A 71,294-nucleotide genomic window follows, 5' to 3' on the forward strand; every position below is an offset into this window, starting at 1 on the left:
GATTGTCCTCCCTATACACGACTTTGATTGTATTGTTGGCATGGATATCTTGATGACAAATCGAGCTACCGTTGATTGTTGTCACGGAGTGGTTCGATTTCGACCGATTGATGGACCCAAGTGGAATTTTTATGACAAGGGTTCCCAAGCCAAAATTCCATTGGTATCTTCCTTGGAAATGTCTCGATTGTTGACTAGCGGAGATTAGGGTTATCTTATCTACGCTATTGATATTTCGAAGAAGGAGTCTTCTTTATCTGAGATTCCAGTTGCGAAAGAATTCCCGGATGTATTTCCCGATGAGATTCCTGATTTTCCTCCTAATCGAGAAGTTGAGTTTAGTATTGATCTTGTGCCGGGGACTGCGCCTATATCTAAAGCTCCTTATCGCATGGCACCCCTGGAATTGAAAGAATTGAAAGAACAATTACAGGATCTTCTTGATAAGGAATATATTCGACCGAGTGTATCACCTTGGGGAGCTCCAGTTTTATTTGTTCGAAAGAAAGATGGTACGATGCGAATGTGTATCGACTATAGACAGCTGAATCGGGCTACTGTGAAAAACAAGTACCCACTTCTGCGTATTGATGATTTGTTTGATCAGCTTCAAGGTACTTCTGTATACTCAAAGATTGATCTTCGTTCTGGGTATCATCAAGTACGAGTTCGAGACGAAGATGTGCCCAAAACTGTTTTTCGTACGAGGTATGGCCATTATGAATTCTTGGTTATGCTTTTTGGTCTTACGAATGCTCCTGCTATCTTTATGGATCTAATGAATCGTGTCTTCCGAGATTACCTTGACCGATTCGTTATTGTATTTATCGATGATATTCTTGTTTATTCGAAATCGAAAAAGGAGCAAGCTGAACATTTGAGACTGGTACTTCAAACTCTTCGTACTAGTCATTTGTATGCCAAATTGTCCAAATGTGAATTCTGGATGGACAAAGTGGTATTTCTGGGCCACGTCATTTCGAGACATGGCATATCTGTTGATCCTTCGAAGGTCGAAGCTGTATTGAATTGGCCAAGACCTACGAATGTTCCTGAGATCCGTAGCTTCATGGGTTTGGCTGGATATTATCGTCGCTTTATTGAAGGATTTTCGAAGATAGCTAAACCTATTACCCAACTGACACAGAAGAATCAGCGATTCATTTGGTCAGATGAATGTGAAGCTAGTTTTCTTGAATTGAAGACGAGATTGACCACAACACCTGTGCTTACTATTCCCTCTGGTACCGGGAGGATTTGTGGTTTGTACAGATGCGTCTGGTAAAGGGTTGGGCTGTGTTCTGATGCAACATGGCAAAGTGGTTGCTTATGCGTCTCGTGAATTGAAATCTCATGAAACACGTTATCCTATTTATGATCTCGAATTGGCCGCCATTGTATTTGCTTTGAAGATTTGGCGCCATTATTTGTACAGAGAAAAGTTTGTTATTTATTCGGACCATAAGAGTCTGAAATATCTCTTTTCTCAATCTGATTTGAATATGAGGCAACGCAGGTGGATGGATCTCCTGAAGGATTTTGATTGTGAGATTCAATATCACCCTGGATCGGTGAATGTTACTGCGGATGCCCTGAGCCGTAAAGTTCATGATTCTGTTCTAGCTTCTGTCAATGTCGCCAAAGTACACGAGGATATTTGTACTTCTGGCTGGACTTTTCACTCAAATTGGAATTCTGTCACTGTTTCAGCATTGCAAATTGAGCCAATTTGATATCGAATCGAAAGGCCCAACGAAGCGATGCTCAGATCCAAAAGTCGAAAGAACTGGTATCTGCTGGACATCAGTCTGAATTTCAGATTTTTTCTGATGGTTCTTTACGACTTAATGGTCGGCTGGTAGTTCCTGACGACTCTGATTTGAAATCTGTCCTTCTTCGAGAAGCACATTGTAGCAAATACAGTATTCACCCCGGAGGTCGGAAGATGTATTTGACATTGAGACCTCAATTCTGGTGGAAACGTATGAAGAAGGACATTGCTGAGTTTATTTCTAAATGCTTGGTCTGCCAGCAAGTGAAAGCCGAGAGAATGAAACCTGGAGGATTGCTCCATAGTCTTGAAATCCCGAAATGGAATTGGGAGCATATTGCTATGGATTTTGTGACTCATTTACCTCGTTCGCCCAAGGGCTGTGATGCTATTTGGGTGATTATTGATCGGCTTTCGAAATCTGCACATTTTATTCCGTATGAGCGGACTTATCCTTATAAGAGAATGGCCCGTTTATACATTGAGAATGTTGTGAGACTGCACGGTGTGCCAGTCTCAATTGTATCTGATCGTGATCCCAGGTTTGCTTCTAAATTCTGGGGTAGTTTTCAGGAAGCGATGGGTACGCGTTTGGCTATGAGTTCTGCTTATCATCCTCAAACTGATGGCCAAACTGAGCGTACGATTCAGACTCTAGAGGATATGTTACGTGCGATTGTGATGGATTTCAGAATGGGATGGCAAGATGCCTTACCATTGGTTGAATTTTCTTATAATAATAGCTTTCAGACGAGTATCGGTATGGCACCGTTTGAAGCTCTATATGGGAGACGATGTAGATCACCGTTATTCTGGGATGAGATTGGTGAAAGACAATTGACTGGACCTGAAATGATACAGGAAATGAACGATAAGGTTCAGTTGATTCGGCAGCGTATGAAAGCTGCTCAGGATCGTCAAACGAGTTATGCGAATAAACGAAGACGACCCTTGGAATTCCAGAAAGGTGATAGAGTGTTTTTGAAGATATCTCTCTTTAGAGGCACTGTTCGGTTCGGCTTGCGAGGGAAGTTATCTCCTCGATATGTTGGTCCATACGAGATTTTGGATCGAGTTGGTGATCTTGCGTATCGATTGGCATTGCCACCAGCTTTATCTACTATTCATGATTTGTTTCATGTTTCTATGTTAAGGAAATATGAACCCGATCCATCGCATGTACTTGCACCTGATGAGGTTGAACTTGATCCTTCTCTTTCCTATGTTGAACAACCTATTCGCATTATGGATCGAAAGGAGAAGATATTGAGAAACAAATCGATTCCGCTAGTTCGGGTACAATGGACAATACATGGTGTTGAAGAATCAACGTGGGAATTAGAGAGCAAGATGCGAGATTCGTATCCACATTTGTTTGATTCTACGACATCTATTCCATTGTATTTGATGTATTCTGATCCTTATTCTGATTTTAGTTTTGATATGTACTATAACTGGTGACATATATATGTTTACCAATGTTATGTATATAATGATGTTTGAGATTTCGAGGACGAAATCTTTTAAGAGGGGGAGAAATGTAAGGACCATGTACCGTATTATTGTAAATCGTATGTTGATTATCGATAATTCATGAGTTTGATATGTGATTATACATTTGATGTATATTATGACAATGAAATTGAGAAATGAATATTGAATATGAATTGACGTTGTAAGAGCTCGAGTGGAGAGGCCGGACGCAAAAACAGTACAAATATAAACATTTGTACAGAAGAGGTGGCGCCCGGGCGGTAGAAAATGACCGCCCGAGCGCCAAAGTATGAAAAGTTAGTGTTCGGGTAGAACACTCCGCGCCCGAGCGGTAACTTTTGACCGCTCGAGCGCGGCGTAAGTAAAATCCGGGGGCAGAATGTCTCGCGCTCGGGCGCGAGAATTCTACCGCCCGAGCGCGAGATCGGTGGAGATAAGAATAAGTTCTTTTCCTCTTTTTCTTCATTTCATTCGATAACTTCGAGAGGAAGTTCGAGATTTTGAAATTTCTTTCTTCTAAATCGACTTCGAAACGCTGTTTAAACGCGAAACAAATTATATATTTGTGATCGTCGCGTCGAGGACTTCTAACTGAGGTAATTTTCTTCTAGTTCCAGCAGCTATAAATATCAAAGTGCTGGAATAGCACGTATCTTCCTTTCCTGACAGATTCAGGGATCAGTGCTTCTCCCAAGCTGCGATTTTCACCTGCTTGAGAAATCCCCGATCCTTGGCCTTGATATTTAAATAGTTTAGTGTCCGCTTCTTGAAGTTTATCATTTTCTGATGTAACAACCTCTCCTTTTGCAGACTTCCTCCATTCCTTCACATCTGCCACAAATTCCATCATAATAGTAGCGAAAGCTTGGGTCATTTCTCTGAGATCACTACGGATATTCTTTTCCATAGTCATCATGAAATTTGTTGAAAGCCCATCACCACCAGAAACGACAACTCCTTCCTTCATAGTATCTTCTTCGAACTGGTGAACAATTCTTTCAACAGTTCTTCCATCTGCATCAGTTTCTTCTTCCTGTGAGCGATGACCTTTCCCCTGTGATGGAAGAATTCCTTCATTCTTCTCAGTACGCTTTGTAGGCATTGGGTCCCATTGGACGTGCCAATTTGTTTGTCTCGAAAATTGCGGGGCGTGCCAGGCACGTGATCGTACCAAAGTTGTGAATGATCTGACTCCATTTACCAAGCGTTGCGAGTCTCAAATTGACCGTTAGTTATAGTTCCTTAGAAATGGCTCAAAAACGTATACACAGAATGAGGAATATGACAAGATTAGAGGAGGAATCCATTAACAACATCAAATATCATTATGTTGATATGAACTTGACCAATATTTTTACAAAGAAGAGTGATGAACATATGGAATATTTGGAATACGTTGCTACTAAAATTAGAAATTTACATGAACATACATAAAATTGATAAGGAATTCTGCAGAGCTTTTGCTGTAGTTTTCTTTGTTGATTTTTTCGGGGGTTCTTTCTGATTCCTCCTTCTGTTTTTGTCGCCCTCCACAGGAAAATTTCAACTGCATTCGACGATCACTCACGTTGGGTCATGGATCAACTCCCGGCATCGTGCTTTTCTTGGACCAAACTGCAACTCTTCTTGGGCTTTATCCGTTGGGCTATGGCTTGGAACTATATGATTTTATCCGTTGGGCTGTGGCTCGTAGGCTTCAAGGATTTTGGCTAAACAAACTGCCACTAGCCAAGTTGGGTCATTTGCCAATTAATTGGGCTAAACACATAGACCAACAAGTTTTATAGTTATCTTAATCTTTATACAACCAAAATCAGATTATTTATCACTTCATAATCTATCATTCTATAATCCCATCAATTCAACCATGCACAACCTTAAGTTATAAATTCATATAGTTTTAACTCAAAAATGACATAAAAATATTGCAAATGCTCTAATGACCACGAAGGACAAAAATTTTCAAGGATTTCACCTCAGGATCGCTCCAAGGAGAAAGAATTAAATGCTTGTTATAATAAAAATCTCCCAAAATATAGTTGACTAGCGACTAAAGATATATGGCACCAGAAAAACAATTCAACCAACTATTGACTGCCTCTTCATTTTCCCCCTTCTTTAAAAAAATTAGCCAATATACGTTAACATAATAACAATGAAACCTTCATCTTCTTGTTCCTCCTTTTGGCCAATCAAGTGTTCTTTATTATTTAGTGATGTGCTATTTTGCACTTCTATAACCATACATTATTCCTACTATATTGGATTCCCGTTCAAGAAAAGAGAACAAATCCTTTCAAGTCGTCCAAATTGCAAGCCAATGCCACAATCCTTATAGCACTCTTTACTTGAACATTTATGAAATCATATATAAATCATAATGATTCCATTTGTTTCATAGATGAATTGTTTGATATTTATCAATAGGGCATAAACAATGAGTAAACAGAAAACATCATATATCCATCATCTAACGTGATTGGTACAAAAATTACTGAGTTTATATGTACAGATACACATGCAGATTGTTTCAAGCCATGTTGAAAGTTGAGAAGAAATGTATATCTCTGATGTAAGAACAGATTTAAAGAACAAACGAGAAGGAAATATGTCAAGCCAAACAAATAGATGTTAGCATGAAAGACCAACGAATTATTAAGTTAGACTCTTGTACTGATTATTAGTGTAATGACCCGAATATTTGTTTTGAATGAAGTATTAATTAAGACATAATTAATGAGTTGTTAATTAAGTATTATTAAGGAATTGATAAATCGGGATTAAACTGTTGGTATCCACCGAATTTTAAATGGATAACCCGACCTACTTCAGATTACATTATCTCGAGAAATCCAACTAGACCAATGAGATTCTGACACGTGGCAGATAAGATTGGTTCGGATTTTCTGAAATAGTGCGGATGCAGCCTATAAATGGAAGCCGATTCTTTTGTTTCCTTCACCGCATTCTTCAGAGAGAGTTCTAGTTGTACCATAGTTTCTAGCCAGTTTCTAGGGCATTTTGGTGTCGGGAAGTTTCGGAGCTAGTGTCGACTCGAGGAGGGTCGATGAACTGAGATTGAGACATCATCAGCGGGCTAACGACGGACGCAGATATAATCCTAAATCCTTAGATAGTGATTTAAGGATCTTTAGGGAGATCTTTGTAGCATGTTTGATCTGGTTTGTTAGTGATTTCATTATGTTGGTATTGTCTAGGTTCAGAGCTTTCTGTCAGATTGTTTTAGTGAGGTACGTGATGTACTGACTGAGATATCCAAGCGTAGTATACATACTTATATGTTGCATATTTATCTGTTGCATGATACATGTTTTACTGCTTTGGCATATTATGCATGACATATCATGTTGAGCCTGATATCTTTTGAGATATATTTCGTTTGTTGGGGCCGCTCAGCCCTATTCTGTATTGTAGACGATGGGGCATCGGGAGCTACAGTGTCCGGCGGGACCCGCGGGCTCTGATGACCTGGACATTGCAGGTCCACGTCTTGATGATGAGTGTGGGAGCCAAAACATGCCTAGGGCAGATCAGAGACTACACACTCAGGCGCCTCTAGACTGATCATGAGATTCTTGACTTGATCCTTGATATCCGAGCATATTGCATTTCGCATGCATCATATTAGTTTGTATACTCGTACATTCTCGTATTGGGCGATTGTCGCTCACGTCCTTATTTTCATCTTGGGCACCCCATTCCACGGGGCATGTCTTAGGTTGGATGGTTCGGACGACCAGGGCAGTAGCTAGAGAAGTTGGGTTTTCGGTGGTGATCCAGTGGAGGTTTTCTGTGGTTTATCGTTTTCTCGTTTAGAATTATGTTTTCGTTATGGTGGTATTAATGTTTAAGACTGCCGTTATTGTTTTGTTTTCATTTGGGTTGTAAGATGATTAAGTATTTGGTTTCCGCTGTTTAATTGTGGTTATTAAGTTTAATGTTGCATGTTTATTAATCTGTTTAGTAGTAGCTCGGGTAAGGGCGCTACATTTGGTGGTATCAGAGCATGCAAAGATTTTTGGGACATTAGTAATTTTGTTTTGAGGATTTAGAGGTTGATTTTGGTTTCCTTTCAGATGTCAGGAGATGGAACCTTGTGTCTGTCAGGAAGAATCTTAGTTCCAGAAGATTCTAAATAGAGAGACGAGATTTTATCTCAAGCTCATAGGAGTAAGTTGAGTATCCACCCTGGAAGCATGAAAATGTATAAGGATTTGAAGACCAAGTTTTGGTGGAAAGGTATGAAGAGAAGTGTTTACCAGTTTGTAGCCAAGTGTTTTGTTTGTCAGCTAGTGAAAGCTGAACATCGACGACCGGGAGGATTACTTCAGAATCTTCCTATTCTTGAGTGGAAGTGAGAGCATGTAACGATGGATTTTGTCACCCACTTGCCGCTGTCTTCTAAGAATTGCGATGCAATTTGGGTTGTTGTGGACCGACTGACTAAGTCAGCACATTTCATTCCGTATAGTCGGGAATATAGTTTCGATCGCATGGCAAGACTGTACATCCAAGAGATTCTTAAATATCATGGTGTGCAAACAAGTATAGTCAATGATAGAGATCCACGCGTTGGGAACGACATTGAGTCTGAGTACTGCCTATCATCCAGAGACCGATGGTCAGTCTGAGAGGACTATTCAGACGCTTGAGGACATGTTGCGTGCTTGTGCCTTGGATTTTGGACCAGCATGGCATGATCATCTGCCGTTTGTAGAGTTTACGTATAACAATTGCTACCACAGTAGCATTGGTATGGCTCCGTTCGAAGCATTGTATGGTAGACGTTGTCGTACTCCTTTGTTTTGGGACGAAGTAGGGGAACGACAAGTACAAGGACCTGAATTAGTGCAACAAGCGATTGACGTAGTGGAATTGATCAAGAAGAGAATTAAAACTGCAAAAGATCGTCAATCGAGTTACGCGAATACCAAGCGTAGACCTCTACAGTTTCACTCAGGGGAAAAAGTTTTCCTTAAAATTTCACCGTTCCGCAGGGTGATGAGATTTGGACTCAGGGGAAAATTAGCCCCAAGATTCATCGGACCTTTTGAGATCTTGGAATGTGTTGGAAATTTGCCATATCGATTGGCTTTACCGCCGTATCTGTCCAGCATTCATAATGTCTTTCATGTATCGTTGCTACGACGGTATGTAACAGATGTATCGCACGTTCTTAGTCCGACAAATGTTCAACTTGAAGAAGACTTGACTTATGTCGAGCAGCCGCTTTTAATCCTGGGTAGGAAAGAGAAGAAGCTCAGAAACAAGACCATTCCACTTGTTCTAGTGCAATGGCAACGCCGAGGTACTGCAGAAGCGACTTGGGAGTTAGAGAGTCGTATGCGCTCAGAGGATCCTCATTTGTTTTGAGTTGTATTTTATTCAGTTGTATTGTACTTCAGTTTTGATTTCGAGGATGAAATCTTTGTAAGGAGGGGAGGATGTAATGACCCGAATATTTGTTTTGAATGAAGTATTAATTAAGACATAATTAATGAGTTGTTAATTAAGTATTATTAAGGAATTGATAAATCGGGATTAAACTGTTGGTATCCACCGAATTTTAAATGGATAACCCGACCTACTTCGGATTACATTATCTCGAGAAATCCAACTAGACCAATGAGATTCTGACACGTGACAGATAAGATTGGTTCGGATTTTCTGAAATAGTGCGGATGCAGCCTATAAATGGAAGCCGATTCTTTTGTTTCTTTCACCGCATTCTTCAGAGAGAATTCTAGTTGTACCATAGTTTCTAGCCAGTTTCTAGGGCATTTTGGTGTCGGGAAGTTTCGGAGCTAGTGTCGACGTGAAGAGGGTCGGTGAACTGAGATCGAGACATCATCAGCGGGCTAACGACGGATGCATGTATAATCCTAAATCCTTAGATAGTGATTTAAGGATCTTTAGGGAGATCTTTGTAGCATGTTTGATCTGGTTTGTTAGTGATTTCATTATGTTGGTATTGTCTAGGTTCAGAGCTTTCTGTCAGATTGTTTTAGTGAGGTACGTGATGTACTGACTGAGATATCCAAGCGTAGTATACACACTTATATGTTGCATATTTATCTGTGGCATGATACATGTTTTACTGCTTTGGCATATTATGCATGACATATCATGTTGAGCCTGATATCTTTTGAAATATACCTCGTTTGTTGGGGCCGCTCAGCCCTATTCTGTATTGTAGACGATGGGGCATCGAGAGCTACAGTGTCCGACGGGACCCGCGGGCTCTGATGACCTGGACATTGCAGGTCCACGTCTTGATGATGAGTGTGGGAGCCAAAACATGCCTAGGACAGATCAGAGACTACACACTCAGGCGCCTCTAGACTGAGCATGAGATTCTTGACTTGATCCTTGATATCCGAGCATATTGCATTTCGCATGCATCATATTAGTTTGTATACTCGTACATTCTCGTATTGGGCGATTGTCGCTCACGTCCTTGTTTTCATCTTGGGCACCCCATTCCACGGGGCAGGTCTTAGGTTGGACGGTTCGGACGACCAGGGCAGTGGCTAGAGCAGTTGGGTTTTCGGTGGTGATCCAGTGGAGGTTTTCTGTGGTTTATCGTTTTCTCGTTCAGAATTATGTTTTCGTTATGGTTGTATTAATGTTTAAGACTGCCGTTATTGTTTTGTTTTCATTTGGGTTGTAAGATGAATAAGTATTTGATTTCCGCTGTTTAATTGTGGTTATTAAGTTTAATGTTGCATGTTTATTAGTCTGTTTAGTAGTGGCTCGGGTAAGGGCGCTACAATTAGCATCTATTGACAACTTTCATGACATAACCGAGCAGCATTACAAGTTCTTTTTTTTTTTGGGCACAAAATGAACAGTTTTTTGATGCATGGTGATGACCGTTTAACAATGGCGTAGACGTGAGAGAACAATATTGAGCACATAAAATTTTGCTGTACAACCCACTTAAAAAGTGCAATCTTCTCATTTTTTACCATCCAAGATCCCAGACACACAATTCCAAACTAATAACAGCACAGTAAATTCGAAGGAAATAATGTATGTAAAAGGAATTTTGACAAATAGATTCTGGGCAATCATTCATCGCCATCTAAAACACACCCCGACAATGTAAGCAAGGATCATCGGCCCAAAATATAAAAACCTGAAGTACTCACTCTCAGTTTGCTGGTTGTGATACTACTTTGGTACAAAAAAATTATATTATATTAATTAATTCAAATTTGGAAGTAATATAATTTCGCACTAATGTTGTAACATTCAAATAAGCGCATGAAATAACCTGGCAAACCAATCAAGCCGAATTTTCTAGCTTTCCAAGGGTAAATAATTTTGTATTTGAGATATTAAACTCGAGTTTAAACTATTTTATTTGATAATTTGCGAAATTTCAAATTGTATCTTTAAATAATTTGTGAAAATGAAAATTTTAATCTTCAAATAGAACATTAGAGATGAGATCAAATGATAATATATGATCACACACACCCTTCCAAATAAAACATTGAAGAAAGACCGAGAGAGATAGAGAGAGAGCCGGGGGGGATCTGTCTTCAGAGACTCCGATCATCTCCAGTTGTCCCCAAATCAAACAAACCCTAATTGTTTATCATGTCCTTGAACATGAAAACCCTGACGCAGGCCTTGGCCAAGGCATCTGCCGTCATTGAGAAGACTGTCCAAACAACCGTTCAAGAAGTCACCGGTCTTCCTAGACCCATGCAGGACTACGTCCTCCTAGATCAGATCGGATCCGCCGGCCCCGCCCTCGCCTGGAAATTGTACTCCGCCAAGTCGCGTGACGGCCATGCGCCATCAGTCTACCCCACCGTCTGCGTCTGGGTTTTGGATAAGAAAGCTCTCTCCGATGCGCGCCAGCGGGCTGGCCTTTCCAAAGCCGCCGAAGATGCGTTTCTGGATGTCATACGGGCCGATGCGACCCGGCTCGTCAGGTTGAGGCATCCTGGTGTGGTGCACGTTGTCCAGGCTTTGGATGAGAGTAAAAACGCCATGGCTATGGTCACCGAACCTCTGTTTGCTTCCGCCGCCAACGCGCTGGGGAATGTGGAGAATATTTCCGCGGTGCCAAAGGACCTCAAGGGAATGGTAATTCTACTCAATTTTTAACTTGACGCTTTTGTTCCGACTTCTATTTGCATGAATTTGGATTTCACTTTGAAGTATTGTAGCTTCCAGAATTAAATATGATGATACTGATTGTCAATTTGGCTTCTTTCAGCTACTTCTGTGAATTAATGATACTAGAAAAATGTAATACGCTAAGATAACCGTAGTTCTTCAATGAATAATGGGCAAATTGTGAATCCTGATGGCCTTGGAATCTTACTGTAGGAAAACCTCTAACCAGGCCTCAACCACGACCAGGATTTTCTATTGGAAGCTTCTTTGAATAGGGCGGATCTTAGAGATCTGTAATTGCAAAAAGAAAATTATGATCATCCATTGGAATTCCCTGTTCTGATATCTTTTTACGTTCATAAATTGTCAAATAGATCACTCTGTTTCAAGCATCATATGCCTAATGCCCTGCATGTTTTAGAGATACCGTGGAGGTAGACTTTGAAAAATGTGTCACAGGGCTCTTCACCTTGGAACTTTTAAGTTTAATTTATTTTATCTGTTTTAAGGGCTTGCTTGAATCAACCAAGTATAATTCCAGTAGTTGTCTCATGTCTGATATCAACAACTAATACTTGTTGAAATTAGGAGAAAGCAACATTCTGGTTTTTCCTATTCATATTTTGGTCCCAAAGTTATCAAAGGATATACTATTATTTGTATTTATTTCATCATGCAGGAAATGGGATTGCTGGAAGTGAAACATGGTCTGCTCCAGATTGCAGAGACGTTGGACTTCCTTCATAATAATGCACGCCTTATCCACAGGGCTTTGGCACCCGAGGTATGATTTTTGGTCTCCAGCCTCCAGGTGATTTTTGTTTTCACATTTTCACGCGCTTTATTTCTTGCCTTCTTTTTTCTCTTTGTTTTAATAGAAAAATCAACTTGTCATTCTCTGTATTGACCTTGTGAATTTTGGAAATAATAAACAAGTGAGTAATGATTTATGAGGGAGCACCATAACGGGAAGAAAAGGAATGGTGCACCGATTTAATGTACTATCGGCTCTTGTCAGTGACTCATCACTCAGCACACGGCGTGAATTAAAATTTGTGTCTAATTATGTATTGCCTTGGGTATTATTTTCAATTTAAGTATTAAACAGCATGTAGATAATGGATGATGATTTCTTCACTTTTGTTTTTTCTATTACAGAGTGTCCTCATAACATCTAATGGAGCTTGGAAACTTGGGGGTTTTGGTTTCACAATTTCAACTGATCAGTCATCCACTGATTCTGCCAACAGTCAGGCATTCCATTATGCTGTGAGTAATAGTCTTTGACACTGTGATTTGAGGGATACCGGATATACATGCATTTTTCTCTTTGCTCTTAGAGAAAATAAAATTCTTTGCATGTGTGCGAGCACACAGGCGTGTGTATATGTATTTTGTGGTGATTCTTATGAATGAGTAAAATTAAGAACTGAATGTTATGAGTCAATGAGACGGAGAGGAAATATCATACAAAGAATTATGAGTTTTTCAAACTAGCTAGCATGTTGAAGACTATCTGGTCTTGAAATCTGGAAAAATTTCTTAAGCAAGACGAGTGTCTAGTTTTGTCTACCATTTGAGTGCGGAATTTATATTCTATCCACATACTTGGCTCAGGCTTTGAAGGCATTTGATAATGTTCTATTTTGTCGATCACGATGTTTTCCCAGTCATTGCTAATCACATTTTTGTTATTATTACATATTTGAGTCAATTTGTTAATTATGAACGTGAATAATGTATGATATCTTATTCTGATCAGGTTTTTTTCGACAGGAATACGATGTAGAAGATTCTATTCTTCCCCTCCAGCCATCAATAAATTACACTGCCCCTGAATTGGTTCGCAGTAAAACATCTTCAGTTGGGTGTGCATCTGATATTTTCAGCTTTGCATGCCTTGCTTACCACTTGATAGCTCGGAAGCCATTATTTGATTGTCACAACAATGTGAAAATGGTATTTCTTGTTCTTGCTTTTTAATTTTATTATGCTACACTACTGAATGATCTTCTTGTGTTTGTTATGTCTGGACAAGTTGAATGTTTTAGTCCTCATCTCCTTGGCCATTTTTTCGCGTCCATTACATTACTAATCAGATTTTATGTTGTAATTCTTAATTCTTTTGATTTGTTCCTTTTCCTGAAGTATATGCTCATGTTCTCTGTTTTCTGTCAATATGACATTAAAACATCTTCACATTGTCTTTTGATTTAGAATTAGATGTAGTGAGTTTGATAAAAAGTTCGTAGCTCCTATTGAGAGATAAGATGGGAGCTTGTCCAGCTATGTTTTGGAATATTTAATTTTGCGGAACACAATCACGACAATGATAGGGTCTTAAATGGACTTATGGGTGACCAATAGGTTTCTGTACTTAGCTTAAAATACCGAATATGGAAGCATATGTATACAGATTTCTTACTTTTTTTGTCACTATTATTTGAATTTTTTATTTTAAACCAATTTCCTCTTGTTACTAGCATTGGTCTACACCGTCTTGTTCTTATTGAGTTTGGCCTAGTTCAGGTAGCCACTAATACCCAAAGAATTATTGACTAGTTTCTGCATCAATTCCGTAATTTTTCACTGATTTAAGGCAGTTGTGATGAAATTTATTAGACGTAGGTGCCAAACATTTTAGTTTCAGTTAAAAAAACAAAACAAATTTTGAAAAATTATTAACCTAGTGAAACTTACCTCGGTGCATTTATATATTTATTTATTTGCGAAAAAACTGAGTCGCTTTTCGTGCTGGAAAAATTCTTTCTAATAAGCAAATCCTTGCTTTGAGATTAATTACTTCTGGCCTACTTATTGCTGCAGTATACAAATAGCTTGACTTACCTAACCAGTGAGGCGTTCTCCACCATTCCAAAGGAGCTAGTTCCTGATTTATTGAGGATGCTTTCTACAAATGAAGCTTTGAGGCCAACCGCGTTGGATTTTACAGGTTAGGGTTGATGGTGCCTTGTCTATTCAAGTATGTTCTTGATATCTTTGAATCAAGATTAGGGTAATCAATTTCAGCATTTGTCTATTTCGGAATTAATTAGGGTCTAGAGATTGGATTTATGTATGGACATGATCTTACTAGGATAGTGCTTAATATGTTGTGTTCCTAATCATCATGCGGATTACTCATCCGCTAGTATTGTAAAACTTCAATTATTAATAATATCTAGTTTCTTATAAAAAAAGAATAGGGTAATCGAATTCCCTTCTTTTGTTTGTTGTGTGTTGTTCGGACGAGGAAGACCATTGGAATATCTTTTTGCACTAAGAGAGAGCAGGTCATAAGAACTAATTTTCAGATTCCAAGTGTCCTATTCTTAAAATGTACTGTAAATAAGAATACTTCGTGGTAGTTTTGGATGTCTTTAAATATTATCTGTATCTATTACTGTATGTTAATTTCTGTTATAATCTATACCAATGTATTAAACTACTGCATCCCATTGTAGTAACTACCCGGTCTCTTTTGGTATGTGAATATATGAAATTGCACTACTACCTTCCTCTTGTCTTTGCTATATATTAACCTTGCTAATTCTAATTCTACACCTCATTGTGATTTTGCCTTAATATATATTACTACATATATTGTCAGAGAATCTTATAATAGCCATCATGGCCTCTTAAGTAAACACAGATTGTTATGCACCCGTATTACTTAGGGTCCTGCTGCTAGTATACAATAGGGGAAAGGAAAACTACTTTGGTGAAGGTGTAAGACTAGAAAAGATCCAACTCAAATTTTAAAAATTTCGATGATGAAAAAATCTTAGTACAATCTTTTTATTGAACATATGAGATTAAGTGCACTATTTTGTTGAACTAAACAATATCAAGTGTCTACAATCAAAATTCAAATGATGATCATGAAAAATTATCATATGCTAATATTATTTTCCACTATTTAACTCGATTCTTTGACATATTGAATAAATATACGAGTATATAATATAATATATATATAATATTTTAAAAATACAAGTATCAAACTTTAAATTTTCGTTTATTTCTTTTAACTTAATCATTTTTAGCTTTTCTTCTTGCTATTATAGGAATCAGTATCGGTCAAAATTGTTGTAATTTAATTTTTATATTACAGCAATTTGGTAATTAATATCTTTTATTTATTTATTAATATAATTTCGTTTCCTATCAAAAAAAGAAAATTTCGTAATTTAATTTCATTTTACCATTCACGGACTTGATAGTATAACATGGTTTAAATAACTCTGTTGCAAAGAAAAGTGTCATGTTGTGCTTTGTTTCACTTTTAGTTGAAATGATCGAGAACAAACAATTAGTAGCTTTATTTTGTGTTGTGTTGAAATGTTATTAAAAGCATGGGCCTGTCTGCGGCTAGGCGACAAGCCCAGCCAGGCGCACACTTGAAACAAGCGCACCTAAAGCGTGCGCCTCTGCCTAGGCGCGATGCATCCGAGAGGCGCAGAAGCGTGCGTTTTAAAGAAGTGGCTGATATTTTGTAGGTAAATAAAAATAACTCAAGCTCAACAAATTTTGAAGCCCAATTAGCAAAGCTTATGTCTATTTAATGATAAAAAAAATCCCTATTGTTACTTATACAAGACTATTTTTTATCAGAAAGTTTAGAAGTCTCCTATGCAAACTTTTACTGTAAGATTCTCCCAATGATGATGATATAGTTGAAGAGGTTGAAGACGAATTTGATTATTTAGATGAAACCGTAATCCTCTATGCAAATTTTTAATCAAATTTCTTCTAAACTCATTACTCATCATTGTTTTGCTAGATGATGATAATGATAATGATATAATTGAGGAGGACGAAGATGAATTTGATGATTTAAATATTTAAAGGTTTTTTTTGATACACTGTGAATTGATGACTTAGTAATGAATTTTAGACTATGATTTTTTTTTTTTTTGGTTATGATTTACGCTGTATTGTCTATTGATGAATTTTTATTTTTAATGTTTGCTATATTTGTGAAAAATATTTAATTTATGTAATATTATAGTATCAATCATTTTATATATATTTAATTTTAAAATTTATGCTAAATGCATTTTACTTCGACTAAGCATTCGCTTCGTCTTTCGCCTTGCGTCTCGGGCTCCAGGATACCCTAGCGTTTCAGTGAGCCTTGCGTCTTAAATAACTATGCGTTCAAATAGTTATTTTAGATTTATGTTGTATGATATAAGTGAGATTCTTGTACTCTGTAGACTATAACTTTACTATACACGTTCCTTGATTGCAGGTTCATCTTTTTTCCGGGAGGACACCAGGTTGCGAGCTCTTCGCTTCCTGGATCACATGCTTGTATGGAATCCTACTCTTGCGTATCTGTGACATGCTTTTTCTATTGTTTCATTATACAGTTGTATGAAATTAAACCCAGAAATATCTATGATTGCTTGCAGGAGAGAGACAACATGCAGAAATCTGATTTTCTAAAAGCATTATCTGACATGTGGAAAGATTTTGACTCCCGTGTACTGCGGTATAAGGTCTGAGATTGTTTATTTCATAAAAAAATGTATTTCTTTGCTCTGAGGAGAACAGAGAAGTACTGTAAATTAAATTGCATTTCTATTATTATTTATGCAGGTTCTCCCTCCGCTTTGTGCAGAACTTCGGAACTTGGTGATGCAGCCAATTATTCTGCCAATGGTTCTTACAATAGCTGAGTCTCAGGTACTTCAAAATGTTATTCTGAAGTCTCTTTGGCTTGATTATATTAACTGTAGTACGTGAGACTTGAACTATGCTTGCTAGGCAGATTAATTCTGCATTTATATGCTTTTCATAACTGATTATGCGATATTAAATATGAATTTCATCATTTTGGAACTATGATAGTGGAATAATATTTTTGTGCTTAATTGTGCTTGGTGATTAGATGATTGTGAGTGATTTTAGTTTAGAATGAAAAATATCATTTTGCTTCTTACTATGCATGAGATGGTTGACTGATCTGATCTAATGCCATGATTGGATCATTCACTCTGATGATTTCCTAATATTTACCATGCATAATTTATAATTCTACAAATCTGAAAGCCGGTATCTTAAAACTGCTGCAGGATAAAAGTGATTTTGAGATATCGAGCCTACCAGCTCTTGTTCCAGTCTTGAATACGGCCTCAGGTGAGACATTATTGCTTCTCGTGAAGCATGCTGAGCTTATTATCAACAAGGTAATGAAAATATTTTTTCTCTGAGTTTTGAAATTGTCTGAAGAACCGTTACTCCAGTCTAGATTTGAGCAAAAGTTTGAGGATAACTCATGTGAACAACGAGAAAGCCTTTTGTTTCATGTTTATGTCTTCAAAGTTGTTTGGAATTAGATACAGTTGCATGATATCTGACATCCATTTGCATAGTTGGCTTTGGGTGTGTGTTGGTATTTTGATCACTTTACACAAACTATAGTGAGAATCTGTAACAACTAAATGATGGAGCGGTTACTACCTTAGTGGTAAAAAAAGCAGTTGGAAACAAAATCATAATAAGCTACTTTTTTTTATACATAAAAACCTGAACCCGCTTTCTTTAATGATAGTTAATATATTACAAATTTGATTAATAATCATTGAGTGATTGGTGGATAAAAATCATTTCTATTTTATAAAATTAGACCAATATTCTGAATTAACGTAGTATTTAACAAATTTGTCTATAGTTGAAAGAAAATAACAAAAACAGTTAATTAGGTGTAAGATTTTTTTTCTTCATGAAAGCTATAAGTGAATAATAATCAATTTCAAAAGAACAATGTTTACTAATATATTTGAATTTTTCAAAGTTGACAGAGGGACAATTATGTCTTAAGAAGAGATAGCTATAAAGTTTCTGTTCTTGTTTTATTTTATTCTTGTTTATGCATGAGCATGGATTGAATAGTTGTGTTAAATTTTGAGAAAAATTTAATGAAGTTATGTTATATAACAAAAAATGGGGCTCGAGATCATTTTAGGTTGTGCATGCGATTTTTTTGTGTGTGTGAAATGAACTCTTCTTTTCTAAGAATGAAACCATTATTGTTTATATGCATTCTATGTATCCAACTTAAATACTTCAGTGGTTCAGAAAATTTGTACTTCGAAACAAAAGTGTCAGAATCCATCTTCAGTTCTTGAACTAGTATTTTCTTGTGTTTCTATAGTCGAGGCTTGAATCTGTGGCAGGATTTTTTTTAATCTGACAGGCTAGCCAGGAGCACCTTATTTCACATGTGTTACCCATGCTTGTTAGAGCTTATGATGATACTGATGCCCGCTTGCAAGAGGAAGTACTCAAGAAGACTATCTTACTTGCAAAACAACTGGATCTTCAGGTAGTATATAGTTATATTCTAGTTGATAGTTCTCCATATTTTGTGCTACTTGGAAATTTATTATTTTGCTTCATTTGGATGGCATAAGATTTTTGAACTTTTGCAAATTTAAGGCTGTGTTTGATTGGCACCTCTCAGTAATTACGTAATAACTACTGTTCTTTCTACACTTTCAAAGAACTATATTACAACATCAGTCTCTGCTTCTTACATCAACATTGATAGTGGATATTATCTAAATACCATTTCCAAGTTTTCTCTTCCCACCATTTTGTTCCTTGTCATCTAAGTGGAAATAGGTTGGCAAACAGTTATGAAAATATCCGGAAGACAGGTTTGTGAATTGAGGTTAAATTTTATACAACACCTTAGTTCTTGGATTAAGATTGACCTGGCATTTAAGAAGCATTATCTGGTTTTAGGTTTGTTCCTTAATTATATCTCTAGTTATCTCTTGCAGATGGTCAAGCAGGTTGTGTTGCCTCGTGTTCACGGCTTGGCACTTAAAACAACTGTTGCCGCGGTACGTGATATTTCTGATTTCTGGTTCCCAACTTACGATTGACAAAGAGTTCAATGTTCTTCATAGTCTGTAACATGACAACTATGTCTCCAACTTATTAGGTTTCTTTCTTTACCAATAAAAATTGAGATATATTTGTAAGTACACATATTAGGCCTATGCTGACTATAAGATTTCTACACATGCTAGTGTTGTGTCGTTCTTATTTGGTAGTCACTGGCCATAACTACTTTAGAGTTTTTAAGACCTGCGTGTTTCATTCACAAGTTAATGGTGTAATTTTCATTCACTAATTAATGACGCGATGAAGAATCCATCGAACTATTGAAGATCATTCAAGAATCTTGTAATTGGTATTGTTTCATCCTTGATATTGTGATATGATGCTGGAGGAAGCAGGAGAGCTGTTGTAGTCTTTGCTGATTGTTGTAAATAGCTATTATGATGGCTATAAAGTAATTTATTTTCTTTTTGTGACGAAAGACAGGTCAACGTCTTAGTCTGTACATTCTCAACGTGTCCTCTTGTTTGGATAAGTTCTGCAATTCTCTGTTGTTTTTCTTAGATTTTCCCACTCCTTCCCTATAATTATCCAGAAGGGATCAGTCTATCCTGTTCTTATTCTGTTTGCAGGTGAGAGTGAATGCTCTTTTATGCTTTAGCGACATGGTTCGCATACTGGATAAGAAGTCTGTTTTAGATATCTTGCAAACTATCCAGCAGTGTACTGCTGTTGATCATTCTGCTCCTACACTGATGTGTACCCTCGGGGTTGCAAACTCAATTTTGAAGCAGGTTTGTGATGTTTTAACCAAGTTGGTAGTACGATTGGTTTTCATGGCCACTTTATCTCCTGCTCTGAACTTACAGCGGCTTCTTTTTGTTTCTTTCGACCAGTTTGGCATTGAATTCGTGGCTGAGTTTGTTCTTCCATTGCTCATACCTCTTCTCATTACTCAGCAACTAAATGTTCAGCAGTTCGCGAAGTATATGCTTTTTGTGAAGGATGCACTGAGGTATCATCTCTTTCCTTGGTGGTAGCTATGTTGGTTCCTGTTTTTTTCGTTAAGCATATATGATGTTACATTTACTTCAGTTACCAACATTCTTTTTAACTGTGTTTGTGATATCATCCCTCACCAGAAATCAATTTGCCTGTTGCTGCTGCACAGGAAAATTGAAGAAAAGAGAGGAGTAACTTTGACAGATGCTGGAATCTCAGAAGTAAGAACAATGCCTGAACCTGAGGGGCATCCATCAGGACAAATGAATAAAACTGCTTCCAATATCCCATCTGTTCCAAAGCGCAGTTCATCGTGGGATGAAGATTGGTTGCCTGCTAGAGTAGCTCCAATGGCCATCCAGTCTATAACCATGCCATCAAAAAACACACAGCCTTTGATACAAAGTCAGCCTATTCAAGTCAACTCGAGATATTCCATGCCCTCAACATCATCTATCGCCTCCGCTCAGGAACCACAATCTTCATGTCCTGCAGTTGATGTTGAGTGGCCTCCTCGATCTTTATCGCGTGTTACTACTCAATTCGGTGATATAGAAAACCTAAAGGTAAACAAAGGTGCATCACCAAATTCAAGTTTGGATACAATTGATCCTTTTGCTAACTGGCCACCACAGGCTAGTGTCACTTCAAGTGTCTTAAGCTCTTTAAACAATGGCACCACAACATCTACAGCTAACAATTATGGTCTCAGCAATAGTGCAGCTACCAATGGTTTGAGCATGCAATCTGCTTCTTGGGTGCCCAGCGTACAATCTTCTTCCGATTTTGATAGACAGAATCAAGGAAGTAGTAAACTGGAAAATGTAGGTAATCTTAGTGGTGGTGGGCCAAATTCACAGAATTCACTCGGGTTTATGAAACAAAATCATGGAATTTCAGTCATCGGTTCATCGTTGGATAGAGCTGCAGATTTGGGATCGATCTTTGCTACTAACAAGAATGAGAAAGTTGCACCAAGACTTGCTCCTCCTCCCGCGGCTGCTGTTGGTAAAGTTAGAGGACGTGGGAGGGGAAATGAAGGGCGGGTTGGATCATCCAGCCAAATGATATCCCAGGAGCCTTTATTGGACTTGCTTTAGCTTGCTGGGTTGACCACAATTATTTCTTTCTGCTTGTTTGTACGAGACAAAAATATGGTTTTGAGTGAGATCATATTCTTGCTGTTTGTTGCTGTCGAGGGTGATTCATTCGGTCTCATTCTTCAGATGGTGATGCTCGTGACTGAGTGGTCAAATTTTCTTTTGTTCTCTATTTTTTTGTTTATAGTAAATTGATTTATTGTTGTTTTTGTAACGAAATGTAACAGCTGGCAATTAGTACCAAGTCTTCAGATGAAATTTCTAGCATGTTTCTTGACTCTATACCCGCCAAAAGAGTCATATTTTAATATAAATGATTTTATTGGTTATTGAGGTTGATTATCTTTGTGAACATGTGGAGTTTATAGTGAATATTACGAATTTATTTTCTTCAAATTTAGGCTGTAGTATGGATAGGATCCTTTGTTCAAAAGACTCTCAGATTAAATTATTTGGTTTTTCTTTACAAGGTAAAAGCGTGTGTATAGCTTTATTATTTGGTTTTTCCTTTTCTAGTAAAAGTATATTATAAGTTCATTAATAGTTAAAATATTTTTCTATTTAGTGTTTGGATAACTATTTTAAAAGTGAAAAAAAATTAAAATATGTATTAGTACAATTTTTTTTTTATTGTTCAAATATAGTTTTTTTTTTTAAAACAGTTATATCTGTTTTTTGATGTTTATAGAATTTAAAACAATGATGGAAAACAAAATGTATTATTTTTTAATTGTAAATTATTTTACACGATAGTTGTCTAAACACTTATTTATTCTAAAAACACATTTTAAAACATTTTATAAAATTTTTTAAATTTTTTTTATAAAAATATTTTATAAGTATTTGTCCAAATATATCATGCTATATTATATATTTAAAGCTCTATAGTTTAATATTTTATAAATTAATAGTCTCTTATGATTAAAATATTCTTCATTCTAGATTTCAGCATAATTTCATATTTGTGAATCTCTAATGACTTGTAAATCTATAATAATGTGTGGAGTTTATTTATGTATTTTTTTCATCATTTATCTTCAATTTTTCATGAGTTTTTTAGCTTAGAAAACATAATTATCAATAAAAATTTGAAGTCACGTCTACATTTTTCGATCAAGTTTGTGCTAGGTGCATTTACACATATATGTTAGAGTAGATATTCTGTAAGTCAACGGTTGACTAAGAAATTTATCGACTCGGTTGTAATTAACAGTCTTTATTTTAATATAATTTACATTTCATGATTTCATTTTACTTTATATGTACACCTATGCATTGACATAGATAAAATTCTTGATTATATTTTAAAATAAATGAGTCATAATTCGATCTTGAGACTTGTTTGTAAACATTGTATATCCTAAATTCGTTCCTGGTCAATTCAGCCGCCTAAAAATAATGATAAAGACCGCTTGAGCTTAAGACTAATATCTGTGATATTGTGTACTATGTTTCATTCTAAGGACATAGAGAGTCCAATCATACATATGGGTAATCATATGATGATTGTACCGAACAACTATCCATCGAACTTTCCAAGTAGTTATCATCCATCGAGAGGAAAAGTCCATAGTTGTGATTGTACATCATTAATCCTAACGACATGGGACAACACTGAGGCTCTACATACTAGGATTGTGCTTTGACTCGTTTATCGACTCCGTGAGGGTCACAAAGTGACGAGATTGAGTGCAATTGTGACATACATAGGAGCTGGTGCATGGTAGTCGGGAATTCACCGCTCATCACGGGTTTGGATATCCTATGTAATCTAACAAAATATTAGTGTATGAAATATCTGGTCAGAGTGAAAGATGTAGATTAGGGAAATGGGTTCTTTAGTTGTGCATGCGATGACACTATGAATATTTCATGATTGTATCACATGACTATAAAATTTAATATGCAACCCTCAATGAACCAATCCTTGTAAATTCTATCGGGATATATGTAAAGAAGAGATCGTACCGTACATTAATAATAACCGATTGGTTCTTGTAGGCACTGTCAATGATACTTAAAGAATCATGGGGCGATGCTACATACGCTCTTACCATGATTCGATGAGTTTGATTAGAAAATGATTTCTGACATTCTCATGATCAAATGTTGGTGCATGGAACATGGCAATTAGGATAAGCCCGAATAAAAAAAAATTGTGAACTCATGGCTAGCTGTATCTCTGAATCATTAAGGGTCAGACAAACATTTGATCATTTGTTCATGTTGAAAGAATAAATTCAACGAGTTGAATTTATATAAAATTATGAGATAGTAAATTCAAGGAGTTGAATTTACGATAATTAAAATTTGGAGAGAAATTTCAAGAAATTGAATTTATAAATTTGAGAATTTAAAATATTAAACTCAAATGTTGAGTTTATAAAATATTAAATTAAATATAGTGGTAAGTGAGTATAATAGACTTGTACTCCTACAAGTCCAATATGCTAAATAAGTAAAATTCTTAATAAATATAGTGATTTATTCACTAAAATTAAATTCATAAAGGTCTTATGAATGATTTATTGTTTATACTGTATGAGTGTCCAAAAATCATATGTAAAAATGCATTTCTCCTTTTCTATTTCCGTGTACTACATATGAAAAATGTGTATGACAGGAAAAAGTATTATTATTAATTATTCTCATTAATCAAAATGCAATATGGCCCGCACAGTCACAGAAGTTGTAATCATTTTATTTTCTGCAAAATTTTAATCGAAGTTTTTAATTGAAACAAAATAGTAAAGTTTTTAGTTTTTAGTTTTTAAGTAGTAAATGGGCCTGCCGTCGATTACAAGCCCAAAACCTTCTTCATTCCTAAAAGTAAACCCTCCCAATCTCTCCAATTTCTTGCTGCTCGCTGCTTTCATTTGGGATTGTTGAGCAATAGAAATCGAAGGATCGAGCATTTTCTGGCTCCATTTAGGCCATTCCTGAGGTATTGTCGAGAACCCTAATAAATTTCTACCCTTGTTTTCGGTTTTTTGTTGTTTCGTTTGTTTGAATTTATATTGCTCGAACTACGAGAGTTTGAATCTTATATGGTTGTTGCTATATTTTGAATGTTGTAGTTTCGTGTCTAGAAACAAGTTCAAGGTATAATAAATCATATGAAAGGCTAAATGTATTGTTTTCGTAATGTTGATTAGGATATTTATTCAGTTTTAGCTTGAACTTGTACTTGTGCATACTAATATAAATTGGGGGTTGTTTAAATTGGTGATTAATTAATGACAACTTTGTAAACGACAACTTAAGATTTAGAAATAGTGATGTCCAACTTTGGGGTATTAGATCAAGCCATCATATGATAACTCTCAACTATTAGGGTTTGGTTTTTGTTTAAAATTTCTCATTTTTGCAGCAGTTGAAATTTGAACGACTAAATATGAGGCCAATACTGATGAAAGGACACGAGAGGCCTCTAACATTTCTAAAGTACAACAGGGAGGGGGATTTGCTCTTCTCGTGCGCTAAAGACCACAATCCCACTGTGTGGTTTGCCGATAATGGAGAGCGCCTCGGCACTTACCGTGGCCACAACGGGGCTGTTTGGTCCTGTGATGTATCCAGTTAGTTATTAGTCTCTCTACTTCTGTCGCTTTTTACATTGTGTTGTATTTTGTATGCCTTTTTTGATTTTCTTGTAAGCGAGTACAGAAGGGTGAGGGAGTAAGAGTGATTTGTTGAAAGTTGACTGTTTTCTGGGATTTTCAAGTTGGGACTTTGGGTGTTCTTGGATCTCGATTATGAGCAATTGTATATGTCTTGGGAAGGAATGTAGGAAGTACTTGATACACATCAAAAAGCTCAGATGCACGCAAATGCAGTTTGAGTTTCAAGACATTTACTGGGAAAATTCAATGTACTTGCTATTTATTAAAGTACCATTATGATAACTTTTAAGCTAGGTGTGATGGAGAGTTAGTTATTCAACTGGGCTTATTTGCTCTCCATGTCTTTCATTGCCTAATCACTGTTTTAGTCACCCACATGTACTTGAGTATATATGCTATATACATCTTGAAATAAGTGGAACACAAGAACTAGATAGAGAGGTGTGGTACTTATATTGTATTTGATGACATTTCCACATACTGAGAGAAGGCCCATATTTCTTCTTCAGCTGGATAGTATTCTATATCATTTGTTCAGCTAGAGATACCAAACTGATTTAAGAGAAGTTATTGGTGTAATGTGAGACACGGTGAAATATTATTTCTCTTATCTGTAGGGGATTCAACCAGGCTTATCACTGGAAGTGCGGATCAGACCGCAAAGCTATGGAATGTCCAAACAGGAACTCCATTTTTCACATTCAACTTTGATTCACCCGCTAGATCAGTTGATTTTGCAGTTGGTGATAAGCTTGCAGTTATAACGACTGATCCTTTCATGGGATTGCCATCTGCTATTCACATGAAACGAATTGCAAGAGACCCTGATGATCGTGAGTGTATAATTCTTATTTTTTTTTTATTAAGGCTCACATCTTTGGTGTTTTCCAAACAAACTTCAGTGATTAACTGGAAAACTTATACTTCTGTGGAAATGCAGAAACTGGCGAATCCATTCTCGTTCTCAAGGGACCCACAGGAAGAATTAACAGAGCAGTTTGGGGACCTCTGAACAAGACTGTCGTTAGTGCTGGCGAAGATTCAGTAATACGAATTTGGGATTCTGAGGTTGTTTTCTCCCGACGATGTCTGATTTATATGAAATCTATAGTTTGTGATGATAAATCAAAATATACTGCAGAAATTTAATGCCAAGAGATCAATTCCTCTTCAAAGTTTTGTTTGCATATTGTTACTTTCAAAGATACTTCTTTGAACAATACGCAGCCATTTGGTTTTTTCTCTTTTTAAACTGCAGACAGGGAAATTACTTGAGGAGTCTGACAAGGAGGATGGCCACAAAAGAGCTATTACATCTCTTTCAAAGTCAGCTGATAGTTCACATTTCCTGACCGGTTCTCTAGACAAATCAGCCAAGGTATGCTAGTCTTTTTGTCTCCTTCCATCTTTTTATCTAATGCTGCACCCCCCACATGTATACTATTTTCAATGTTGATAACTGATTGATACTCATTTATTAGCTTTGGGATACAAGGACGCTGACACTCATCAAGACCTATGTGACTGAGCGACCAGTCAACGCAGTTACGATGTCTCCACTTCTTGACCACGTAAGTGCCGCCATAGAGTGGACCATCTAGTGCAGCCGTCAATTTTGGCCGTTATTTGACTTAGATTTTATGTGTTCTTAGTTCATTACTCGCAGATGCAGATGAAACTTGCAGCTTTGAGATATGGCTACCAACATGCGTTAATTGGGAATTCACTTTCTTTTGATTTCGTTTGTTTCATGGGTTTCTTAGGTTGTCCTTGGAGGTGGTCAGGATGCATCTTCTGTCACCACCACTGATCATCGTGCTGGAAAATTTGAGGCCAAGTTTTATCACAAGGTGATATCATTCTTTTGATGTTTGAATCTAAACATGTAATGCAGATGAAGAATGAGGATGTACATGTCTCTAATGAAATTTTTGTTCTCCACTTGCACTGTGTTTAGATCCTTCAAGAGGAAATCGGAGGTGTAAAAGGTCATTTTGGGCCGATAAATGCATTGGCTTTTAATCCAGATGGGAAAAGGTGAGATTTGAATCCTATTCCCTTGTTAATACTTCTTGTTTGAGCTCCCGCTGCATGTTAATGGTCTACTTGAAACCTGCTTATTCCACTCGAAAAAATCCACAGATCCAGGTCGCATATAAATAGTAAAATAAAAATAGTGACTGTTTTATATATTAAACCTGTTATAATTTTTTTTTGAATGATCTTCCATATCCTGATCTACGAATTTATATGCTCTAGATATTTTCATTGTCATGCATGCTTCTTCACATGTTATCCTTCAGTTGCTATCCTTCTACTTTTACCCTTTCTTCTTATCCTTTTTTCCTTTATTGTCATTGGTCGCAATTAACAATGACTTATGGGTTATGTCTAATAACTCCATAAGATTATTAGTTTGTTCAACTGGTAGACCCCCTATCCCAATTGATGAGGCCAACCCAAACTGAACGATTCCAAAAATTAATTAGCGATGGAGAAATGTGGATTGGAAATCACAAAGACTTCACAAATGTCTCCTCCTTTGATTTGTTGAGACATTGGGAACTTGTGTATTGTTAGAATAATTACTACTGTGATGTTAATGGGCTCTCACACATTATGACAGTGGACTACTAGTCCACTGATGTACTCTCTTATCTTTTATATTATTAATAAATAATCGTTTCCTATAAAAAAAAAAAGAACAAGTTCAGTGCAAAACAAATTTTTAGGTTTGTTATGTTTTTCTCTGTGTTTCTACTGAATATTTGCTTTGACATCCCCTGCTAATTACTGATTTTACATTTGTTTGGCCCTCCCAAAATATCTGTGCTACTTCGTTTAATGCAATTTTTTTTGGCTCATGGTCTGATTCTGTCTATAGTTTCTCAAGTGGAGGTGAAGATGGATATGTGAGATTGCACCATTTTGATCCAGATTATTTTAGCATCAAAATTTAATCAAGAGGCATCAGGAATGGTGTTTTACTTTTTGCGTCGTTAACTTCACTTTTATATGTTGTACCTGCATTTTGTTTTCTATTTTTGGGATTTCCGGACTCCAATTCCCTTGATATTAACATCACTATGCAAGATTGTCAGTAATATTTAATATTGAGTTATAGTATTGATAGGGAATCCAATTTCACCTTTATTTACTTGTACTGATTGTTTACGAGAAAGCATCTTTGTGAAGAGTTCATTTTGTGCTCCAAAGAGTGGCATGTATATATAGAGCTAGCTTCTCATTCATGCATGCATGCTCGTGGTGGAAGTGTGTACGTGTTGGCAGTTCGATTAGTAATTAATACACAAGTTTGAACTCAAATTTGTTGCTGTCAGAATAATTATTTAAGTTATTAGAATTTTAATAACTATTTTCGAAATCCAGAGTTCATCTTATGCTCCTAAGAGATGGAGCTAGCTAGCTTCTCATACATGCATCCATCTTGGATTCTTGGTATTGACCCAGAAGTTTGGCAGTTCAATTAGTCAATTATTTTTATTACAATTATTATTATTAACTATAAGAGATATGGATTTCAAAATATAAAAATAAATATTTGTTATTATATCACATAAAAATTATTTGTGCACCAGAACTATTGATAAATTGTCAAATTGATAGATGAATTATTGAAAATGATTTAATTAATATATCTAGCAACCTTATCTCAAATGGCACCGTTGAATTAATGCATGCATAACTAAACTTGCAGTGTGTTTAGAATGAAAAAAAAAAAGAGAAAAGAAATTTGATGGAATTTGGAATTCAAGATATTTTTAATGATTATATTTGAAAACGGAATTGGTTTTTGATGAAATTTTAATTAATTAAATTTTCTTTCTGTTAGTTCGAAAATAGTATCTTTTTAACTCAGTGGTAAATTAATGTTAAGAGTCTGAATTATGTGATTGAATAAATCTCCTTCTATCTATTGTGGTAGTTCGAAAATAGTATCTTTTTAACTCAGTGGTAAATTAATGTTAAGAGTCTGAATTATGTGATTGAATAAATCTCCTTCTATCTATTGTGGGTCAAAGACTCTTTCACTTTCTATTTAAAAAAAATTACAAATTATACATTTCTTCACCACTTTGTTTGGTCAAAACATATTGATGAACTTTATCCATCTTTTAATTCTTAAACAAATTATTTAATAAAAACATGGGTTTTTCTGATTATTTTTTAAACTTAATATTTTCTTCAATATCATGATAAAAAATTTATGAATATTTTAAATAAATTTTATTAATAAACACGATATTTAAAAAAATATTCGATATATAACTTTTTTTGTCAAATAATTTTATTTTTAACTGTCAAAATTCAATCCTCAAAAAATATTTTACGATTTATGCCAAATATCAAAATGAAATTATAAATCTATAAATTTAAAATCTAATTCAATTCTAAATTCTATTTTTTATTCATCCAAACATAGTGTTAATAATCCATAAATATCCCATATAGAAATCCATAATACAAACTGAAATGTCAGAACTTAGATATTTGTACAACTAAATCAAAATACATAATCTATAATCCAATAAAAAACAATTAAAAAAAATAATAAAACCTCATCTTCTGGAATATGATTTTGTCTGGTCATTACTATGTCATATGACTCGTCCAATCCAAAACTTGTTGTCACACCCTATTTCTATACTTGACATGATTATCATAATCAAAATAGGATTTCAATGATATATCCATATTATGAAGTAATTCAAACAAGAGACATCAATTTGATGGTTTATAAAATTTTTGGCATGATGTCCCTACATTTTTTTCTAACCAAAAACTCAAGCAGTAATGTCTATACACACATATAACCATATTCTTATATACAAACATACATGGTAACATATCGTGGAACTTGTTTCAAACCTTGACATAAAATATACTATATTACATATGCAGAAGCTATACAATAAGACGTTCAGGTTCTTGTCGAGGTAAGACATATCACAAGCATCCATTGGCGAACCGGCATCTTATGTATCTTCATTACCTGATCTTGTAATACATGAGCTATGTGAGTTTATAAAACTCAATAAATTGGCACTTATACGTATCAATATGCATCGAAAGAACATACATATCAAGTCGTGATCAACAATGAATATTTAAACAATGTCATATCATAGCATATATTCATGTTCATTTTTGTACGTGAGCCTCATTAGTTGACATGTACTACTGTACTTGCTTTATTATATAGCTACTACTGTGTTGGATGTCAGGGAGCACTTTTGACAACCCCACGCCCCATGAACATATATTGGCCAATAGGTTTGGTGGACTTAAAACCATCCATGATGTCAACAAGCTCTATATAATATAAAATCAGTCATTTTTCCTTTCATGTTTATGTTCATGTTCATGACATAACATCTATATTCAATATTCATGAGTTTCTTTCATATTTAATACATAACAATAGAATATGGTACAATGTTTTCATCAATAAACATACTAACAATGTATATATATCAATAAACAATGTGAATCATTTGAAATTCATAATATTACTCATGTATTACTTCAAGAACATGCCAATTTACAGTCAAAGTATACGAATACTGGTTTGAGACGATGTTTCTCGTTCCTATATTGTCAAATATATCAATAGTCCAGTTACTCTGTCTACACTAGGTGAAAGCTATTCCTCTACATGTATAACAACCAAAAGATATGAAATCTTACACTCTTAGGAAGTTTTTGTGATGGAAAACTAAGTTCTTACTTCAAAATGATGAAAAAAAGGAAGAAAGAAGCTTTTGGGAGGAAGAGTTATTGTTTCTTTCAAGTTCTCACTGCTAAAGAATGTGAGAAATGGTGGAAAATGCTTAGAAAAGTTGACGCTTATCTTTTTATATACAAGGCGGTGCTCGTGCGGTCATTTCTTACCACCTGGGCGCGCAACTCTCGGCCCCAAACTTTTTAAAAATATGCACTGGCTCTCGGGCGGTCATTTCTTACCGCCCGGGGTAGGAACTCTCGGGAAAAATATTGAACTTGCAATATAGGGGCGCTCGGACGATCATAACTTACCGCTCAGGTGCCAAGCATTCTGCCCTACACACTGTTTCATCAAAAGATCGCTCCAGAAACGTTTCTTCCTTTCATAATCTGAAAAAAATGGTAAACAGGAAAGTTGTAGTCCTATGTCTTAGCTTGCATCTCCAATTGGTTTCATGTCATTTGAAGGTCTGAGTAAAATGTTATACTTATTTCCCAACATGTGTCAGTGAAGAAATGACGATACACACGACACAATTTGGGACACTTTTGGCTTGTCTTCCACAATGATTTGGACAAAACCCAAAGCATGAAAGTTGCAACATTATATCTTAGCTTTCTAATGGTTGTGGCCTCACATAATTTGGATAATTATTCAAATCATTATGTTAAAACCCGTAAAAACTGCCATATTTTCATCTTATTTCCTACCAACTTCCATTACACTACTTTTACCTACACATCTTAGTATCATTATTTAGACACATATTCATTCTCAATACACTATGGACAATCTAAAAATCATATTCAATCTCAATATCGATATCTCAATCAATATGTAAAACATAATGAGCTAAATAACTACATAATAAATGACATAAACGCATTATTATCAATTGTACGAGTAATCGGGGCATTACACAAAGACGTGAGTAACATAATCGCTCTATACATATGTAAACTCATAAAAACCTATATGAAAATATATGAAAGTATGCTCTTGTGATAAGGATCAATACTGGTTTGTGTAGCTAGCTGAAATTTCATTGCAAACAGTGCATTCAATCAATTTTAATGTGTTACTTATAGAACTTCTAGTTGTTATAAAAATCAATTTCTAATTGATATATTCGTTAATCGTTTTATCAATTTGAAAGCTCACAATCTAACCAAAATATTTTTGTAATTATATGTTTTGTGATATTAAAATAGGTGTAACAGATATAGTAACAATATAGTTTGTGTCAAGAATACTATTTTTACAGGTTACATATTCATAGATACTTTTATATTAAGACAATATGGTGTTGTGCTATTAAGGAGAGAAATTTTCTTGAAATATGATTTATGATTGGAGAATAAAAGATATACAAAACATATAGATACAATTAAGAATGTAAATAAAATAAGTTACTCACCAGTTACTTGGAGCTCGGCTCGATGAGAAGATACATATAAATTTACACCACTTAACCACAATTACATTCTGGTATAGTAAATAGTGTTATTATTACTATATTTACTTAAACAATAACTTACGTGTTTTTAAATTTGTTTAATGTTATTCTAGTATAAAAAATATTATAAAAATTGTTTATGTATTTAAAATATGTAAATAAACTTAATAACTTGAAATTATAAATTTAATTCATTGATCTGAAAATTTAATATACTTTTTCTTTCAAGTTTCAATATGGTCACTTTCCAAGTAAAAAATTTGAAGACTCAGAACTTGAACACCCTTAGTTCTTATCATATTTCTTATTATTTTATTTTAGTTTTTATTTTTAAAATTATATATATAAAAAATAAGGCTAAAATTAGTTTGATGTCCAATCCGCCCTGCCGCTTCAAAACCATACCAACCGCGAGGTAAAACTTCAATTCTCTGTAAGATAATCTGGATTTCATTATAGAAGCCTAAAAAATGAAGGCACCACTTGCAATTTTGCTGAAAGAAAAATATGATAACCTTGAACTGTATGCATTCGGTGTTACACATGAAATCACATCATCTCTTCCATTTGATTTTGGCCTACTATATACTACTCTAAATCACTTTCTGGCACATTTACCTGGTACAAAAATATAGGACGAGAATTCCAACATTCTTCCCGAGGGTCTTCAAGCACATGGATCCAGCTCAACGTTGAAATCCTCTCCACAAGAGCACCTAACCTTGTGCGAAATTTCCTAAAATAATGAACATTAAAGATGAGATAGCTAATATGTTGCGACGACAACAACACTCACAAATAAATGGATCAAAATAGGTAAATATTAATTAATACATACGAAATTGTAAGGTAGTTTTCCCAGAGACACTGCTCTGTACAATTGTAATTTCCCTAGCACAGCTAGTCGCTAAACTCTCAAAAAAAATTACCGAATATTTGTATAATGGGTTTTTCTCTATTTAATTGTTGGCCCATTTCCTGTAACAAAATATCACTAGCTGCTTGATTCAGCAGCTTATCCAAACTTTCTTCTTTATCACAATATTCACAATCATTGCCAGTTTTCCAAGGTTGAAGGTCACACACACGTATTAACAAACTATCAGAGATTAGGATAGAAACTTTAGAGCTCAAGACAGATGTGAATTGCTGCCTAGGTTGTAAATTGTTTAATCTAAAAGGAAAAGCAGGTAAAACTTACTTTCAATTTCCTAATCTGGAACTGCAGAGATTGCACATACTCGTATTCTCCAGCTTTGTCAGATAAGAGTGCTCGAAGCTCCTCTTCCAAGCTTTTCTCATCCATTTTCACAAGTTCTTGCTGCAATTGCCATTAATCATAATCAACAATTGGACCATTTCACTAGTTAGACTTGCTAGATGGATTATTAACATGATTCAGAAAGTGGGAAGCTTAAAAGTCTAATCTCCTCTATGCTGACCATTTGCTTTTGCTAAATAACTTTAACTGGTTTGATCTTTCGGTGAATAACTGAGTGACCAGATGACGTTCATACGTTAAATAATCTTTCATTACAAACTAACCAATAATTTATGTTAACAAATTCACAACTGCCACGCTCCTATACAAAAAAAAGAACAATGAATGACTATTAATTTATTTCCCATGCAAACTGTAAAAGAAGAAATAAATTCATGCACTGATTAAATTTGTGCCAGACCAATTAATCACTATGTCAGGCAGTTGGAATCTAATTATAATGTCGCTTCTATTTTTTTCGTTTCTTTGTATATTTCTGCAAGGAAAAGATTCGGAAAAGCAGGATTTGCACAAGAACTGACCAGCTGCCAGCTAATTAACAGTTAATTAAAATACATACAAAGCAAATACAAGAGATAAAATCGAAAAAAAAATTGTGACTATACGAGTTACCTTAAAACAATTCATTTTAGACATCAGTAGATCAACAGACTCCCTCAGCTGTAACACCAAATAGTCACAAAAGTAAGTTAAATTATGCGGTGAGTTATCACCCAAAATAACCACAAAAAATTTCCCTCGCACAAAGTCAGCGAGCGAAGAACAGAGTCAATTTTCTGAGAACAATCTTTGGGTGACTCACTGACGGAAAAGACAAAAAAATCGAGTGCATATGAATATTTCACTGATCCATGATCCATCTATACCCGGAATTAAAAAATTTCAAAATGACCCCAACAAAGCTACCAACCATATGATTAATTGGCATTCTAATAGTAGTATAAGTTCTTATCACCTAAATAAAATAAAATTTCAAGATGCTGGAATATAATGACATAAATCAAACAATCTAACATTCATACCTTAGCATTCTCCACAAGAAGATTTGCTTTCAATTGTTCCAGCTTATCCAAGTTGGCTTTAGCAGCATTTAAATCCAAAATTTCTGTTTGACCAACATCTTTCAGAAAGTCTGATAATTATCATGGTCTAGTCATTTTTGTGAATATAATTAACATGAACAGAGTTGTTCTGAGATTTCTTACATGCTATATATGGCATATATTATAAATATCATCGATCATAGCAATCAAAACTCCTATTGACGGCAACAAAACTAACACATCTATTCTTGTGAAGTCACACTGTTATGTTATCAGAAAACACAATTTGCCATTAAATGTTGATAACTGGGCAAATTCTGTAACTGTAGTCTATCCTATCAAGTTGGTCATCAATCACAAGATATGAAGTTTCACATGCTTACAGATGATCTATTGAATGGGTCACTTACTCGCTTTAGAGGCAGGAACATATTACTCCCCACCATGCACATCTGGCCACGGGACAAAATCGCATGCTCGAAATAAGCTAAACTCATCATTAGGTTTTTAATGAAGTATGGTCCAGTTCATCTTATCTTATTTGACTAGAACAAAACTGAATGCATCCTAACACTGAAAAATAAAGTTAAAATATTCCCTATCAATCATATACAAGGGAACATTACACTTTCTAATAAAATAGAAACACGTGATTAATTAAAATGCTTTCCTTTGGAATTGACAAAATTAAAATGGATTATTATTAATTTTTTAATTTTTATTTTTTTGTGTTTAACAGCTTAGACATTTTCATCCTGCAAAAGAAAGAAACTGCTAATGTACATTTCACTTGACAGAACATGTTGAAATGTACCTTCAGTTCCATCTCCACTTGCCTTTTCATTTACCTGCATGAACATCAACCCAAATCAATAATAAACCTGCCCTCTGAGAATGCAACAAGCACCTAACAAGTTCATGTTATATAATTTCATATTTTTCCATGAATGCTCCTCCTTGAGATTGGGAAATGAATCATTAAATCATAATTCATATTAATATCATTTGAAACTAGCGATGCAATGGTTTATGTTGACATAGATTAGATTATCGGAGAGGTGGTAAGGTATGTCTTCAGTATCAAACAAGAAAATTGAATGCATGATTTGACCAAAAACTATAAAATAGTGTCAGAAAGAAGATAATTGATGCCTTAGTACCAATTGAATCTTAACGAACAAGCCTAGAGAATACTAATTTAATTTTTGGTGGCACCTCAGAATTCATACAACATATTATCATGTTAAATTTAAAGGTACCATACAGTTCGATTAGGAGAAATCCTTTTCTTGCCATTTAGATTGCTTCAAAAAAGAAAATAAAATGCAACTGATGATAGCTTCATCTTGCAATTGAGCTCATGCACTCATTCAGAAACTTATGCATTATTGTTTTGAAGTAATATCGCAATAAATCTTTAAAGTAACCTGGGGAGTTTTAATGTTACTATCTGAAGAATTGTGCATTTCATTATTTAACTAATTATAAATGTTTTATGAATAAAAAGGAAAAGGTATTTCAAGAAACCACTAAGCCTTCTTTGGCCACTGGGTCGAATTGGTGAGCATCAATCCATTCCTGCATGGTCAAATTCACAGCCTTGTAAAAGTGACAAATACAGCAAGCATGATCTGGATACTACATAGTAAGATGTCAAACCTGCCATCCTTTCAATTCTCGACTAATATCCTCGGCAACCTTTGCGTAATGCCCACTGTTTGGAAATCAATGGTTGTTATATAGTGATTCATTGTCTCTCTTGTGATACATGATCTTCGAATTACCTTCTATCCACAAGTTTCGCTGACAGGCTTAATTTTTGTTGTTGCATAAGCTCCATTGTCTGCGTGCCAAGAGGATCCGACAGAAGTAGGGTGAGTAGTTTGATTCATGAATTGAAAAAACAAGACCCAACCTCCATTCTTCCATAGAAAGAAGAATTTTCCCTAATATTCTAGATATGTTGAGACTTATAAAACACATACAAATAAATTATAACTCTTTCAAATGTGATCTTGAGGATTTTATGTTTTCAGTACTTTTACTTAAAACAGAAAAGAAGAGGGTAACTGAAAATAAAGGATTTTTTTGAACATATATGTAACTTTCACGTGCTTTTTAAAATACAAATGCATTCAGTGTACTAGCATCCACATAGAATGGTGCAAGCTGCCTTACAACTTCCGAGGGTCAAGATTTAGTGGGAAGTGTTTAGAGAAATGCCTACTTGAAATTACCTTTTTCTGCAAACTGTTTAGTGAACATGTGCGTGAAAGTCCTAAGCTTATAATTCTTTCTGGAGATCAAAAGGTGTTTGAATGAATAATATGCAATTTTGTATTTCATTTGAAGATGTCGCACGGCACAAGTTCTTAGAAAAGTCAACCTATTAAACTCGTTACTGTTTTTGGTTAAGGTGGATTTGAAATTGAATGAGGAACCGCTGAGGCTGTTGTATGTCTGATGCAAGTATATATAATCCCAATAGAGACCTTGTTGCTCATGGTTTGACTATCAAAGGGTTTTAATCATTGCAGGCTTACGTGGGTTACAAGGAGCATTATAATAATGTCAAAAACTACCTAGATGAGAAAAATTTTAGGACCTGTGAGACTCAGACAACAGAGTATTCCAGCGATGAAGAATCTCTATAAGTAAGAGACAACAAGAATACCTACTCAAGGGACGTCGGCAGATTACTTAAGATCAACCTACTAAGAAAAAGTATCAGGAGGACATGGCACAACCGCAGAAGTAACAGGATCATGTTTCAACCAGATATGACTATAAACATATCTCCGCCATGCTTAGTTTGCGAGACACTACTGTATATAGGCCTTTATGGCCCAGGTGAGATTAAAGCAGGATTAGCTGAAAAAAAAAATGAAAACAGATTGATTCACATGGTGAACCCTGAAAGTGTGGCCTTCATATGTCTGCTCCAGCTTCAGTTAAACTTCCCCTTTTAGATTGACAGTTTCGGTCTTGTAATATACAATAAGATATCCCAAAATATAATGAATAAAAAGATAAACATTATTTTTAAGTTTATTATCAGTTTCTCGAGGGGGAAATGTGATTGAGTTTGATAATTACATAACATGCGAAGATCTATCAATATATTGAGTATCAGTTGAACCAAAAGCTTTACTTGATTGAGGGTGGACGAATCAAATTCGAGAGAAGCAACTTTCAGATGATTTTCAGAAATCTGCAAACAGATCAGCTGCTTTGCCTTGGCCATCTGAACAGTTTCTTCTTTGACTTGCCTTGTTTCATTTTTCACTAGATTTCATTAAAAAAGAAATAAGAAAATAGAGAAACTAGCACACAGTAAAACTTCTGGAAACAAGTAGAGGACTGCTAGCTAGGGGAAATCCATTTCGTCTTCGCAGATTGGGAACCTAAAATTACAAGTTATAATTGGTGATATGTTCAGCACATCCATCGAGGCAAAGAACGCAGTAATCGAATTTTCTAATTGGAAATATAATCAGCACATCCATGGAGGTGAAGAACACATTAATCAAAATTTAACCGTGAATAACCAAAACAAGAGCTACAAATGCCAATGCCAGTATTTAACGACAGCACAAGAAATGGAAAGAACAAGAGGAAAACAATAAAATAAAAAACATAACAAGTAACGTAGAAAACCTATATCGAGATCATTTTGGAGAGTTTGAATAGTAGTCCCGTGCATATGCTCTTCGACAGAGATCTTTGCTTCTTGATCCGCCACATCTGCAATTATTGGCAGTGTTAATCAATCAAAAATAATTTTAAATTCGACAACATTGCACATTATTGAGCTATTAATCAATCCTCAACATATAACTCGAAAATAATGAAACGAATTCCGAATTGCCACTAATATTTAAAAATCAATTGTTTCAAAGCTATCAAATAACAAGTATATCAGGAAGAGATGGAAATACCGTTCATTTGAGAACGGAAGGTCTTCATATAGTGAAATAACTCCTCCATTTTGCTGCCGTAAACATACAAAAAATGACAATTCATTCATTCATCTCCAAATCCAGTGATAGAATCGAAATTGATACCTCCTCGCAAGTTGTAGTTCTGAGAGAGAATTGGAATGTCTTATGAGTAGCAGCAGGCGGAAACAGCTCAACCCAAACGTCCGTTATTAGTATAATAATAATAATAATAATAATAAGAGGAAATTATTTCTTTTGACAATTCGGCTAAAAAAGTAATGGTTCCAAAAAAAATCAAGAGTGAAATGTTTTTTTAAAAAGATTTTAAAATAAAAGTGAGTAATTTTTTTTAAAATGAAATGTTAAGGGAGAAAAATAAAATATATAGAAAAGTCTATTATTATAATTATAACATAATAAAATAAACGTAGTTGATTTGATATCATTTTTCGACAAATCCAAAATTTGGTTGGTGTACGTTTAATGAAGAACATAATTAGTGGTGTGTATGAATGATTTCTTGTTGCTATTAAAAGCGATGTTGCTTGCTTGAGCACGTGGATACATGGTGTTGTGCAAGATACTGGAAGCTACATCTCATTTCGATGAATGAATCATATCCATTTTTTGAATATAAATATATATATATATATATTTAAAAAAAAAACTTTATAGCATATTTTAAGATTATTTAATGCTACGTTAATGTTTTCTGAAAAACAAAAATAGCAAAATCTTTTACTGATAATGAATGATCTTCGTCTACCTCTACCGTACATCTCTCTCCTTCAAAATTATAATTTATAAAGCTAGGCTCATTCGGCAGTGCGCGGCGGTAATTGATTGATTTGAATCGCATAGATATGCTGAATCGGGCGGGTTCTTGGTTCCGAAGAAAAGTTGTAGACCCTCTTTTCCAAATTCTCCGCAGGGGAACAGAGCCCAAGCAATTGGCATTCTCCGCGGCATTGGGAATCACGATTGGAGTCTTTCCCATCTGTGGTATGCGTGTTTGTTAATTTCCCATTTTTGTGTTCTAAATAAATATAATTAATGCTAAAAATGGAAGCGAGTAAACTTCTGTTTGGGTTATTGTCTTCTTTCTGTTTGTGAGATCACTCGAAGATTATATATATTGTCTTCACCCAGGGATTACTGTGTTTCTCTGTGGCATCGCTGTCGCTGTACTCGGATCTGTATGTCATGCTCCAACTGTAATGCTGGCTAATTTTATTGCCACTCCTATTGAATTGAGGTCATTTTTCGTTTTGAGCTTTCTCATTCTGTTCAATGTTGAATTAAGACCAGAGAGTTTGTGGAGACTTTTGGATTAGTAATTTTTGTCTCATTTTAGATCGCTATCTCACCACCAATATCTTTCCGCTATCCACTCATTGTTAAAACTTTTCATTACAGAATGCATAATCCTAGTCTTTCTATGTATGTGCCTTTGGACGAGCTTGTTTGGGAGGGGAGGTGTGCGTTGGGTTAATATCCTTGCAAGAACAAAGACTTTTATTTATTTTACTTCTTGTTGGTCTTAAATGTTAGAAGATGCTGGTATATGGTTTGGCAGACCCAATTACCACAGCTACCACACTTTTCTTCTTTCCTGTTAACTTACCCTCGAACTTTTGGCATGTGTGTACAAACACCATCTTGCTTTTCTTCTTATATTTTGTCACTTTCCCTCAAACTTTTGGCATGTGTGTACAAATACCATCTTGCTTTTCTTCTTAGATTTTGTCTGTCATAATATAGGAGAAAATATGGATAGGAGAAAATATGGCGTTTTTATGATATAACTGTTGTTGTAACCTCTCTGATTGCAGCTGGAGGCATTCTATTTCAGTAATTTTTGTTTCCTATGAATTTTTCTGATTACGGCTTCCTTTTATATGTGGTTTCAACTTTTAGTCTAGTGTTTCCATTTTTACGCTTTGGTGAAATCGTCACTGGTGGTCCTCAATTTACATTGACCTCGGATGCTCTCAAGAAGGTCTTGACTGGACAGGCATCAAAGGAAGTTTTACAGAGCATTTTCCACGCAGTATGCAACCTATCTAATATTCAAATCTATCTGTAGATTTTGTCTCTTTTGCTATTATGAAAGCAGGTAGTTCAACATGTTAGGTTAGTTATGAGTTAGTATATAATATTTTTGGGGAGCATCCCATTTTGTTCGCGTCTTGATTTGAATGATTGTTCATGCTTGTGAATAAGGATAGTCAAAATGGTTTATGATAAAGCTCGAGTTAGCTCATTCATAGTTTCTTATAGTTATAAAATATGGAGATGGAGATACAAGGAAATAATCAGGAATATTGAAATTTGTCAAAACGATCTCTCTTTTTATTGATAATTAGACAAATTTATGCATGTAAAACATCAAACTGTGGTACCATGGCCTTCTGCGTCTGTTATTGTGTAAATGAATGAACTAGCAGCTGTGTTTAGATTGAAGTAAGGTTACAACAAAATGCAATTAGTCATAACGTGACAAACTGTGATTGGGCTCTGATTCCTAGGAGATTTATGCTTGTATTTTGCTCTTTATCTTTAAGACTATTCTATCATTTGGTAATTTTTTTGAAAAATGCAGCTGTTGGGATGGCTTGTTGCTGCACCATTTATCTTTGGGGCCCTCTATGTATTATTTGTGCCTTGTTTCACAGTCTTGGTACGTAAGTTCAACTCTGTTCCTTCAAGCCCAAAAAAGCCGCTCAACTCTCCCTCTGAAGTCAGGCTAAAAGTCAGGGATGTATGACTGCCTGTTTGAAGCGCACACTGTACATGAAACTCCAGCAGAGACGGTTAGCATGGACGCATGTCAACATGAAGTAAACTATGACGAAACATTTATGTGAAAAAGGCAATTTTAGCTTCTCTGTTGAAATGTTTATTTGTATGCTGTTTTATCTTTTAAGGTTTCTTATCCATATTTATATGCTGTTATGTATGTGGTGTTAGATCTATTGATACGTGGAAGGAAATAGGGATAAGAGGTTTTCCTAGAAAATTGACAATAAAATAAATAAATAAATGTTGTCTTTATAAGTAGTTAGTTTGGTAAAATTATTGGTAGTTAGTTACAATGGAAAGGAAGTAAGACAGTATTCTGGAACATTTATGCGAATCAAAATGTTTTTCAGCAACTTGATAAATAATTCTTTCTTGGCCTCGGGCTTATCTCTGACCCCAAGACCTACCTAAGTCGACATAGCTCCATGTATTTGATCTTTGGAGCTAGAAGGGGTAGGAGAAAATGGTACGGATAAACCTTCTTTCGAAATGGTGAATTGAGGCAGAGCAAACAAGCAATTGGACACAAAGATATGGTGGACTGGGCTTTGCACGTTAGATTTTCTGATGGATAGAACGTCGCAAATGTGCGCCATCTTTGTGATCATTTACTGTTTTAAATAAAATAAATGGAGAATGGTTCAATAGAGTGTGTATATGGATGGTCAAAGAAAATAGATTGATTTGGAGGGAAACCTTGTTTTTCCCTATTTTATTTATTTATTTATTTTTTAAAGCTACTTTTGCTTAGGTGGAATCTATTTATGCCACATGATCATTAATAGATGCCAAGTGGGCGAAATCCGGTGTCAAATAAGCAAACTCCGGTTGCTCTCTCCTGTTCCGACGAGACAAGACGAAATCCAAAAAAAAAATCCAAGTTATTTTACCTTTTCTAAAACATGACATAATACAGGTTCAAAACAAAAAACAAGCAAACATATATGACCAAAATGCTAATCCCCTGCATATGCCTGTTAATTGGTACTTGTCATGAAAACATGAAAAATTGTTGGTAAAAAAAGGACGATTGAAGTCATCGACGTCATTAATAATCACGAATGAATATGGACTTAATAAATAAATACAAAAACTAATGACATTTTGTATATATCATACTACTCATTAATAAAGAAATTGTGTCCTTTTTCTAATTATTTTTTTATCTATTATAAATCTATAAGCTGGAACATAAACTCACTTCCCACCTCAATAACATAAGAGATACCAAGGAGGAACACATTCAACTACAAATCGTTCTACATTTTTAAAAATGTTTCTATGCAGGCGCCATATATGACTGACATGTCTAGAAGACCAAATGATTCTTGAAAAGAAATTTATCATGCCTTGACACAATTTATCTCCTAAATTCTTTTTTTTTTTTGATGAGATTTTACAATTTTTTTTAAATATTGAGTTTATTAGGCTCTAGATTTTGTTATTTGATATTTAAAAGAATTTGTTTTTTAATGAAAGACTACTTTTCTTATTTTGTAGGAATCTATTCAAAGAATCATATTGTAATGCCCGGAAATTTAATCCTAGTAATCTATAATTATTGATATATAATTTGATATGATTATGAAAGGATTAATCGGGACGTGAAATGAGATTAAATATGACGGGTGCAAGTGTTGGACAGAACTAGTGGCGCCCGAGCGGTAAGAAATGACCGCCCGAGCGCCAATGTTCCATAAAAAACACATCTTGGACAGAAGGTGTGGCGCCCGGGAGGTAGTTTTTGACCGCCCGAGCGCCAATGTAAAATTTGGAAGGAACTCGGACAGAGGATGCCGCGCTCGAGCGGTAAATTAGCACCGCCCGAGCGCCGCCCGAAAGAATTGAAAAGTAGCCACGTTTCTTTAACCGACCAACTTGATATATATATATATATATATATATATATATATATATATATATATATATATATATACATTTATACGTTGGTTCCTTCATTAGAAAGGAAAGAAAGAAGCTCGAGAAAAGGCTCCTGTGTATGTGTTGAAAATCCTTACGTCTTTATATTTCAATCCGTCCGTCTGATTTTGAATCTGACTTCAGTACTGTGATCCTATCGACGTAGGCTACAACTTGACGAAAGTTTTACTACATTTTGACATGTTTTGAAATTATGCTATTGTCAGAATTGAATAGGATTCAGATATGATGTTCTTGATATGTTAGACATCGTAGAATCAAAGTCAGATTAAGAAACGGACTGATTATGGAATTGTTATGAATTTCTAGGGTATATTGATTTATACCAGACAGATTTGAATTGTGAATTGGATTAAGGATTGTATTGGATATGGGTTATGGATTGTAACTGTGATCCAAGGATATGGTATTAACGGGGATATTGAAATTGTACCGTTATGCCGTTGATTTTGAATTAAATCAAGACTGATCATATTGATATTAATTTGAAAGGTATATTGACATGAGATTATCGATATTGTCATTGCCAGATAGGCTGTGAGTTCAGGACTGCGACTGAGCCAGAAAACGACGAAAGAAAGGTATAAGTCAATGTGGTATTGGGAGATCGACTTGAGTCGGTTTAGACTTGAGTTTTCCTAAATCACATACTTTACTTTATTGCATTGATATTGCATTGATTTGATTGATATACTTGTTCTCTTGATCTTAGATAACAGGTATTAGACGAGTAGTCTTATGACAGAAGTGCCTGATAGTGGTGGGATCACCACGGGCACATTGCACGATGTCATGAGATATTGTATTGGCGGAAGTTCCATAGTCTGCTACTGGATAATTGGCTATCGATGTGGATAGAATGATAGCTCATTCTATTACTGGTGATCAGTATTGTATCGATGTGGATAGAATTATAACTTCTTCTATTACTGTTGATCGATGTTATATCGATGTGGATAGAGTTGGAGTTTCTTCTATTACTGGTGATCGATACTATATTGATGTGGATAGAACCAGAGCTTCTCTATTACTGGTGATCGATACTATATCGACGTGGATAGAACTTGAGTCTTTTCTATTACTGTTGGTCGATATGGAATGCCAATGTCTGGAAATCGGGATCCCTAGGCTAGGATTGAATCTAGTCTGAGTCGTGGAGTCACGAGCATTGTCGACAGCTTGATATTGATTATGTTTCAGATATTGATACATATCTTTGTTACCTGATTACATGCTTTATATTTGCTATATGATTGCATGTTTCGTTGATTTATACTGGGATTATATTCTCACCGGAATTATCCGGCTGTTGTCCTGTCTGTATGTGTACATGACAACAGGTGGGACATGTTCAGGGTTGAGGAGATGAAGAAAGATCGTGATTAGAGTGGAGATTCCGGACTTTGATTTTGATGTATAATAGGGTTTGAACACTTGACATTAGTTGTTAAACCTTAGTTTAGTTTGAATGCATGCAGTACAGGACTTGTATTGTATTTTATATACTGAGATGTATATATGTTTGATTTCACTACGTTCCGCATTTTTTTTAAAAAAAAATTTGACCCTGTTTTTAATTGATTAATTAGTCCCAATTATGATTAAGAACTTGATTAGCGTCCGGGTCCCCACACATATCAAGATCAACATAAGTCTCTATATATTGGAGAATAATTGATGATGTGTGAGCAAAAGCAAGAAGAGCGATATACGAGAGATTTTTCAGAAGAACTCGCAAAGACGAATAATCGTTATTTTATTGTATTGTCATGATGTATTTGACATATTTGAAGATGACACCTGTACAAAGTGTTATTTGAAGAATTATTTTGTTGTTCCGAATTTCAGCTATGCAGAATTGCATCTTAGTGTGTTGGTTATTTTTTTTTTTATTGAGATTTTAGAATGTAATTTACTTTCTTGACTTGTTAAAAAAGATAGTTTTTCGTTCTTTCACTAGTATTGTTTTATAAACTCAATTTATTTTCTATTGATGATTTTTCCATGAGGCATCACACAAGTATGTTCACTTGTGCATAATTTTCTTTGTGTTATTTTAATTATTTTTGTGTCATATTATTCTGATGCATGTTGTCACAAGATATTATAACATCAGAGACAACACTTGTTTAACACATCCAATTTTTACCATTTATATTAAAAAAAATATTTTCACTTGGTATCAGAGCCAATTCTTGAGGTTACTAAGTGTGATTCTAGTTTTTTTTTTTTTAACAATTAAAATTCAATGGACGTGCCAGTTGCCAACATTGCACTACGATTGCTTGTCTTGGATGGATCCAACTACGTTATTTGGAAAGTCAAAACAAGATTCTATATCAAGTCCATAGATTAAATAGCATGACAACGAGTTGTCAATGGGTGGACTCCGCCAAAAAGAGTTGATGAAGATGAAGACAGTCTGATCAAACTAGAAAGTGATCAGTCAAATGATGAAGTCCAATTTCCAAACTACAGTTCAAAGGCTTTAAATGACATATTCACATAAGTTGATATGAACATGTTCAACTTGATTACCAGTTGTGTTTCTGTTAAGGATGCATATGAAATCCTTCAAAATTTGTGAAAGATCTGAAAGTATACGAAGAACGAAGCTAGGAATGTTAATCTCTAAATATGAAAGTTTTAGGATAGAAAAAATTGAGACAATCACCGACTATGATTGCCGCTAGAGAGAGATAGCCAATGAAGCATTCATCCTCGGTGATCCAATTTCAAATGAAAGACTTGTTAGCAAAGTATTACGATCACTTCCAGAGAGTTTGAAGATCAATATCTATGCAATTGATGAAGCACGAAATACAAATGAGCTTGCACTAGATGAATTGATCAATTCCCTTCGTAATTTCGAGATGAACATGTATTTACAAAAGAAGGAAAAATATAAAACGATTGTTTTCCAAGTTTTAATGACTCTTACAATGATTTTTTTTTCAATTATCACAATAGGTCAATGAATCGGACCTCTATGAAAACTCTATCGCATTAATCATGAAGAAGTTTGGAGATTACTTGAAAAGAATAAGAGAAAAAAGAGGGTGGACGACAATCTAAGTTTCCGAGTCTAACTGCTCTTGAAAAAATTCAAAGGTTCACATCGTACAACTTCTCTTCTTCCCTACCAAATCCTCTACCTCTTCCGCTTCTACCCCAATTCTCGTTTTGACTCTCCTCTTCTCCTTCCAAATCATATTCATACTCTTCTTCTTCGCCTCTACCCAAACATTTAGGCTTAGTTTTATTTCTGTTAGTACTAACCTCAAGCCTATCCAACCTCTCATATAAAGGATCCAACTCGGCCCTCATCATTCTACTAAAATGCCCAAATAACGCCTCCATTTGAACCTTAGACAACCCCTGATTCGAACTCTCTCCTACCTCCCTCTCCATTTTACTTTCAGATTTTGTATCTGCAAGAAAATGTTAGTAGAAATAAAAGATATTCCTCACCCAAATTCTCACAATCACTCCAAAGAAATAACACTCGCACTCAAATATTTTCACTCGAATGTGATAGTTCTCTCAAAGATGTGATCAATCTTTATATATTTTTTTTTATCAAACTAACAAGATTCAACTTGTGAACACTTGCAACTGTCTCACTTGGATTGCACAAAGCCAAGAACACTTGAATAACACAGATTTGAAAACATAACAAAGGATAACACATATCTGAAAACAGAAACGAAGGAATAACACAGATCTGTTAACAGAACGAAATTTATGTTTTTCTTTTCTTATATTTTTTTTATATAGAAAGATTTGACAATAGAAACGAAAGGATATCATAGATCTGAGATCGGAATGAAATTTTAGACAGATCTGAAAATAACAACAACAACGATAACTTACTTGAATCAAACAGAACCAGAAGCTCTGATACCAAATGATACGAATACTCGTACGAATGAAAAGCAAACGCGATTATTGAAATCGAGCCATCAATTCAATAAAGAACAAGAATCGATTATGTTGTCCCGATCTTTTGAAACAAGTAACGATTTGTGATATTCACCTCTAAGCGATTATAACTTAGCAACAAATATCAACGATAATAACAATCGAATTTCAAACGAAACTTCAAAGAACTTGTTTTGACAATCCATGCGAAAAACAATGGACAAACGCCACAAAGATACAATCTTTGATAAGTTTGATTTGTGTTGAAGATCAAACAAAATGCCTTGAATATTGAGAGAAATCTCCAATAATATGTTTAAAGTCTGAATGATCACGTTTTTGGTTGATACAATGCATATAAATACAATAAAATAATAAAAATTAGTGCAAAAAGTCATCAAAAGAGTTGTGAACAAATTCTACACGGAAGTGCGCGCGGTGGCACGAGATTACGCGCAGGGGCGCGCGGTATACTGCACTAAATCAGCCATGTGCGCGCGGCAGCGCCGGTTGTGGCTCCATGGCGCGCGCGCCCTGCATGCGGCCGCGCCGGAAGTGGCACGATGGCGTGCCACTTGCTGCCCTTATGCATGATTGTGCGCGCGGGGGCGCGGGATCATGTGCTAGTGCGTGCGTGCTGCTGTCCTCATGGTCATTTAGCACTTGAATTACATTCCAAACACTTCCATCATTGTGTCCATGTTCCCCAAGCTCCTCTAATTTAGACACCCCATTTGCTGAACTTCCTTGGTAGCTCACCATGAATCCTTGAAGTGCTTCTTTAAACTTCTTGCTACGTCCCCTCGTTATAGGTCCTTCGGGCAACTCCAACATTTCCCATGCCTTCTTTGGTGCTTGACCAACCATGTTTGCATAAAAAAGTAACCTTCAGCAAAATAAAGATGTGTAAGTCAGCCAAAGAAATTTGAGAAAAGCTGTTCCAGCTGTGTGAAGGAAATGATCAAACCAAAGAAAATAAACTTTCTGTTGCTGTTCAAAATTTTGATAACATCAAAATGAAAGCAGGAGAATCAATGCACGAGTATGATGAAAGAGTAAGCAGTATCATCAATTAGTTAAATGCACTTGGAAAAGTGTATACTAACAAAGAGATTGCACTGAAGGTAATGAGAGGTCTTCCCAAGTAATGGGATGTCAAGACCATGGCAATGAGGGAGTCCAAATATCTGAACCAGATTGAACTTCATGATCTGTTTGCTGATTTAAAGGCTTATGAATTTGAGCTGCAGACCAGAGAAGGAGAACCATCTACCCCTGCAGCCACAACTGCTCTAGCTGTTGTCAGAACATAACCAATCAATTCAGTCGAGAAATCTGCTGATCAGTTGAGCAGTGATGCTATGTCATTTTTCATCAAAAAATTTGGAAGGTTCATGAGAAAGAATCAAGGAAACTTCCAGAAGCCATACCAAAGGAACAGCTCCAAAGATGAATCAAATGCCTGCTACAACTATGGCAAATCAGGTCACTTTATTGCTGATTGTCCTAAACCCAAGAAGGACAGTCAAGGCTCAACTGATAGAAGAAAGGAATCATATGAGCACAAAAGAAGACCCAAGGAAGATAAGAAGTCCTTCAGAAAGAAACATGAGGTACTCTTAGCTGAAGAAAACAAATCTAAATGGGCAGAAACTGACAGTGAGGAGTCAGAACCAGAAAGCTCATGCAGCTCTAGTGATGATGAGGAAGTCAAGTACTTGATGGCTAATGATTCAGAAGAAGAATCATCTAGCCAACAGGTATTTGATTTCAGCTCAACTGAGTTCACACGAGAAGAACTCATTCTAACACTACATGACATGGTAAATGAGTATCAAAAGCTTGCATCATCATTTGAAAGAATCAAAGCAAAGCAAACTGATCCCACAGACAATAAAACCAAAACTGATGAATCAGTTGATGGGTTGAGTCTAAAAAGGAAAATTGTTGAATTAAAAGCAGAGATAAACAAAAATCATTCATTAATCCAAAAGTTGATTCTTGAAAACTCAAAACAGAATGAGCTCATTCAATCTTGGAACAAATCATCTACTGCACTGAATGAGATGCAGAATTCACAAAAATCAGTTTCTGATAAAACTGGTTTAGGGTTCAACACTCAAGGAGAAATGTATCCAAGTGATACAAAGCTAAAAATATACAAAGGGAAATACATTCACTTTGTCAAAACAGCAGTGGTACAAGAACAAATTGAGCCCAGTAAACTGATTGAGCAACCTACTGAGAATATGAACAAGGCTAAAAGATATGGGATTGGTTATAGTCAAAAATTCTCAACTGATTCACAAAGTCAGTCATCAAAGAGGTTTCACTTGAACTATTCGAATAGCTATTTCAATTACTATAACTGGAAACCAGTTCAGAAGAGATATAGACTGAACAATCAGTTGAATAAAGCTAAAACACATATTGTATCATCTGTACACTACACACCAAGAACACAAAAGCCGAGAAAAACTATTTGGAATACAGCTATTGGAAAGTCTGTTAGACTAATCTAAGTGTAGGTTCCTAAGGGACTAATCAGCTCAGGACCCAAATAGATATGGGTACCAAGTTATATTACGTGTGTGATTGCAGGTAACAGGTACAAACAAGAACTCAATATGGTATTTGGACAGTGGATGTTCGCGACATATGACAGGAGATGCAAGTGCGTTATATCAACTGATCAAATACAGTGGTCCAAATATCAGTTTCGGGGACAATTCCAAAGGTAAAACTGTGGGTAAGGGTAAGCTTATCCATGATAACTTTACTTTTAAAGATATTTTATTAGTAGAAACCTGAAGTATAACTTGATTAGCATCAGTCAGTTATGCGACAGTGGATTATTAGTACAATTTGACAAAAACTCATGTTCAGTCAAAACTGATGAAATCATACTAACTGGCAAACATGAACACATATAAAGTCAATTGGAATGATCAAACTTATGCACCAGTTTGTTTTATTGCTTCCAAATCATCTAAAAAATGGTTGTGACATAAGAGACTAAATCATTTAAACTTTAAATCCATTGCCTATCTGAGTAAAAATGAACTTGTAACTGGTTTGCCCAAAATAGACTTTTCAAAAGAAAAACTTTGATCATCATGTCAGTATGGTAAACAAGTACGATCCTCTTTTAAAAACAAGGGCTGTAAATCTTCATCCCGATGTTTAGAACAGTTGCACATGGATCTCTTTGGTCCTATACCAGTCATGAGCTTAGAAGGAATGAAATACATCTTGGTAGTCGTAGATGATTTTTCAAGATTTACTTGGGTTATTTTTCTCAAATCTAAAGACCATACTGCTTCGCAACTAATAAAGCTCTTCAAAAGATTTTTAAATGAAAAATCAGTTGGAATTGATCAAATCAGATATGATCGAGAAACTGAATTCATCAATCAAACTCTTTCAAATTTCTTAGAAAATGCTGGAATTAAGCATGAGCTCTCAGCAGCCAGAACTCCTCAGCAAAATGGTGTAGCTGAGAGAAGAAATCGGACTCTTAAAGAAGCTGCTAGAACAATGCTTGCTGATTCTGGTGTTTCTCAAAGATTTTGGACAGAGGTAGTAAACACTGCGTGTTACACTCAGAACAGATCGATGATTAATAAGAATCATATGAAAACACCATATGAGATCTGACATGGAAGAAAAAGTTTAATTACTTATTTCAAAATATTCGGCTGCAGATGTTTTATTCTTGATAATGGTAAAAATTATTTAAAAGCGTTTGATGCTAAATCTGTAGAAGGAATATTTCTTGGATACTCGTCAGTTAGTATAGTTTATAGAGTCTTCAACAAGAAAAACCTAAATGTTGAAGAATCTGCTCATGTTGATTTCGATGAAACTGAACTAAGTGATAAGCCAACTGATCAAGTTGAGCTAGTTGATCGATTTACAGATATCAGTTTGGAAGATGATGACAAAAATGAAATTCATGGCAATCAAAACATACTTCAAACACCTGAACCAGAAGTACTGGACCAATCAGATGTGCAGGAAGTCGTTGCTGATGATCAGTTGATAGAGCATAATGATAACATTCAAATACCAGTTGACGAAGCACCAACTGAGACTGAAAACTGTGTTCAGTTACCAACTGAAGAAATTGCTGATACAACAAATACTGAGTACAGATGGAGAAAATCACATCCACCTGAACTGGTAATAGGAAATCCATCTGATCCAGTAAGAAATCGCAATCAAATGCTAAATTTATTTATCTATTCAGCTTTTGTTTCACAACTAGAACCGAAGAAAAGTGATGAAGCTCTTGCTGATCCTAACTGGGTAAATGCAATGAAAGAAAAGCTAAATCAGTTCACTTATAACAATGTCTGGAACTTAGTTCCAAGACCAATTTCAAAAACTATTATAGGTACAAAATGGGTATACAGAAATAAACTGAACGAAGATGATTCAGTTGGACGCAACAAAGCAAGATTAGTGGCACAAGGATATAGGCAAGAAGAAGGAACTATGATGAGACTTATGCTCCAGTTGCAAGACTGGAAGCAATCAGAATTTTTCTTGCTTATGCATCACACAAGAACTTCAAGGTCTATCAGATGTATGTAAAGAGTGCATTCCTGAACGGTCAACTACAAGAATAAGTATATGTTGAAAAACCTCAGTTTTTGTAAATCACAACTTTCCTGATCATGTATATCATTTGAATAAAGCCTTATATGGTCTTAAACAAGCTCCCAGAGCTTGGTACAAAACTCTTTCAAAATTTCTAACTGATCATGATTTTTTTGTTGGATCAGTTGATAAGACCTTGTTCAATTTGCTAAGAATGATCACATTTTATTAGTTCAAATTTATGTTGATGATATCATATTTGGGTCAATTAATCCCAAATTATGGAAAAGTTTGCTAAGCTAATGCAGGATAAGTTTGAAATGAGCATGTTGGGTGAACTGACATTCTTTCTTGGACTGCAAGTGAAGCAACTGGAGACTGGTATATTCATCAGTCAAACTATATATACAAAGGAGCTGCTAAAGAAATTTGGCATGGAATCATGTTCAGCTGCAAATACTCCCATGAGATCATCAGTAAAATTGGACACTGATCAAGGGGGAATATCACTTGAGGCGACATTATATCGAGGTTTAATAGGTTTATTGTTGTACTTAAATGCCAGTCGTTTTGATACTGTATTTGCTGTCTGTATGTGTGCTAGATTTCAAGAAAATCCTAAGCAATCACATTACTCAGCTGCTAAAAGAATTTTGAAATATCTTAAGGGTACACAAAATGTTGGGTTATGGTATTCTAAAGACTCTACTTTCAATTTAGTTGGATATTCAGATGAAGATTATGCAGTATTTAAGCTTTATCGTAAAATTACAAGTGGAACTTGTCAGTTTCTAGTAGACAGACTGATCTCTTGGTTTAGCAAAAAGCAGACATCCATAGCTACCTCAACAACTGAAGCAGAATACCTTGCTGTTGGTAGTTGTTGTGCACAACTGATCTGGATCCAGCAACAACTAAGAGATTATGGAGTAATTACAAATGAATCGCCCATATTTTGTGACAATACGAGCACAATTGCCATCACCTATAATCCAGTTCTTCACTCAAGAACCAAGCATATAGCTGTCAGGCACCACTTCATTAGAGATCATGCTTTGAAGAAGGACATTAGACTGGAGTATATTTCAACTGAGCAACAAGCATCTGACATCTTCACCAAACCATTACCCGAGACTAAGTTTTCTTACTTTCGCAATATTCTTGGTTTAATTGACTTGTCTTAAAATTATTATTGATGCTGTTTTACTAATAAAATTATTTGCAGAAAATAAGAACACAACAACAAATTGGAAATGATACTTTATTAAGAATAAAATCGATTCCATCTTACAGAAGATAACTTAGAACCAACTGAATCTTGCCATTCTGTAATCAAATTATTCAACTCATAAATTCGGATTCTAGAAAATGATTCAGTTGTAGAAATCTTCTCAATCACATGCAATTCCTTCCATAGCATTGCATGTAACAGAACATTGTCATCAACCAGGTCTGTAACATGCCTGACTTCAAAACGATTAATGTATTTTCTTGTTGTTGCTGCTTGAGCACGAGAAGGAGCAGCACCACTACTACTTATCCTCTGCAAATCATGAATTTTGAACCATGTTGACATTACTTTCGTCAAGACATATTCCTCCATCGTTTTCTTCAACTCTTCTAAATAAGGACTTAATTGTTCAGTAACATGAATATGCGTACTGCTGCATGGATCAGAATTACTTGAATCCGACATATTGAACTGTTATTGTCTCACATTTTATCTCCATCGTCTTATTTATAGACAGATGACATTAAATGTTAAACTAAAGAGTCTCAAGTCAACCGAAGCGTTTTTCTCATTTACCCAGGCTTCTTATTTATCAGTTGTTCATTATCAACTAATATCAGAAAGAGAAAAACAAAGTTAAGCTCATATAAATACTTCATTCAACCATAAACGTTTGCACGGATTACATCATCATATTTTTCCACTACAACAATTATCCACATTTTCAACAAGGTGGATAAAGGTGCGGTAGATTTCTTGACAAAGCTCTGAGAAACAGCTATGCGCTTAAGGATTTTTAGTTCCTTTCGAAGCATTAGCTGATAGATATGACCATCCTTAAAGATGTCCACCCACACAGCTATGTTCAAGTGCTCCCGCACTTTTTTCAACTCTGCCACCAGTTCGGGAGTGGTAGCCTCTCCAGTATTATACAAGAACTCAAGCTTCTGTAACTTTTCCCTGTAGTGAAGACTCTTATAGAAGACTTCGTCTTCTATAACAGCCTTCCTGGTCTCCAGAGCAAACAGCGAAGCACTCGAGCTACTCGTATCTGCCATTCTTTTTGTCTTGAATATTTTCACCAATATGACTAAAACTAACCGTGTTACTTCTATTTATAACCGAAAATCATGGAAGCTGAAGGGCCGTCAATGTTTCAGCAAACGATAATCTTTCTAACCTTTAAATTTATTTTATATCGTCACTTTAATTAATCTATGCACCGATTAAGGGGGAATATCAGTTTTGAAGAGGTAAACTGAGAGGACAATTGTTTGTGAATTCTCAACTGAAATGAATCAGTTTCCCAACTGATTGTTCAGCCGGATATTTTACAAATCTTCTCACATAAGTTAACAAATTAAAAAACTTATTATATTCCAAATCAACTGACGTGACTGCAGTTTCATAACGTGGCCTATTTTAAACCGCTCACTTTTTGCACACACGCTTACAGCACACGTACACATATTTTTATTCAAATTTTTTCATGGACTGACACGTGTCCCGAATTTGAACAGCCACGTACAAATGTACTATGTCCGCTTCAATTCAGTTTTCTTTCTTACGAATACAATCAGTCCCTAAGAGCATACTAGTTCCAGAGCTTATCTTTTACGAATTTCAGATCATTTTATCTTTCGAAATGGCGAATCAAATCCCAGATCACGTGTTGAACGCTATGGCCAATGATTTTGACTCAGTTTTATCATTTCAAGAAGCTGAAGTTAAGAACGTCTTTCTGAAGATTGAATCTGCTGGTCTCAGGATGTTTTTGGGACAATCTTCGCAGGAGATATACTCCAAGGAAGTAAATGAATTCTATCTGAAGGGGTTTGTCACTACTAATGGAAGTATCTCTGTAACTGTCAATGATCAGCTGTTGATCCTATCTGAAGAGACCTTCGGAGAAATTTTCTCTTTGCCAACTGATGGGTACGTCAGCTTCTCTGAAGTCAAAACATCTGACATTGAGGAAATGAAATCTTTGTTGTCTGCTGATAGGCGAAAAATCAAAGTTTCCGATCCAAAGAAAGAGCTGAAATCAGAAATTTTGTTATTAGCCGACATTGTGGCGAAGGGCATATTGGCTAAGGCCGGCTCTTATGCTGCCCTTACTCTTGAAAAATTCCAAGTGATGACCATCATCATGGGAGAGAAGAAAGCTAACTAGAGGTATATTATTTTCAATATTCTGAGGAATATGGTTCAATCTACCAAACAATCAAGAGGCTTTGCTATTCCAATCAGTTATATTCTAAAACTAAAGGGATTGGTAGCTGAAAATGCTGGAAAATCATCAAAGTTCAAGGTATTCACTGCCAAGAATATCTTGCCGCCAAAGACCAAACTGGACATTTCTCCCAAACAGTTGTTGAAAACCAAACAGGAGGTTGGGACGCAACCACCTGCTCCAACACCAGTCAAGAAGGCCAAAACTGTAATGCCTGAAATAAATATCACAAATAGTTGATTTAGTAATATGATATTACTAAATAATTAATGAATTTTAAAGAGAGAAATATGACATATTTTGGTCATATGAAGTCGAAATGATTTGAGATTTGGAAATAACGTAGAAAACTCAAAGATATAGAAGTTTCATGTTTTTAGTTTTGAAAAATTTGATCGTTTGACTGGTCCAAACGGATATATCGACGTTGAAAATCTTAAATATTTTATATTATATTATATTAATATAATATAATATAATAATTTTTTTTAAAAAAAAACTAAATTTCTTAATTTGAGTCGGTGGAATTCAATTTAATTGAATTCCACCGAACTCCATTCACAGAGAGAAAGGAACGAGCGGCACAGGAGAGAGAGAAAATAGAATTTCGATTTCTTTTCGATCGTGCGACTTATCGGTTTATCCAATCGACGAACCGACTTCAGTTTTGAGATCGTTGACACGAGGTCTTCGATTTGAGGTATAAATTTTGTAGTTTTGGTGATGTTTGAAATTCGTCGAATTTTGGAATAAATCTGATAAATTACTAAATCATACTGAAATTGAAGATTGTTGAGTAGTGTATGATTTTAACGAAGTACAGAAGATTATAGTTGTGTTGTTTTGAATTATTCCTAAATTATTTTAATTAGGAATTTTTAATCGTTGGGTTGAGATTGGAGAGTTGTTTGTCAGTTGTTATTAATTCTGATTATATATTCGGAGTCTACGAAGTATAGGCTACACGTTGATATAAAGTTTTCGCAATTTGACGGATGTTGTAAAATAGCCTATTATTTGGTGTTAAATTAATTAGGGTGTATTTGATGGTAGTATTGTGAATTAAATACACCAGAATATTAAATTGTTGAAAAATACAAATTTATAATCGAGTTTTATATTTTATTGAATTAATTGTTGTTGGGCTATTTGATGTTGTGAAGTGAGGCTATTATGATTGTATTGATACAGTGATAATGATCTGATAATTGTTGTTGAATTATTTAGATACGTCACAAGCCTCGGGATCAAAGAAATAGCCAGATTTTTTATATACTCGATTATCAGGTACGTGTTGACGTACGAGCATATGTTGTTATTGTTTAGTATTGATGAATACTATTGCGTTGAACGATGATAAATCACCGGAATTGGGTGATTTGATATTATATTTGTTGTTGTTTATTATTGTTGATATTGTTGACTATCATTGTTGGGAGACTTCTCGTTGATGTTGTCACGTTGATGTTGTTCGTTCAACGATATTGCTGTCGCCGGTTTTGGGGTGCGACGTATCGTGGATGTTGTTATTCGTTCGACGATATTGATGTCGCCGGTGTTGGGGTGCGACGTATCGTCGATGATGTTGTTCGTTCGACGATATTGCTGTCGCCGGTGTTGGGGTGCGACGTATCGTCGATGTTGTTGTTCGTTCGACGATATTGCTGTCGCCGGAGTTGGGGTGCGACGTATCGTCGATGTTATTGTTGCAGTGTGATGTTGTTGAGGTTGTTGATGGCTGATTGTCCAGAAAAATCAAAGGGGGTATTTCTGTTATCATTTCAGTTATATCTTATGTTGTTGTTAATATAACTGTTATGTATTACGATGATGATTGTTGTATATGCTCACCCTTTTGGGGCTGTTTCTGTTGGGCAGGTTACAGGACTATGCGTGAGACATGATAGTGGTGAAGGACTAGGTGTGTCTAGTCAAACAATCCTGTAGTTGATAGTAGATAGAGACAGTATAGCTTATTGTCTTATTTGAGTTGTATGTGTGTATTTATTATACTGTTTCTGTTGCATTGACGTAGATAGTGTGGAGATTGCACTATTTTTGTCGTATATGCATTATATTATTACGTCGTCGAAAAGAAATTTTTTATGCATATGACGTCACATGTTGCAAGATTACGTGGCGAGGTTTGGGGCGCCACATTTGGTGGTATCAGAGCATATGTTAGATGTCTGGGATGGTTAGGAGTTGGGTTTGTGATGAGTGAGTTGGATGACGATATTATTTGCGTGTGTCTGTGCATTTGAGTTGGTCTTGATATGATTGATTGTTCTTTAGTTGCATGTGCTTTCGTACTAAAGGTGTGATGATGATGAGTACTGGATTGTAATTGTTAAATGTGATGATTAACAATTTGATTTCCAGTGATGGCAGCTAGAGAACAGGTACATCCACGCGAAGAAACGGACGAGGTTGACAGTGGGTTTGGTCAGATGAATCCATTGCCACCTCCTCCTATGGGACAGGCACCTGCGGATCAGCCTTTATTACCTGGTGAGTTGACTTTGGCACAGTTCAGCAGTTAATTTCCGCCGAGATTTGATAGTTCTGAGACTGGTGAGCGAGCAGAAGAGTGGATTGAGAGGATAGAGCAGATATTTGTGACTGCGCCGTGTGCTAGGTCTGCTTGGTTACGATTGGCTACATTTCAGCTTTCGCGGAATGTACTATTGTGGTGGCAGACGACTGAGGCCGGATTGAGAGATCAGGGCCGTACTGTTGATTGGGATGTTTTTCGGGCTCGTTTTCTTGATAAATATTTTTCTATAGTAGCCAGACAGAAGAAATAAAGAGAATTCGAGGATTTGAGACAGGGCAGTATGTCTGTTGCTGAGTATGAGTCTCGGTATTCTGCATTGCTGAAATATGTACCACATGTTGCTACGAATGTTCATGCTAAGATGAGGCACTTCTTGAAAGGGTTGAAGTTAGAGTTATTTGATCGTGTGCAATCAAATAACCCAGTATCATTTGAGGATGTAGTGACGAGGGCTGAGATGGCTGAGTTGGTTATGCAGGAGTATGGGGCTCAGGGACGATTATCAGAGCCGGCTAGGGAGTCATTGCGACCGCAGGGACAGTCTTTTAAATATCAGAAGGGTTCATCTTCTTCTTCAGCATCATCTGGGAAGCGTCGATTTGATTCACGACGTGTTGAGAGTCGTGGGGGCAGTTCTCAGTCTGTTCAGGGGCAGAGAGGAGAGTCCAGAGCAGTGAGATGTTATCGTTGTGGGGGACCTCATCTGATCAGAGAGTGTACACAGACCGAGATCACCTGTTTTGAGTGTGGCGGTGTTGGTCATCTGGCGAGACAGTGTCCTAGTTGTGAGGGGCAGCGAGAGTCTAGGAGTGCTAGAGGTAGATCCTCAGAGAGAGGAGGACGACAGCCTCAGCAGTTTACACCACGACCTTCTGGGGGACAGCCACGTATGCAGGGAGCTGGTCCGCCTCAGGCACAGGTGTATGCTTAGACACGAGAGCAGGCAGAGGAGGCACGAGAGGAGATGATAGCGGGTAAGTGTTATTTATGTTCTTATCCTGCTTATATTCTTATTGATACTGGTGCCTCGCATACATTTATATCGAAGAGGTTTGTGGTTGAGCATCATATGCGCTCGTCTCCATTGTCTATGCCTCTTTCTGTTTCGACACCTTCTGGAGTTGATATATCAGTTGTATCTATGATATCAGATGGCATTATTTCTTATGAGGGCTATGAGCTGAGATCTGATATGATTATTCTAGAGATGACTGATTTTGATTGTATTGTGGGAATTAATGTGCTGAGGAGATATTGTGCGACAGTTGATTGTTATCAGCGGGTGGTATATTTTTATACAGATGAGAAAGAGCGTTGAACATTTTATGAGAAGGGTTCTCGTCCCCGTGTTCCGTTGGTATCTGCCATCCGGTTGTCTCGGTTATTGGAGCATGGGCATGAGGGTTATCTTATTTATGCTGTAGATGTGACAGAGAAGAAGAAAGAGGTGGGAATAGAGGACATACCTATAGTTGCTGAGTTTGCCGATATATTTCCTGATGAGATTCCAGGCTTCCCACCAGCTCTTGAGGTGGAGTTTGGGATCGAGTTGATGCCAGGTACTTCCCCTATTTCTCGTACTCCTTACAGAATGGCACCAGCAGAGTTGAGAGAGTTGAAAGCCCAGTTGCAGGACTTGCTGGACAAGGGATACATTCGCCCTAGTGTATCGCCTTGGGGTGGCACCAGTCTTATTTGTGAGAAAGAAAGACGGAACGATGCGGCTTTGTATTGACTATCGACAGCTGAATAAGGTAACAATTAATAATAAATATCCCCTCCCTCGTATTGATGATTTGTTTGATCAGTTACAGGGAACCTCAGTATATTAGAAGATTGATTTGAGGTCAGGATATCATCAGATACGAGTTAGAGAGGAGGATATTCAGAAGACAGCATTCAGGACCAGATATGGGTATTATGAGTTTTAGTTATGCCGTTTGGGTTGACGAATGCTCCAGCTGTGTTCATGAGTTTGATGAATAGGGTATTTCAGCCTTATCTTGACCGGTTTGTTATTTTGTTCATTGATGATATATTGATATATTCCAGGAGTGAGGCTGAGCATGCAAGGCACTTGCGTTCAGTGTTACAGGTGTTGCGAGATAGACAGTTGTATGCCAAACTCAGTAAGTGCGAGTTTTGGTTGGATCGAGTGGTCTTCTTGGGTCATGTTATATCGAGAGATGGGATTTCTGTTGATCCAACGAAGGTCGAAGCCGTGTTACAGTGGTCCGCACCTACATCTGTACCAGAGATCCGTAGTTTCTTGGGTTTAGCAGGTTATTATCGTCGATTTATCGATGGATTTTGTTACTCATTTGCCTAGAAGTACTGGAACTATTGATGCTATTTGGGTGATTGTTGATCGATTGACGAAAGTTGCACATTTTATACCCTATAGCATGAGTAGTACGTACTTGACGATGGCAGAGTTGTATTTACGAGAGATTGTACGAATGCATGGGATTCCAGTGTCTATTATATCTGATAGAGATCCTCGATTTACTTCTCATTTTTGGGAAGGATTGCAGACTGCGATGGGGACAGAGTTGAGATTGAGTACAACTTATCATCCTCAAACAGATGGTCAGACTGAGCGTACTATTAAGACGCTGGAGGATATGTTGCATGCTTTTGTTATGGATTTTAAATCTGCTTGGCAGTCATCTATTCCATTGGTAGAGTTTGCGTATAACAATAGTTATCAGAGTAGTATTCAGATGGCTCCATTCGAGGCATTGTATGGGAGACGTTGTAGATCTCCGTTATACTGGGATGATGTTGATCGAGCTGCAGTCACAGGTCCTGATATGATTCATGAGATGCAACAGAAAGTAAAGTTGATACAGAAGCGATTGAAAGCAGCTCAAGACAGGCATGCCACCTATGCAAATAAAAGACGAAGACCTTTAGAGTTTCAGCAGGGCGATCGAGTATTTTTGAAAGTTTCTCCTTTTCGTGGCACAGTGCGATTCGGTATGAAAGGAAAGTTGGCACCGAGGTATGTTGGCCCGTATGAGATATTGCAGCGGATAGGCACTTTGGCTTATCGATTGGCTCTACCTCCATCTTTATCTGGTATTCATGATGTGTTTCATGTGACGATGTTGCGGAAGTATGAGCCGGATCCTTCACATGTGTTGGATATTTCTGAGGTTCAGTTAGATCCTGATGTGTCTTATGTTGAGAGACCAGTTTGTATTTTGGATCGATCTGAACGGAAGCTTCGTAGTAAGCTTATACCGATGGTGAAGGTTCAGTGGGAGCACAGAGGTGTCGAAGAGGCCACTTGGGAGACAGAGCGGCATATGAGGGAGCTCTACCCCTACTTATTCTGATGGTATGACGTATCTGTTATTTACGCATGTTACTGTTGCTTTTACTTAATTTCGGGGTCGAAATTCATTTAAGGGGGGTAGAAATATAATGCCTGAAATAAATATCACAAATAGTTGATTTAGTAATATGATATTACTAAATAATTAATGAATTTTAAAGAGAGAAATATGACATATTTTGGTCTTATGAAGTCGAAATGATTTGAGATTTGAAAATAACGTAGAAAACTCAAAGATATAGAAGTTTCATGTTTTGAGTTTTGAAAAATTTGATCGTTTGACTGGTCCAAACGGATATATCGACGTTGAAAATCTTAAATATTTTATATTATATTATATTATATTATTAATATAATATAATATAATAATTTAAAAAAAAAAACTAAATTTCTTAATTTGAGTCGGTGGAATTCAATTTAATTGAATTCCATTCACAGAGAGAAAGGAACGAACGGTACAGGAGAGAGAGAAAATAGAATTTCGATTTCTTTTCGATCGTGCGACTTATCGGTTTATCCAATCGACGAACCGACTTCAGTTCTGAGATCGTTGACACGAGGTCTTCGATTTGAGGTATAAATTTTGTAGTTTTGGTGATGTTTGAAATTCGTCGATTTTTGGAATAAATTTGATAAATTACTAAATCATACTGAAATTGAAGATTGTTGAGTAGTGTATGATTTTAACGAAGTACAGAAGATTATAGTTGTGTTGTTTTGAATTATTCCTAAATTATTTTAATTAGGAATTTTTAATCCTTGGGTTGAGATTGGAGAGTTGTTTGTCAGTTATTAATTCTGATTATATATTCGGAGTCTACGAAGTATAGGCTACACGTTGATATAAAGTTTTCGCAATTTGACGGATGTTGTAAAATAGCCTATTATTTGGTGTTAAATTAATTAGGGTGTATTTGATGGTAGTATTGTGAATTAAATACACCAGAATATTAAATTGTTGAAAAATACAAATTTATAATCGAGTTTTATATTTTATTGAATTAATTGTAGTTGGGCTATTTGATGTTGTGCAGTGAGGCTATTATGATTGTATTGATACAGTGATAATGATCTGATAATTGTTGTTGAATTATTTAGATACGTCACAAGCCTCGGGATCAAAGAAATAGCCAGATTTTTTGTATACTCGATTATCAGGTACGTGTTGACGTACGAGCATATGTTGTTATTGTTTTGTATTGATGAATACTATTGCGTTGAACGATGATAAATCACCGGAATTGGGTGATTTGATATTATATTTGTTGTTGTTTATTATTGTTGATACTGTTGACTATCGTTGTTGGGAGACTTCTCGTTGATGTTGTCACGTTGATGTTGTTCGTTCAACGATATTGCTGTCGCCGGTGTTGGGGTGTGACGTATCGTGGATGTTGTTATTCGTTCGACGATATTGATGTCGCCGGTGTTGGGGTGCGACGTATCGTCGATGTTGTTGTTCGTACGACGATATTGCTGTCGCCGGTGTTGGGGTGCGACGTATCGTCGATGTTGTTGTTCGTTCGACGATATTGCTGTCGCCGGAGTTGGGGTGCGACATATCGTCGATGTTATTGTTGCAGTGTGATGTTGTTGAGGTTGTTGATGGCTGATTGTCCAGAAAAAGCAAAGGGGGTATTTCTGTTATCATTTCAGTTATATCTTATGTTGTTGTTAATATAACTGTTATGTATTACGATGATGATTGTTGTATATGCTCACTTTTTTGGGGCTGTTTCTGTTGGGCAGGTTACAGGACTATGCGTGAGACATGATAGTGGTGAAGGACTAGGTGTGTCTAGTCAAACAGTCATGTAGTTGATAGTAGATAGAGACAGTATACCTTATTGTCTTATTTGAGTTGTATGTGTGTATTTATTATACTGTTTCTGCTGCATTGACGTAGATAGTGTGGGGATTGCACTATTTTTGTCGTATATGCATTATATTATTACGTCGTCGAAAAGAAATTTTTTATGCATATGACGTCACATGTTGCATGATTACGTGGCGAGGTTTGGGGCGCCACAAAAACTTTGGCCCAACTGAAGACTGCAAAACAAAAACTGATTATCAGTGATTCAGATTCGGAGAAAACTCCTTCTCCTAAGCTTGTCAAGAGACCGATGACGCAAAGAACTAAACCAATAACAGCGGTGGAATTCATTCCAACTGAGAGATTGACTCAATCAACTGCCCAACAGCCTATTCAGGCTATCCTTTGCAGGTTGTTCCACCTGATGATTCAATTACTGAAGAAAAGGCATCCGCTAAAGTAAGAGCTCCCTTGACTCATGTAAATCGCCCTACCATTTTGCCTCCGACCAGATCTAAAGGCGCTATATTGAGGGAACCAGTGGTCACCACTCACTCTGGTTTGGATATTCCTCACATTCTCACTACTGAAAAATGAAAGGGCACGCTAGTTGAAGAGCCAAGGCCATCTAATGCCATCCAAACTCACATTGACTTGGTTTGGGAACAGGTCAATGCATTTGCCACATCGAAACTAAAATCTTTTGATAGTTGGAAGAGTTTTAGGACTGAGATTTTTGCCAAAGAGCTGAAGCACAAATCCCAACTGAAAAATTTTATTAAACTTGAAGCGATTGTGTTGAATATAGTCAAAGCTGCTACTATTGCCCAGGCATTGGAGAGGCAAAAATATTTCCTTGATCAAATTCGAGCCAAAAAACTGACTAGAATGGTTGAAAAGCTGAAATCCAACTACAATCCCATAGGTCCAAATGCATATCATGATAGAGCTATGTTCACCCAACTGGACTCAGATCTTAGTGGCCCACAAAGGGAAATCAGATTTTGGGAACAGGGTCAGGAATTGGTTCTTCCTGAAAAATCCTCCTGTTCAAAAAGAGTCACCTCCACAACCGGTTGCTAAAGAACCTGTTCAGGATATGCCACAATCATCTGATGATAAACACATGTATTCCGAGGCTGAATTAACTTTTGCCAATATTGATGAAATCATTCAGACAGTAGCCCTGGAAGCTCAGCTAGAAGCAATAAATTCTGAATCAGTTGCTCCTTCAACTGAGCAACCAGCACAAGAGGTTCAGATATCATCTGAAGAACCAATTGAGCCTCTTGTTGCTGAAGAATTAATTCAGCAAGAAATATCTGCTGAGACTGAAGAACAAACTGAAGTGCCCATCCAAACTTCAGAAAAAGAACTAACTGAATCGAAGGAAACTCAATTAATCATTGAAAAGTTTCCAGCTGAAGAGCAAGCCCCAGATTTAGTGCAAGAATGCACAAATTTTTGTAGTTACAACTCAGACTGCAGAATAAGTCATTGAATCAGAAGTCCCTGATCTTACAACTGCTGAAACTGAAGTCCAAAACAGGATTCTAGTAATTTCTGATCAAGCCTCTAAAGATCAAACACAGGGAACATCTGATCAGTCACCTCCTCTTCAATCCACAGAAATGGATCTTGTCCTTGAAGAAAAACAGAATATGCAGCACAATATGCAGCAGATGATTACTGAAATCAAGACAATTCAATCCACACAATTGTCTCATACTGTCAAATTCGATTCTTCAATTGAATTTGATTCAGCAAAACTGAAAGTCATTCAAGCAACCATGGAGTCTCTTACCCGAACTGTGCTTGAGATGAAGAATAACAGATGTCTAGCTCAAAGTCTCTATACAACTCAGGATATAATCAGTCAACGAGTTGAGCGATTGGAAACTTCTGTTTCTAATAAAATGGAATTGCTGCAGACTTTTTTACAATATGTTGTCTCAAGTATCTCCTCAGATGTCAAAATTCTTTCCACTGACGTTCGAAGATTATCTGTGAAGATGGATTTGTTTGACAAAAAAGGGGAAGAAATCAAAGAGCATCTTGACAAACAGCGGAATAAACCATCTCGTTAAAAAGCAGTTAATCAGATTATTAGATTCAGCTGTTATTGAATCAAGACCTCTATCAGTTCAAGAAATTCATATCTTATTTTATCCACATAAAGTTCAGTATTCAGTTATTATTAGTTGCTGAGTTTTGTCAAACACCATAAAGGGGGAAATTGTTGAAAACCAAACTCTAAATTATGGAGTTTGACAAACTGATCAACCAAATGATACACGCAATTATATTCAGCAACTGGACTTAACAACTGAAATCAGCAGATCTAATAAAGAAAACTGATCAGTTGGAAACCGATCAGTAGATATATTCAGCCGTATGCTTTTAAGCTAAGCATCTTTCAACTAAACATGTCTCGGGAAAGAACATTCAACCGACAAAGAGACATAGCAGACTGCAACTGAATATGAAACGCCGCACCTCAATCAATACAGCTTAGAACAACGCATTTCGGCTAAAGCAGTTAAGACGCCGCATTACAATAAATGAAGCAAACAATGACCAAGGAATAATGAAGTGGCAATCAACGGATACAAAGATTCAAATATATCTCAAGTTACCGTTGGAAGGGAAGCTTATAAATATGACAGAAGAACAGCTGAATAAGAAAAAGATCACTCCATTCAAAGCTTGATGTTACTCTGCCAAAATCTTAGCTCACTCTTACTTGGTTTATTCGTAGCAGTCAAGGCTACAATTTGAGCTCATTAGCACTTTGTAATAATCGTTAAATTCGATAGTACTAAGATCAGTTATGCACTGAGAACATTTTGTAATAATAAGAGTTTCAACTTTTGGCAGTGATAAGTCCAAACTGAAGTGGGTCAGTACAAATCTTGTATTCGATCAAAGTCTTTTAGTGGAAATCCTATCCTTGAGATAGAAGGGGTGACGTAGGAGTAATTGAAATATCCGAACATCAAGAAACAATCATTGTGTATTTTATTTTAGTTTTGTATTCTATCTTTCAATCAGTTACTTTCCGCAACTACTTTAGTTTAACTGATTGTTTTTAACCAGCAAGATTCTGAGAATCAGTTTGTCACCAAACTGAACTCAAAATTCGAAAAGATCAGTTTTAATTGTGAGTGTTTATTCAACCCCCCTTCTAAAAACTCTTAATACGTTAATCGATCATATCAAACTTAATCATAAGTAAGTAGCAAAACAACGGTTGACCGTGAAAAATAATGGAAGTCATATTATGGACAGTTGCTCTAAGAACAGAGAAATAGGTAGAATTTAGAATTAACAGAGCTGGGCGAGAGAATTTATCGAATCTAGGGATGACAATGGATTTTGCCTGCCGTCCCCATCCTCACTGTCATCGCCTCATTCTCCGGTTCTATCTAACAGGAAAATTTTCATCCTCAAATACCGAATGAGCGCCCCAGAATGGTCTAATCTAATCTATATATATTTCCCTAAGCCCACGACAAAAACAATGGGCCTAATTTAATTCTATTGAACAACTTTTTCATTTTGATTGCAACATGGTCCTAGCACTTGCTGGATGCACTTGTTAGTCATAATTTATTAAATTAAATTATGCATTTTCTGTCTAATTTGAAAACATGTTTATGTTATTCTTTTTTGATTCTTTTTTGATTCTTTTATATCGTAACGATTATTTGATGAATTGGCTGTTAAGTAATAAAAAGAAACATACATACATAAATCCCCAAAGAAACATACATCCATAATCGGATTCCAGCACTCTGAAAATTTTAATTTCTCAAATCTGATGCATGATCGCAATTTCATTAACAATGCGTAGAAGAGAGAACAAGCAGAAGATCTCTAATTCTTCGTTCTTGCCTCTGTATCATTAAAAAACTATTCAAGTTACTTGAACATATATAATTTTAGAGTGGCTTGATTCTAAAATTTGAAAAACAGCTGGAACATAAATTCATTAAAAGGGGGTATTCTCTAAACATGAGTTGAGTTTTCTACCCAAATAGGCCCAAAGCTTTCTCAAATTTCATGCGCACAAATACAACAATGCAGCTATCACACACACACACACACTTCAAAAAGCATAAATTATCCCATCTGGTGTCGTTTACTCTTTTGACATGACTTGAATACACAAGTAAAACAGCTTATACAAAATCCAGGAAAAAAAAAACAAGGAAAAAATATAGGTAACACACACATATATGCTTCCAGAACATCACTTAACAAAATCAAAATTGCACTAATTTCTAAGAGGAAACCTGTTGCCTTTGTTTTGTGATCTTTGTTCTATGTTGAAGGGATATTGAGAATTTACACTAGATATTTGATCTCTTCATTTTAAAAAAACTGAATCAGTAATGTTAAATAAGATTTTGACACGGTATTGTTTTAAGAATCAGGGAGAACAACTACGTGTTCTTTCAACTTCTAATACAAAAATTGAATGTCAAAGATAAAATTACACAATTTGAAATGTGCTCATTTTGGCCTTTCTTTGCATGTCTGGTGATGTCAACAAAAAGGAATTTATAAATGGCACAGTAGCAAAACTAACAGCATTGTCCATTATAGTCTACTGCATATCCTCCTGCATATCCTCGTGATAAAGGTGAAGGCCAAGACCGAATCGAGCGCAAGCTCGTCGAAATGCCATTGCTTCCGCCTTCTGCACTGCATCTCCGTAGCCGCCTTCCTCGCTAACTAAAGCAGTTCCTGTTGATTCCCTATACATCTAGAGCAAATACGAGTATAACAATGATGGTCCACCAATGATTTTTATTGCCTTGAAATTTTATTTGAGCCAAAACATTTTGTTAATTCATTGGACTGAGAAAGGAGAATTCAAGAATTCATCAGCATGCTAACATAACACAATCAGATACCGAATTTAAAGATGCAAGATCTTTTTTTAAAATAAATAAATAAACTTTCATGCACATACAAGCTGTTCAGCAAAAAGATGATCTTATACCAATGTAATTGGTCCAAGGCCGAGCTAAAAGAATCGAAGGCCACGAGGCACATAAGAGTTAAAGAAGGAAAAAAGGAACGTCGGATATCCCAACACAATATTCGAGCTATCAATAATCAAAATGGAGCGAGTAAAAAAGAAATAAAGAAAGATAATTAGCAGCAGGCAATGGATAGTGTACCTCTGCATCAGTCCCATAAAGTGTAACGCGATAGACAACAGACACGGATTTTCCATGGGGTGAATAAGTGATGCTGCGGACCTCACCAGACCATTCTACACAATTGAAACCTCATTCCTTAAGTGCAACAGTAACTCGATAATTTGAACAGGAGAGACTCATACCTGGAGCATGTAAGTTCATAATCCGATTCACGATATGCCTACAAAAAATACAAAATTAGTTAACAGCCCACGAGTTTTAATAAACTATAAAATCTTAATCTTTACCAAGGGATGTATTTGATGGAGAAGCCATCGGGTTGGGTTCGACGACTGAGGAGGGATTCGGGCACTTTCTTGTTGAGCTGTTTAAGAACTTGTGAAAGAGGCCTGCCTATTCCCGAGGTCTCAACGACGTCGTCTTCTTCTTCTTCAATTGTTTCTTTACGTGGTTTAGCAGATGAGAAAGAACGGAAGTAGTAGTTGCGGGTCTTCAAGCTTGAAAACCCTCTTCGCACCGCCATTTTCCCCAAATACCCACGAGAACGAACGATCAGAATTAACACAAATAAATAAAATTGTTAGGTTTGAGGCCATACATCATCAATAAATTTATCCTTTCTACTTGAAATTTTGGTAAAATTAGGCGTAAAATAAATTTTAAAACTCGTCCATGCTAAGATATTATACTTCAAGCATAATAATTATTTCCATTTCCCAATACAACTATCTTTGCAGTTGAGCCCTATATTTTTTTAGACATATTATTAATGTGGTTTGATTTGCAAAGGTTAGCTTGAGATTTACTTAATGCGAACCGATTTATAACGATTAAAAGTTCTCTCATTTTTTTTTTTAAAAAGAAAAATGAAATCTTGTATTAGTTTTGCTCTTCCTAGATAGTTCCTGCTACATATATTATATAATACAATGTATGCTATGTAAAAAAATATAAAGAATGAAATAATTTTTAAAAAAAAGTTGTAAATTTTTTAAATTGAACGATATAAAAAAATATTAAAATCTTGTAATTAGTTTGATAAAATTAAATGATTTTTAAGAAACTCCAAAATTATGTCATGCATTCATAGAGATTTTATAAGGTGATCTTGTATTTTATATATATATATATATATATATATATATATTAATAAATGTTTATCACCGTTATTTAATAATCTTTTCTTATTAATTGTTAAATATTACAAATAAGATATTAGTTAATGTAATATAGCAAGAGGACAACATTAATTATTAATCATAGCCAATTGTTGAACGTTGATAGGATATGCGTCGGACGGAGGCCCCGCATAAGCCCTGTGAGCAAGTATAGCATCCACAGCTTGTGTTGGATGGAAGGCATCCCAAAACACATACTCATTCCTGTTGGCACATGGGGTGGACCAAGGCATGCACGTTATCTGTCCTTGGTTCCTCCCTATTCCGCAGCACCCTCTGTCCACCACCCTGAACCCGTATCTCTCTGGATTGTTCAGTACGTCCCCGATCGCACCGTATGTGTTCCCGTAAACGAAGATGGCCCCGGGGTGGGTTCCGTTGTTCATGGTCTTCACCAGGGATAGCAACCCCTCGTTGAACGCACCCAGCATTTGGTTCACGTAGTCCACGCACCTTCCTGCCGGGGCCTGCCCCGTGGCTAGCTGGCTCGGTATGCAACCCAGCGGGCCTACGCCTGCCACCACTATTTTGCGAAGTCCCAAACTGTACAGTGTGGCGAGTTGTCGAGCATAATGAGCGAGGAGAAGATTCGCGAACTGGGAGGGATTATAATTGAAGCTAGAGGGATACATTGCTGGCAGCAAATAGTTGTTGATGTAGTCGTTACTCCCGAACACCAGCACTGCTATGGCTTTTGCTAGATATCGGCTAAGGTTCTCTCCGGTCATCATGGTCCTCAACTGACTCAACGTTGTCTCAAAGTTAATCACTTGTTGGCTCAATGAGTACCTGTCTCCCTGCATGCCCATATATATTTATATTGCAATTATTATATATATACGTACACTAGTGACGTTGAAATAATTAATTTATAACTACATACGAAGTGTTGGCCAGTTTCGTCTAGGATGCCACCAGCTGCAGAAGCATAATTGACTCCTCCCAAAATTTTAGCTCCAGAAGTGGTGGGATCTGCAAATGGTGGAGGAGCTGCAATACCCAACCACCCACCTATATATGTATGTGATGGGATTAAAATGAATGAATGAAGAAAGAAATTGACTTTTGTTATTTAAAACAAATATATATATATATATATATATATATATATATATATATATATATATAGATCGACTACGTACCAAGGTAATCAACAAAAGTGTTTCCATTTGAGAATCTTCCGGTGGATCCAAGGTTGGAATCGATTCCATAGGGATAGTAGTTTGATTTGGCCATAGAATTGAGGAAATTGTTATTTCCATTATCCACCAAAGAGTCCCCAAATACGAACAATGTTGTCACCTGTGCAGCATTTGATCCTATTTGATGATCTATTGCACCTTTACTGTACTTACTATTAATATTATTAGTGGATGAAAACACATTCACCACCAAACCCATCATCACTACATGATGAACTAGTACTGTTATGCTGCAGCAATGACCCCTTCTCATTGCCCCTAATAATAATTATGAATGAGACGGAAAGTTATTTCGACCTAATTGAGAAAAGAAAATATATTCTTTGAAATATGAAAGGTCATGCTTTGAATGCAATATATATGTAGAAATTTTATACACATGGAATGAGCTCTTGTTGCTATATATAAAATGTGTGTGTCATGATCTCCTCACTTCCTAGGCACCTTTTCCTAATTTTAGAGCAACTAATTCCATATCTAGTACCCTTTTAAATTTGGATGCATCATCTTCAATTTCATTCTTGCAAGGTACAAATAGTGTGAATCAAAAATCATTTGATCACACTATTTTTCCAAAAAACAATTGGTTGGATCAAACAATATCATCTAGACTTTCCCAATTCAAAATAACCATATTCTGCATGTCCATTTCTGTTTCTTATATCCACGTACGACATCAATTGTTCACTTTTTATTTTCTTCTTACATTCAAGGATATATCTATCTTGTCCTAGACTGTAGCCCGTCTCCAATTTTTTTTATTATCTGTGTAAATTTTTTATTTAGTCCACTAAAGCTCAACTTTTCACACCCAAAGTCCATCCCATCTCC

General features: G+C 35.9%; 6 protein-coding genes across 12 annotated transcripts; 3 read left to right on the forward strand and 3 right to left on the reverse strand.

The window, feature by feature from the left end:
* Positions 1 to 10,748: 10,748 nt before the first annotated feature.
* On the forward strand, positions 10,749 to 21,707 carry LOC140819982 (SCY1-like protein 2 A). Its single transcript, XM_073180274.1, has 14 exons — positions 10,749 to 11,386; positions 12,099 to 12,203; positions 12,578 to 12,688; positions 13,196 to 13,378; positions 14,246 to 14,372; positions 16,674 to 16,735; positions 16,837 to 16,923; positions 17,024 to 17,110; positions 17,500 to 17,613; positions 18,624 to 18,752; positions 19,213 to 19,275; positions 19,909 to 20,070; positions 20,173 to 20,291; positions 20,448 to 21,707. Exons 1-14 carry the CDS (start codon positions 10,892 to 10,894, stop codon positions 21,376 to 21,378), a joined length of 2,775 nt encoding a protein of 924 aa, XP_073036375.1. The 5' UTR covers positions 10,749 to 10,891; the 3' UTR covers positions 21,379 to 21,707.
* Positions 21,708 to 24,139: 2,432 nt separating this feature from the next.
* Positions 24,140 to 28,154, forward strand: LOC140819741 (eukaryotic translation initiation factor 3 subunit I-like). 3 transcript variants are annotated; one of them, XM_073179925.1, is made up of 10 exons: positions 24,140 to 24,322; positions 24,749 to 24,956; positions 25,619 to 25,834; positions 25,942 to 26,069; positions 26,260 to 26,379; positions 26,483 to 26,572; positions 26,765 to 26,851; positions 26,959 to 27,038; positions 27,886 to 28,004; positions 28,036 to 28,154. In XM_073179925.1, exons 2-9 carry the CDS (start codon positions 24,773 to 24,775, stop codon positions 27,959 to 27,961), a joined length of 981 nt encoding a protein of 326 aa, XP_073036026.1. In that variant the 5' UTR covers positions 24,140 to 24,322; positions 24,749 to 24,772; the 3' UTR covers positions 27,962 to 28,004; positions 28,036 to 28,154. The 3 variants fall into 3 exon arrangements, with proteins under 3 accessions (XP_073036026.1, XP_073036025.1, XP_073036027.1); XM_073179924.1 differs by having other exon boundaries at positions 27,886 to 28,154; XM_073179926.1 differs by having other exon boundaries at positions 24,169 to 24,322; positions 24,752 to 24,956; positions 27,886 to 28,154.
* Positions 28,155 to 32,636: 4,482 nt separating this feature from the next.
* Positions 32,637 to 38,684, reverse strand: LOC140819378 (uncharacterized). Of its 5 annotated transcripts, XM_073179452.1 has the most exons (12): positions 38,593 to 38,684; positions 38,467 to 38,519; positions 38,186 to 38,272; positions 37,680 to 37,813; positions 36,313 to 36,371; positions 36,188 to 36,242; positions 36,056 to 36,106; positions 35,343 to 35,376; positions 34,508 to 34,617; positions 34,098 to 34,145; positions 33,405 to 33,530; positions 32,637 to 32,939 (listed from the first exon to the last, which is right to left on the reverse strand). In XM_073179452.1, exons 2-12 carry the CDS (start codon positions 38,513 to 38,515, stop codon positions 32,871 to 32,873), a joined length of 822 nt encoding a protein of 273 aa, XP_073035553.1. In that variant the 5' UTR covers positions 38,516 to 38,519; positions 38,593 to 38,684; the 3' UTR covers positions 32,637 to 32,870. The 5 variants fall into 5 exon arrangements, with proteins under 5 accessions (XP_073035553.1, XP_073035552.1, XP_073035550.1 ...); XM_073179451.1 differs by having other exon boundaries at positions 33,405 to 33,524; positions 34,508 to 34,590; positions 38,467 to 38,608; XM_073179449.1 differs by having other exon boundaries at positions 34,508 to 34,590; positions 38,467 to 38,608.
* Positions 38,685 to 39,166: 482 nt separating this feature from the next.
* Positions 39,167 to 41,424, forward strand: LOC140820094 (uncharacterized). The gene is made up of 4 exons (XM_073180412.1): positions 39,167 to 39,471; positions 39,619 to 39,724; positions 40,387 to 40,519; positions 41,072 to 41,424. The coding sequence occupies exons 1-4, from the start codon at positions 39,333 to 39,335 to the stop codon at positions 41,234 to 41,236; spliced, it is 543 nt and encodes a 180-aa protein (XP_073036513.1). The 5' UTR covers positions 39,167 to 39,332; the 3' UTR covers positions 41,237 to 41,424.
* A 25,729-nt stretch (positions 41,425 to 67,153) lies between these two features.
* On the reverse strand, positions 67,154 to 68,666 carry LOC140819463 (DNA repair RAD52-like protein 1, mitochondrial). Its single transcript, XM_073179567.1, has 4 exons — positions 68,371 to 68,666; positions 68,266 to 68,303; positions 68,102 to 68,196; positions 67,154 to 67,680 (listed from the first exon to the last, which is right to left on the reverse strand). The coding sequence occupies exons 1-4, from the start codon at positions 68,604 to 68,606 to the stop codon at positions 67,522 to 67,524; spliced, it is 528 nt and encodes a 175-aa protein (XP_073035668.1). The 5' UTR covers positions 68,607 to 68,666; the 3' UTR covers positions 67,154 to 67,521.
* Positions 68,667 to 69,249: 583 nt separating this feature from the next.
* On the reverse strand, positions 69,250 to 70,781 carry LOC140820334 (GDSL esterase/lipase At1g71250). Its single transcript, XM_073180682.1, has 3 exons — positions 70,404 to 70,781; positions 70,145 to 70,272; positions 69,250 to 70,058 (listed from the first exon to the last, which is right to left on the reverse strand). The coding sequence occupies exons 1-3, from the start codon at positions 70,714 to 70,716 to the stop codon at positions 69,330 to 69,332; spliced, it is 1,170 nt and encodes a 389-aa protein (XP_073036783.1). The 5' UTR covers positions 70,717 to 70,781; the 3' UTR covers positions 69,250 to 69,329.
* Between the last annotated feature and the right edge of the window lie 513 nt (positions 70,782 to 71,294).

The sequence above is a fragment of the Primulina eburnea genome, chromosome 18, assembly GCF_022965805.1.
Source record: "Primulina eburnea isolate SZY01 chromosome 18, ASM2296580v1, whole genome shotgun sequence".
Taxonomy (NCBI): Eukaryota; Viridiplantae; Streptophyta; class Magnoliopsida; order Lamiales; family Gesneriaceae; genus Primulina; species Primulina eburnea.

Bases quoted from the DNA above. Each gene is read 5' to 3' on its own strand.
- LOC140819982 (XM_073180274.1), top strand. From the start codon at position 10,892: ATGTCCTTGAACATGAAAACCCTGACGCAGGCCTTGGCCAAGGCATCT. The intron at 12,204-12,577 runs GTATGATTTTTG...TTTCTATTACAG, and splicing joins ACAGGGCTTTGGCACCCGAG to AGTGTCCTCATAACATCTAA. The intron at 17,614-18,623 runs GTAATGAAAATA...TTAATCTGACAG, and splicing joins CTGAGCTTATTATCAACAAG to GCTAGCCAGGAGCACCTTAT.
- LOC140819741 (XM_073179924.1), top strand. From the start codon at position 24,773: ATGAGGCCAATACTGATGAAAGGACACGAGAGGCCTCTAACATTTCTA. The intron at 24,957-25,618 runs GTTAGTTATTAG...TCTTATCTGTAG, and splicing joins TTGGTCCTGTGATGTATCCA to GGGATTCAACCAGGCTTATC. The intron at 27,039-27,885 runs GTGAGATTTGAA...TTCTGTCTATAG, and splicing joins TTTAATCCAGATGGGAAAAG to TTTCTCAAGTGGAGGTGAAG.
- LOC140819378 (XM_073179447.1), bottom strand. From the start codon at position 38,551: ATGAATTGTCATTTTTTGTATGTTTACGGCAGCAAAATGGAGGAGTTA. The intron at 36,372-37,679 runs GTAAAGCTTTTG...CTTGGCACGCAG, and splicing joins ATTCGTCCACCCTCAATCAA to ACAATGGAGCTTATGCAACA. The intron at 34,618-35,342 runs GTACATTTCAAC...GATAATTATCAG, and splicing joins AAGTGGAGATGGAACTGAAG to ACTTTCTGAAAGATGTTGGT.
- LOC140820094 (XM_073180412.1), top strand. From the start codon at position 39,333: ATGCTGAATCGGGCGGGTTCTTGGTTCCGAAGAAAAGTTGTAGACCCT. The intron at 39,472-39,618 runs GTATGCGTGTTT...GTCTTCACCCAG, and splicing joins TGGAGTCTTTCCCATCTGTG to GGATTACTGTGTTTCTCTGT. The intron at 40,520-41,071 runs GTATGCAACCTA...TGAAAAATGCAG, and splicing joins TACAGAGCATTTTCCACGCA to CTGTTGGGATGGCTTGTTGC.
- LOC140819463 (XM_073179567.1), bottom strand. From the start codon at position 68,606: ATGGCGGTGCGAAGAGGGTTTTCAAGCTTGAAGACCCGCAACTACTAC. The intron at 68,304-68,370 runs GTAAAGATTAAG...TATTTTTTGTAG, and splicing joins TCCATCAAATACATCCCTTG to GCATATCGTGAATCGGATTA. The intron at 67,681-68,101 runs GTACACTATCCA...TATTTGCTCTAG, and splicing joins TTTATGGGACTGATGCAGAG to ATGTATAGGGAATCAACAGG.
- LOC140820334 (XM_073180682.1), bottom strand. From the start codon at position 70,716: ATGAGAAGGGGTCATTGCTGCAGCATAACAGTACTAGTTCATCATGTA. The intron at 70,273-70,403 runs GTACGTAGTCGA...ATACATATATAG, and splicing joins CACTTTTGTTGATTACCTTG to GTGGGTGGTTGGGTATTGCA. The intron at 70,059-70,144 runs GTATGTAGTTAT...ATGGGCATGCAG, and splicing joins ACGAAACTGGCCAACACTTC to GGAGACAGGTACTCATTGAG.